The sequence below is a fragment of the Aegilops tauschii genome, chromosome 2 (assembly GCF_002575655.3).
Source record: "Aegilops tauschii subsp. strangulata cultivar AL8/78 chromosome 2, Aet v6.0, whole genome shotgun sequence".
NCBI classification, from domain to species: Eukaryota; Viridiplantae; Streptophyta; class Magnoliopsida; order Poales; family Poaceae; genus Aegilops; species Aegilops tauschii.
The window spans coordinates 27,119,065-27,189,726 of record NC_053036.3 but is presented as its reverse complement, the minus strand read 5'-3'; the positions used below and the strand labels follow the sequence as shown (position 1 = coordinate 27,189,726).

At 46.0% G+C, this 70,662-nt stretch overlaps 5 protein-coding genes, 1 non-coding gene and 1 pseudogene across 6 annotated transcripts in view; 4 read left to right on the top strand and 3 right to left on the bottom strand.

Annotated features, from left to right (window-relative positions):
• Window positions 1-22,396: 22,396 nt before the first annotated feature.
• LOC109773938 (probable protein S-acyltransferase 14) lies at window positions 22,397-27,815 on the top strand. Its single transcript, XM_020332665.4, has 7 exons — window positions 22,397-22,854; window positions 23,702-23,945; window positions 24,052-24,143; window positions 26,041-26,164; window positions 26,253-26,338; window positions 26,418-26,483; window positions 27,284-27,815. The coding sequence occupies exons 1-7, from the start codon at window positions 22,642-22,644 to the stop codon at window positions 27,407-27,409; spliced, it is 951 nt and encodes a 316-aa protein (XP_020188254.1). The 5' UTR covers window positions 22,397-22,641; the 3' UTR covers window positions 27,410-27,815.
• Window positions 27,816-28,583: 768 nt separating this feature from the next.
• LOC120974876 (probable long-chain-alcohol O-fatty-acyltransferase 5) lies at window positions 28,584-30,770 on the top strand (annotated as a pseudogene).
• Window positions 30,771-43,961: 13,191 nt separating this feature from the next.
• On the bottom strand, window positions 43,962-47,722 carry LOC120961900 (uncharacterized). The gene is made up of 4 exons (XM_040401416.3): window positions 47,428-47,722; window positions 45,897-46,133; window positions 45,648-45,797; window positions 43,962-45,566 (listed from the first exon to the last, which is right to left on the bottom strand). Exons 2-4 carry the CDS (start codon window positions 46,072-46,074, stop codon window positions 44,992-44,994), a joined length of 903 nt encoding a protein of 300 aa, XP_040257350.3. The 5' UTR covers window positions 46,075-46,133; window positions 47,428-47,722; the 3' UTR covers window positions 43,962-44,991.
• Window positions 47,723-49,253: 1,531 nt separating this feature from the next.
• Window positions 49,254-49,356, bottom strand: LOC120975046 (U6 spliceosomal RNA). The gene has a single exon (XR_005770891.1). It is a non-coding gene; the product is annotated as a U6 spliceosomal RNA (small nuclear RNA).
• Window positions 49,357-51,778: 2,422 nt separating this feature from the next.
• On the top strand, window positions 51,779-57,473 carry LOC109773945 (uncharacterized). Its single transcript, XM_040401414.3, has 11 exons — window positions 51,779-51,995; window positions 52,597-52,662; window positions 53,076-53,150; window positions 53,409-53,663; window positions 54,350-54,412; window positions 54,491-54,574; window positions 54,658-54,804; window positions 56,171-56,205; window positions 56,334-56,389; window positions 56,465-56,559; window positions 56,794-57,473. Exons 1-11 carry the CDS (start codon window positions 51,789-51,791, stop codon window positions 57,115-57,117), a joined length of 1,407 nt encoding a protein of 468 aa, XP_040257348.1. The 5' UTR covers window positions 51,779-51,788; the 3' UTR covers window positions 57,118-57,473.
• Window positions 57,474-58,508: 1,035 nt separating this feature from the next.
• Window positions 58,509-60,490, top strand: LOC109773946 (ABC transporter C family member 4-like). The gene is made up of 3 exons (XM_020332672.1): window positions 58,509-59,297; window positions 59,344-59,493; window positions 59,591-60,490. Exons 1-3 carry the CDS (start codon window positions 58,509-58,511, stop codon window positions 60,488-60,490), a joined length of 1,839 nt encoding a protein of 612 aa, XP_020188261.1.
• Window positions 60,491-69,857: 9,367 nt separating this feature from the next.
• The window catches only part of LOC109773940 (L-type lectin-domain containing receptor kinase IX.2), a 6,959-nt gene continuing 6,154 nt past the window's right edge, over window positions 69,858-70,662 (bottom strand). Inside the window, exon 3 of the mRNA XM_020332666.4 lies at window positions 69,858-70,662. This exon is cut by the window's right edge and continues 465 nt beyond it. Coding sequence (XP_020188255.1) covers window positions 70,100-70,662 — 563 coding nt within the window. The 3' untranslated portion in view covers window positions 69,858-70,099.

The following is a 70,662-nucleotide window of genomic DNA, read 5'->3' as shown; positions in this document are numbered from 1 at the left end:
AGCGTTCAAGAGAACGGGGTTGATGGAGTCGTACTCGTCGTGATCCAAATCACCGATGATCCTAGCGCCGAACGGACGGCACCTCCGCGTTCAACACACGTACGGAGCGGGGACGTCTCCTCCTTCTTGATCCAGCAAGGGGGGAGGAGAAGTTGATGGAGATCCAGCAGCACGACGGCGTGGTGGTGAAAGTAGCGGGATCCCGGTAGGGCTTCGCCAAGCGCAAGCGGGGAGGAAGAGGTGTCACGGGAGGGAGGGAGGCGCCAGGGCTTGGGGTGCTGCTCCCATGCGCCTCCCCACTATATATAGGGGTGGAGGGGGATGGTTTCTTGCCCTCCAAGTCCATTGGGGCGTTGGCAAAGGTGGGGGAAAGAAATCCCATCATTTCCCTTCCCCACCGATTGTTATCCCCCTTTTTTAGGGATCTTGATCTTATCCCTTCGGGATATGATCTTATTCCTTCTAAGGTGGGATCTTGGTGCGCCTTGACCAGGGGTGTGGGGCCTTGCCCCCATTACCCACGTTCATGTGGGTCCCCCCATGCAGGTGGGCCCCACTTCGGAACCTTCTAGAACCTTCCCGGTACAATACCGAAAAATCCCGAACATTTTCCGATGGCCAAAATAGGACTTCCCATATATAAATCTTTACCTCCGGACCATTCCGGAACTCCTCGTGACATCCGGGATCTCATCCGGGACTCTGAACAACTTTCGGTTAACCGCATACTAATATCTCTACAACTCTAGCATCACCAAACCTTAAGTGTGTAGACCCTACGGGTTCGGGAGACATGCAGACATGACCGAGACGACTCTCCGGTCAATAACCAACAGCGGGATCTGGATACCCATGTTGGCTCCCACATGTTCCACGATGAACTCATCGGATGAACCACGATGTCGAGGATTCAATCAATCCCGTATACAATTCCCTTTGTCAATCGGTACGTTACTTGCCCGAGATTCGATCGTCGGCATCCCAATACCTTGTTCAATCTCGTTACCGGCAAGTCACTTTACTCGTACCGTAACGCATGATCCCGTGGCTAACTCCTTAGTCACATTGAGCTCATTATGATGATGCATTACCGAGTGGGCCCAGAGATACCTCTCCGTCATACGGAGTGATAAATCCCAGTCTCGATTCATGCCAACCCAACAGACACTTTCGGAGATACCTGTAGTGCACCTTTATAGCCACCCAGTTACGTTGTGACGTTTGGTACACCCAAAGCATTCCTACGGTATCCGGGAGTTGCACAATCTCTTGGTTTAAGGAAATGATACTTGACATTAGAAAAGCTCTAGCAAACGAACTACACGATCTTGTGCTATGCTTAGGATTGGGTCTTGTCCATCACATCATTCTCCTAATGATGTGATCCCGTTATCAATGACATCCAATGTCCATGGTCAGGAAACCATAACCATCTATTGATCAATGAGCTAGTCAACTAGAGGCTTACTAGGGACATGTTGTGGTCTATGTATTCACACATGTATTACGGTTTCCAGTTAATACAATTATAGCAGGAACAACAGACAATTATCATGAACAAGGAAATACAATAATAACCATTTTATTATTGCCTCTATGGCATATTTCCAACAGTCTCCCACTTGCACTAGAGTCAATAATCTAGTTCACATCACCATGTGATTAACACTCAAAGTTCACATCGCCATGTGACTAATACCCAAGAGTTTACTAGAGTCAATAATCTAGTTCACATCACCATGTGATTAACACTCAATGAGTTCTAGGGTTTGATCATGTTATGCTTACGAGAGAGGTTTTAGTCAACGGGTCTGCAACATTCAGATCCGTGTGTGCTTTACAAATCTCTATGTCATCTTGTAGATGCAACTACCACGCGCTACTTGGAGCTATTGCAAATAACTGCTCTACTATACGAATCCGGTTCACTACTCAGAGTCATCCGGATTAGTGTCAAAGTTTGCATCGACGTAACCCTTTACGACGAACCCCCTTTCCACCTCCATAATCGAGAAAATTCCTTAGTCCACTAGATACTAAGGATAAGTTCGACCGCTGTCATGTGATCCCTTCCTGGATCACTATTGTACCCCTTGACTAACTCATGGCAAGGCACACTTCAGGTGCGGTACACAGCATAGCATATTGTAGAGCCTACGTCTAAAGCATAGGGGACGACCTTCGTCCTTTCTCTTTCTTCTGCCGTGGTCAGGTCTTGAGTCTTACTCAATACTCACACCTTGTAACACAGCCAAGAACTCCTTCTTTGCTGATCTATTTTGAACTCCTTCAAAATCTTGTCACGGTATGTATTCATTTGAAAGTATTATTAAGCATTTTTGATCTATCCTTATAGATCTTGATGCTCAATGTTCAAGTAGCTTAATCCAGGTTTTCCATTAAAAACACTTTTCAAATAACCCTGGATGCTTTCCAGAAATTCTACATCATTTCTGATCAACAATATGTTAACAACATATACTCATCAAAAATTCTATAGTGCTCCCACTCACTTCTTTGGAAATACAAGTTTCTCATGAACTTTGTATAAACCCAAAATCTTTGATCATCTCATCAAAGCGTTCATTCCAACTCCGAGATGCTTACTCCAATCCTTAGAAGGATTGCTGGAGCTTTGCATACTTGTTAGCATCTTTCAGGATTGACAAAACCTTCTGGTTGTATCACATACAACCTTTCCTCAAGAAAATCGTCGAGGAAACAATGTTTTGACATCCTATCTGCAAGATTTCATAAATAATGCAGTAACTGCTAATATAATTCTAACAGACTCTTAGCATCGCTACGAGTGAGAAAGTCTCGCAGTCAACTCCTTGAACTTGCTGGAAAACATCTTAACGACAAGTCGAGCTTTCTTAATGGTGACACTTACCATCATTGTCTGTCTCCCCTTTAAAATCCATCTGTACCCAACAGCCTTACGACCATCAAGTAGTTCTTTCAAAGTCTATACTTTGTTTTCATACATAGATCCTCTCGGATTTTATGGCCTCGAGCCATTCATCGGAATCCGGGCCCACCATCGCTTCTCCATAGCTCGTAGGTTCATTGTTGTCTAGCAACATGACTTCCAAGACAGGATTACGTACCACTCTAAAGTAGTACGCATCCTTGTCGTCCTATGAGGTTTGGTAGTGACTTGATCTGAAGTTTCATGATCACTATCAAAAGCTTCCACTTCAATTGGTGTAGGTGCCACAGGAACAACTTCCTGTGCCCTGCTACACATTAGTTGAAGTGACGGTTCAATGACCTCATCAAGTCTCCCCATCCTCCCACTCAATTCTTTTGAGAGAAACTTTTCCTCGAGAAAGGACCCGTTTCTAGAAACAATCACTTTTGCTTCCAGATCTGAAATAGGAGGTATACCCAACTGTTTTGGGTATTCTATGAAGATGCATTTATCCGCTTTGGGTTCGAGCTTATCAGCCTGAAACTTTTTCACATAAGCGTCGCAGCCCCAAACTTTTAAGAAACGACAGCTTAGGTTTCTCTAAACCATAGTTCATACGCTGTCGTCTCAACGGAATTGCGTGGTGCCCTATTTAAAGTGAATGCGGTTGTATCTAATGCCTAACCCATAAACGATAGTTGTAATTCGATAAGAGACATCATGGTATGCACCATATCCAATAGGGTGCAGTTATGATGTTCGGACACACCATCACAATATGGTGTTCCAGGCGGTATTAGTCGTGAAACAATTTCCACAATTTCTTAATTGTGTGCCAAACTCGTAACTCAGATATTCATCTCTATGATCATATCACAAACATTTTATCCTCTTGTCACGACGATCTTCAACTTCACTCTGAAATTACTTGAACCTTTCAATAATTCAGACTTGTGTTTCATCAAGTAAATATTCTCAGCATCTACTCAAATCATCTGTGAAGTAAGAACATAACGATATCCACTGCGTGCCTCAGCACTCATTGGACTGCACACATCAAATGTATTACTTCCAACAAGTTGCTCTCTTGTTCCATCTTACTGAAAATGAGGCCTTTCAGTCATCTTGCCCATGTGGTATGATTTGCATGTCTCAAGTGATTCAAAATCAAGTGAGTCCAAATGATCCATCTGTATGGACTTTCTTCATGCATATATACTAATAGACATGGTTCGCATGTCTCAATCTTTTCAAAAACGAGTGACTCCAAAGATCCATCAACATGGAGCTTCTTCATGCGTTTTATACCAATATGACTCAAGTGGCAGTGCCACAAGTATGTGGTACTATCATTCTATCTTATATATTTTGGCATGAACATGTGTATCACTACGATCGAGATTCAATAAACCATTCATTTTAGGTGCAAGACCATTGAAGGTATTATTCAAATAGACAGAGTAACCATTATTCTCCTTTAATGAATAACCGTATTGCGATAAACATAATCCAATCATGTCTATGCTCAACGCAAACACCAAATAATTATTATTCAGGTTTAACCCCAATCTCGATGGTAGAGGGAGCATGCGATGCTTGATCACATCAACCTTGGAAACACTTCCAACACATATCGTCATCTCACCTTTAGCTAGTCTCTGTTTATTCCGCAGCTTTTATTTCGAGTTACTAACACTTAGCAACCGAACCGGTATCTAATACCCTGGTGCTGCTAGGAGTACTAGTAAAGTACACATTCATATAACGTATATCCAATATACTTCTGTCGACCTTGCCTGCCTTCTCATCTACCAAGTATCTAGGGTAGTACTGCTTCAGTGACCGTTCCTCTCATTACAGAAGCACTTAGTCTCGGGTTTGGGTTCAACCTTGGGATTCTTCACTAGAGCAGCAAACGACTTGCTGTTTCATGAAGTATCCCTTTTGCCCTTGCCCTTCTTAAACTAGTGGTTTTACTAACCATCAACAATTGATGCTCCCTTTTGATTTCTACTCTCGCGGTGTCAAACATCGCGGATAGCTCAAGGATCATCATAACTATCCTTGATATGTTATAGTTCATCACGAAGCTCTACTAGCTTGGTGGCAGTGACTATGGAGAACTATCACTATCTCATCTGGGAGATTAACTCCCACTCGATTCAAGCGATTGTGGCACTCAGACAATCTGAGCACATGCTCAACGATTGAGCTTTTCTCCCTTAGTTTGCAGGCTTAAGAAACTTGTCAGAGGTCTCATACCTCTTGACGTGGGCATTAGTCTGAAATCCCAATTTCAGTCTTTGGAACATCTCATATGTTGTGCGACGTTTCAAAACCGTCTTTGGTGCCACAATTTTAAACCGTTAGCATCACACACTGAACTATCACGTAGTCATCAAAACGTGTATGTCAGATGTTTCGTAACATCTACAGACGACGCTCGAGGTTCAGCATACCGAGCGGTGCATTAAGGATATAAGCCTTCTGTGCAGCAATGAGGACAATCCTCGGTTTACGGATCCAGTCCGCATAATTGCTACTATGAACTTTCAACTAAATTTTCTCTAGGAACATATCTTAGTAGAACTAAAGTGTAAGCTACGACATTATTTGCAAAGACCTTTTGACTATGTTCATGATAATTAAGTTCATCTGATTATTTAATGAACTCCCACTTAGATAGACATCCCTCTAGTCATCTAAGTGATACATGATCCGAATCGACTAGGCCGTGTCCGATCATCACGTGAGACGAACTAGTCATCATCGGTGAACATCTCCATGTTGATCGTATCTACTATACGACTCATGTTCGACCTTTCGGTCTCTTGTGTTCCGAGGCCATGTCTGTACATGCTAGGCTCGTCAAGTCAACCTAAGTGTTTTGCTTGTGTTCCGAGGCCATGTCTGTACATGCTAGGCTTGTCAACACCCATTGTATGCGAACGTTAGAATCTATCACAACCGATCATCACGTGGTGCTTCGAAACAACGAACCTTCGCAACGGTGCACAGTTAGGGGGAACACATCTCTTGAAATTTTAGTGAGGGATCATCTTATTTATGCTACCGTCGTTCTAAGCAAATAAGCGGTAAACATGACAAACATCACATGCAAATCATAAAGTGACATGATATGGCCAATATCATCTTGCGCCTTTTGATCTCCATCTTCGAGGCGCGGCATGAGCACCTTCGTCACTAGCATGACACCATGATCTCCATCATCGTGTCTTCATGAAGTTGTCTCGCCAACTATTACTTCTACTACTATGGCTAACGGTTAGCAATAAAGTAAAGTAATTACATGACGTTTTTCATTGACACGCAGGTCATACAATAAATTAAGACAACTCCTATGGCTCCTGCCGGTTGTCATACTCATCGACATGCAAGTCGTGATTCCTATTACAAGAACATGATCAATCTCATACATCACATATATCATTCATCACAACCTTTTGGCCATATCACATCACATAACATACACTGCAAAAACAAGTTAGACGTCCTCTAATTGTTGTTGCATGTTTTACGTGGCTGCTATGGGTTTCTAGCAAGACGTTTCTTACCCACGCAAAAGCCACAATGGTGATATGCCAATTGCTATTTACCCTTCATAAGGACCCTTTTCATCGAATCCGATCTGACTAAAGTGGGAGAGACAGACACCCGCTAGCCACCTTATGCATCAAGTGCATGTCAGTCGGTGGAACCTGTCTCACGTAAGAGTACGTGTAAGGTCGGTCCGGGCCGCTTCATCCCACAATGCCGCCGAATCAAGATAAGACTACTAACAGCAAGCAAATTGAACAAATCATCGCCCACAACTACTTTGTGTTCTACTTGTGCATAGAATCTACGCATAGACCTGGCTCATGATGCCACTGTTGGGGAACGTAGCAGAAATTCAAAATTTTCCTACGTCTCACCAAGATCAATCTAGGAGATGCTAGCAACGAGAGGGGAGGAGTGCATCTACATACCCTTGTAGATCGCGAGCGGAAGCGTTCAAGAGAACGGGGTTGATGGAGTCGTACTCGTCGTGATCCAAATCACCGATGATCCTAGCGCCGAACGGACGGCACCTCCGCGTTCAACACACGTACGGAGCGGGGACGTCTCCTCCTTCTTGATCCAGCAAGGGGGGAGGAGAAGTTGATGGAGATCCAGCAGCACGACGGCGTGGTGGTGGAAGTAGCGGGATCCCGGCAGGGCTTCACCAAGCGCAAGTGGGGAGGAAGAGGTGTCACGGGAGGGAGGGAGGCGCCAGGGCTTGGGGTGCTGCTCCCATGCGCCTCCCCACTATATATAGGGGTGGAGGGGGCTGGTTTCTTGCCCTCCAAGTCCATTGGGGTGTTGGCAAAGGTGGGGGAAAGATATCTCATCATTTCCCTTCCCCACCGATTGTTATCCCCCTTTTTTAGGGATCTTGATCTTATCCCTTCGGGATATGATCTTATTCCTTCTAAGGTGGGATCTTGGTGCGCCTTGACCAGGGGTGTGGGGCCTTGCCCCCATTACCCACGTTCATGTGGGTCCCCCCATGCAGGTGGGCCCACTTCGGAACCTTCTAGAACCTTCCCGGTACAATACCGAAAAATCCCAAACATTTTCCGGTGGCCAAAATAGGACTTCCCATATATAAATCTTTACCTCCGGACCATTCTGAAACTCCTCGTGACGTTCGGGATCTCATCCGGGACTCCGAACAACTTTCAGTTAACCGCATACTAATATCTCTACAACTCTAGCGTCACCGAACCTTAAGTGTGTAGACCCTACGGGTTCGGGAGACATGCAGACATGACCGAGACGACTCTCCGGTCAATAACCAACAACGGGATCTGGATACCCATGTTGGCTCCCACATGTTCCACGATGATCTCATCGGATGAACCACGATGTCGAGGATTCAATCAATCCCGTATACAATTCCCTTTGTCAATCGGTACGTTACTTGCCCGAGATTCGATCGTCGGCATCCCAATACCTTGTTCAATCTCGTTAACGGCAAGTCACTTTACTCGTACCGTAATGCATGATCCCGTGGCTAACTCCTTAGTCACATTGAGCTCATTATGATGATGCATTACCGAGTGGGCCCAGAGATACCTCTCCGTCATACGGAGTGACAAATCCCAGTCTCGATTCGTGCCAACCCAACAGACACTTTCGGAGATACCTGTGTTGGAAATATGCCCTAGAGGCAATAATAAAATGGTTATTATTATATTTCCTTGTTCATGATAATTGTCTATTGTTCATGCTATAATTGTGTTATCCGGAAATCGTAATACATGTGTGAATACATAGACCACAACATGTCCCTAGTGAGCCTCTAGTTGACTAGCTCGTTGATCAACAGATAGTCATGGTTTCCTGACTATGGACATTGGATGTCATTGATAACGGGATCACATCATTAGGAGAATGATGTGATGGACAAGACCCAATCCTAAGCATAGCACAAAGATCGTGTAGTTCGTTTGCTAGAGCTTTTCCAATGTCAAGTATCATTTCCTTAGACCATGAGATCGTGTAACTCCCGGATGCCGTAGGAGTGCTTTGGGTGTACCAAACGTCACAACGTAACTGGGTGACTATAAAGGTGCACTATGGGTATCTCCGAAAGTGTCTGTTGGGTTGGCACGGATCGAGACTGGGACTTGTCACTCCGTATGACGGAGAGGTATCTCTGGGCCCACTCGATAATGCATCATCATAATGAGCTCAATGTGACCAAGTGTTTGGTCATGGGATCATGCATTACGGTACGAGTAAAGTGACTTGCCGGTAACGAGATTGAACGAGGTATTGGGATACCGACGATCGAATCTCGGGCAAGTAACGTACCGATTGACAAAGGGAATTGTATACGGGATTGATTGAATCCTCGACATCGTGGTTCATCCCATGAGATCATCGAGGAACATGTGGGAGCCAACATGGGTATCCAGATCCCGCTGTTGGTTATTGACCGGAGAGTCGTCTCGGTCATGTCTGCATGTCTCCCGAACCCGTAGGGTCTACATACTTAAGGTTCGGTGACGCTAGGGTTGTAGAGATATTAGTATGCGGTAACCCGAAAGTTGTTCGGAGTCCCGGATGAGATCCCGGACGTCACGAGGAGTTCCGGAATGGTCTGGAGGTGAAGAATTATATATAGGAAGTCCAGTTTCGGCCACCGGGAAAGTTTCGGGGGTTGCCGGTATTGTATCGGGACCACCGGAAGGGTCCCGGGGGTCCATCGGGTGGGGCCACCTATCCCGGAGGGCCCCATGGGCTGAAGTGGGAGGGGAACCAGCCCCTGGTGGGCTGGTGCGCCCCCCCGTGGGCCTTCCCCTGCGCCTAGGGTTGGAAACCCTTGGGGTGGGGGCACCCCCACTTGGCTTGGGGGGGAAGCCACCCCTTGGCCGCCGCCCCCTTTGGAGATTGCATCTCCCAGGGCCGGCGCCCCCCCCAGGGGCCCTATATATAGTGGGGGGGAGGGAGGGCAGCCACACCACAGCCCCTGGCGCCTCCCTCTCCCTCCCGTGACACCTCTCCCTCTCGCTGTGCTTGGCGAAGCCCTGCCGAGATCCCCGCTACTTCCACCACCATGCCATCGTGCTGCTGGATCTCCATCAACCTCTCCTTCCCCCTTGCTGGATCAAGAAGGAGGAGACATCGCTGCTCCATACGTGTGTTGAACGCGGAGGTGCCGTCCGTTCGGCGCTCGGTCATCGGTGATTTGGATCACGACGAGTACGACTCCATCAACCCCGTTCACTTGAACGCTTCCGCTCGCGATCTACAAGGGTATGTAGATGCACTCCTTCCTTCTCGTTGCTAGTAAACTCCATAGATGGATCTTGGTGATGCGTAGAAAATTTTAAATTTCTGCAACGATCCCCAACAGTGGCATCATGAGCCAGTCCTATGCATAGTTTCTATGCACGAGTAGAACACAAACTTGTTGTGGGCGTAGATGTTGTCAATTTTTCTTGCCACTACTAGTCTTATCTTGTTTCGGCGGCATTGTGAGATGAAGCGGCCCGGACTGACCTTACACGTACGCTTACGTGAGACAGGTTCCACCGACTGACATGCACTAGTTGCATAAGGTGGCTAGCGGGTGTCTGTCTCTCCCACTTTAGTCGGAACGGATTCGATGAAAAGGGTCCTTATGAAGGGTAAATAGAAATTGGCATATCACGTTGTGGTTTTACGTAGGTAAGAAACGTTCTTGCTAGAAACCTATAGAAGCCACGTAAAAACATGCAACAACAATTAGAGGACGTCTAACTTGTTTTTGCAGCATATGCCTTGTGATGTGATATGGCCAAAAGGATGTGATGAATGAGATATATGTGATGTATGAGATTGATCATGTTCTTGTAATAGGAATCACGACTTGCATGTCGATGAGTATGACAACCGGCAGGAGCCATAGGAGTTGTCTTTATTTTTTGTATGACCTGCGAGTCATCGAATAACGCCATGTAAATTACTTTACTTTATTGCTAAACACGTTAGCCATAGAAGTAGAAGTAATCATTGACGTGACAACTTCATGAAGACACGATGATGGAGATCATGGTGTCATGTCGGTGACGAAGATGATCATGGCGCCCCGAAGATGGAGATCAAAGGAGCAAAATGATATTGGCCATATCATGTCACTATTTGATTGCATGTGATGTTTATCATGTTTTACATCTTATTTGCTTAGAACGACGGTAGCTTAAATAAGATGATCCCTCGCAATAATTTCAAGAAAGTGTTCCCCCTAACTGTGCACCGTTGCGAAGGTTCGTTGTTTCGAAGCACCACGTGATGATCGGGTGTGATAGATTCTAACGTTCGAATACAACGGGTGTAAGCCAGATTTACACACGCAATACACTTAGGTTGACTTGACGAGCCTAGCATGTACAGACATGGCCTCGGAACACGGAAGACCGAAAGGTCGAGCAGGAGTCGTATAGAAGATACGATCAACATGAAGATGTTCACCGATGTTGACTAGTCCGTCTCACGTGATGATCGGACACGGCCTAGTTGACTCGGATCATGTTTCACTTAGATGACTAAAGGGATGTCTATCTGAGTGGGAGTTCATTGAATAATTTGATTAGATGAACTTAATTATCATGAACTTAGTCTAAAATCTTTACAATATGTCTTGTAGATCAAATGGCCCATGTTGCCCTCAACTTCAACGCGTTCCTAGAGAAAATCAAGCTGAAAGATGATGGCAGCAACTATACGGACTGGGTCCGGAATCTGAGGATCATCCTCATAGCTGCCAAGAAAGATTATGTCCTAGAAGCACCGCTAGGTGAAGCACCCATCCCAGAGAACCAAGACGTTATGAACGCTTGGCAGTCACGTGCTGATGATTACTCCCTTGTTCAGTGCGGCATGCTTTACAGCTTAGAACCGGGGCTCCAAAAGCGTTTTGAGCAACACGGAGCATATGAGATGTTCGCAGAGCTGAAAATAGTTTTCCAAGCTCATGTCCGGGTCGAGAGATATGAAGTCTCCGACAAGTTCTTCAGTTGTAAGATGGAGGAAAACAGTTCTGTCAGTGAGCACATACTCAAAATGTCTGGGTTGCACTACCGCTTGACTCAGCTGGGAGTTAATCTCCCGGATGACGCGGTCATTGACAGAATCCTTCAGTCGCTTCCACCGAGCTATAAGAGCTTTGTGATGAACTTCAATATGCAGGGGATGGAAAAGACCATTCCTGAGGTATATTCAATGCTGAAATCAGCGGAGGTGGAGATCAAAAAGGAACATCAAGTGTTGATGGTGAATAAAACCACTAAGTTCAAGAAAGGCAAGGGTAAGAAGAACTTCAAGAAGGACGGCAAGGGAATTGCGGCGCCCGGTAAGCCAGTTGCCGGGAAGAAGCCAAAGAATGGACCCAAGTCTGAGACTGAGTGCTTTTATTGCAAGGGAAGTGGTCACTGGAAGCGGAACTGCCCCAAATACTTAGCGGACAAGAAGGCCGGCAACACCAAAGGTATATGTGATATACATGTAATTGATGTGTACCTTACCAGTACTCGTAGTAGCTCCTGGGTATTTGATACCGGTGCGGTTGCTCATATTTGTAACTCAAAACAGGAGCTGCGGAATAAGCGGAGACTGGCGAAGGACGAGGTGACGATGCGCGTCGGGAATGGTTCCAAGGTCGATGTGATCGCCGTCGGCACGCTACCTCTACATTTACCTACGGGATTAGTTTTAAACCTCAATAATTGTTATTTAGTGCCAGCTTTGAGCATGAACATTGTATCAGGATCTCGTTTAATTCGAGATGGCTACTCATTTAAATCCGAGAATAATGGTTGTTCTATTTATATGAGAGATATGTTTTATGGTCATGCCCCGCTGGTTAATGGTTTATTCTTAATGAATCTCGAACGTGATGTTACACATATTCATAGTGTGAATACCAAAAGATGTAAAGTTGATAACGATAGTCCCACATACTTGTGGCACTGCCGCCTTGGTCACATTGGTGTCAAGCGCATGAAGAAGCTCCATGCTGATGGACTTTTAGAGTCTCTCGATTATGAATCATTTGACACATGCGAACCATGCCTCTTGGGCAAAATGACCAAGACTCCGTTCTCCGGAACAATGGAGCGAGTAACCAACTTATTAGAAATCATACATACTGATGTGTGCGGTCCAATGAGTGTTGAGGCTCGCGGAGGCTATCGTTATGTTCTCACTCTCACTGATGACTTGAGTAGATATGGGTATGTCTACCTAATGAAACACAAGTCTGAGACCTTTGAAAAGTTCAAGGAATTTCAGAGTGAGGTTGAGAATCAACGTGATAGGAAAATAAAGTTCCTACGATCAGATCGTGGAGGGGAATATTTAAGTCACGAATTTGGCACACACTTAAGGAAATGTGGAATAGTTTCACAACTCACACCGCCTGGAACACCTCAGCAAAATGGTGTGTCCGAACGTCGTAATCGCACTCTATTGGATATGGTGCGATCTATGATGTCTCTTACCGATCTACCGCTCTCATTTTGGGGCTATGCTTTAGAGACTGCCGCATTCACTTTAAATAGGGCTCCGTCGAAATCCGTTGAGACGACACCGTATGAATTATGGTTTGGGAAGAAACCTAAGCTGTCGTTTCTAAAAGTTTGGGGATGCGATGCTTATGTCAAGAAACTTCAACCTGAAAAGCTCGAACCCAAGTCGGAAAAATGCGTCTTCATAGGATACCCTAAGGAAACCATTGGGTATACCTTCTACCTCAGATCCGAAGGCAAGATCTTTGTTGCCAAGAACGGGTCCTTTCTGGAGAAAGAGTTTCTCTCGAAATAAGTGAGTGGGAGGAAAGTGGAACTTGATGAGGTGATAGTCACCCCTTCCGAACCGGAAAGTAGCGCAGCGCGGGAAGATGTTCTTGTGGTGCCTGCACCGACTGGGGAGGAAGTTAATGATGATGATCATGAAGCTTCAGATCAAGTTACTGCTGAACTTCGTAGGTCCACAAGGACACGTTCCGCACCAGTGTGGTACGGCAACCCTGTCATGGGAATCATGTTGTTAGACAACGGTGAACCTTCGAACTATGAAGAAGCGATTGCGGGCCCGGATTCCAACAAATGGCTTGAAGCCATGCAATCCGAGATAGGATCCATGTATGAAAACGAAGTATGGACTTTGACTGACTTGCCCGATGATCGGCGAGCCATAGAAAATAAATGGATCTTTAAGAAGAAGACAGACGCGGATGGTAATGTGACCATCTATAAGGCTCGACTTGTCGCTAAGGGTTATCGACAAGTTCAAGGGGTTGACTACGATGAGACTTTCTCACCCGTAGCGAAGCTGAAGTCCGTCCGAATCATGTTAGCAATTGCCGCATTCTATGATTATGAGATATGGCAAATGGATGTCAAAACAGCATTCCTTAACGGCTTTCTTAAGGAAGAATTGTATATGATGCAGCCGGAAGGTTTTGTCGATCCTAAGAATGCTAACAAGGTACGCAAGCTCCAGCGCTCCATCTATGGGCTGGTGCAAGCATCTCGGAGTTGGAACATTCGATTTGATGAGATGATCAAAGCGTTTAGGTTTACACAGACTTATGGAGAAGCCTGTGTTTACAAGAAAGTGAGTGGGAGCTCTGTAGCATTTCTCTTATTATATTTGGATGACATACTATTGATGGGAAATGATATAGAATTCTTGGAAAGTATAAAGGCCTATTTGAATAAGTGTTTTTCAATGGAGGACCTTGGAGAAGCTGCTTATATATTAGGCATCAAGATCTATAGAGATAGATCAAGACGCCTCATTGGTCTTTCACAGAGTACGTACCTTGACAAGATATTGAAGAAGTTCAATATGGATCAGTCCAAGAAGGGGTTCTCGCCTGTATTGCAAGGTGTGCAATTGAGCACGGCTCAATGCCCGACCACGGCAGGAGATAGAGAAAAGATGAGTGTCATCCCCTATGCCTCGGCCATAGGGTCTATTATGTATGCCATGCTGTGTACCAAACCTGATGTAAACCTTGCCGTAAGTTTGGTAGGAAGGTACCAAAGTAATCCCGGCATGGAACACTGGACAGCGGTCAAGAATATCCTGAAGTACCTGAAGAGGACTAAGGATATGTTTCTCGTTTATGGAGGTGACGAAGAGCTCGTCGTAAAGGGTTACGTCGATGCTAGCTTCGACACAGATCTGGATGACTCTAAGTCACAAACCGCATACGTGTATATTTTGATTGGAGGGGCAGTAAGCTGGTGCAGTTGCAAGCAAAGCGTCGTGGCGGGATCTACATGTGAAGCGGAGTACATGGCGGCCTCAGAGGCAGCGCAAGAAGCAATCTGGATGAAGGAGTTCATTACCGACCTAGGGGTGATTCCCAATGCGTCAGGCCCGATGACTCTCTTCTGTGACAACACTGGAGCTATTGCCCTTGCCAAGGAGCCCAGGTTTCACAGGAAGACCAGGCATATCAAGCGTCGCTTCAACTCCATTCGTGAAAGTGTTCAAAATGGAGACATAGATATTTGTAAAGTACATACGGACCTGAATGTAGCAGATCAGTTGACTAAACCTCTCCCTAGAGCAAAACATGATCAACACCAGAACTCTATGGGTGTTCGATTCATCACAATGTAACTAGATTATTGACTCTAGTGCAAGTGGGAGACTCTTGGAAATATGCCCTAGAGGCAATACTAAAATGGTTATTATTATATTTCCTTGTTCATGATAATTGTCTATTGTTCATGCTATAATTGTGTTATCCGGAAATCGTAATACATGTGTGAATACATAGACCACAACATGTCCCTAGTGAGCCTCTAGTTGACTAGCTCGTTGATCAACAGATAGTCATGGTTTCCTGACTATGGACATTGGATGTCATTGATAACGGGATCACATCATTAGGAGAATGATGTGATGGACAAGACCCAATCCTAAGCATAGCACAAAGATCGTGTAGTTCGTTTGCTAGAGCTTTTCCAATGTCAAGTATCATTCCTTAGACCATGAGATCGTGTAACTCCCGGATGCCGTAGGAGTGCTTTGGGTGTACCAAACGTCACAACGTAACTGGGTGACTATAAAGGTGCACTACGGGTAACTCCGAAAGTGTCTGTTGGGTTGGCACGGATCGAGACTGGGATTTGTCACTCCGTATGACGGAGAGGTATCTCTGGGCCCACTCGGTAATGCATCATCATAATGAGCTCAATGTGACCAAGTGTTTGGTCACGGGATCATGCATTACGGTACGAGTAAAGTGACTTGCCGGTAACGAGATTGAACGAGGTATTGGGATACCGACGATCGAATCTCGGGCAAGTAACGTACCGATTGACAAAGGGAATTGTATACGGGATTGATTGAATCCTCGACATCGTGGTTCATCCGATGAGATCATCGAGGAACATGTGGGAGCCAACATGGGTATCCAGATCCCGCTGTTGGTTATTGACCGGAGAGTCGTCTCGGTCATGTCTGCATGTCTCCCGAACCCGTAGGGTCTACACACTTAAGGTTCGGTGACGCTAGGGTTGTAGAGATATTAGTATGCGGTAACCCGAAAGTTGTTCGGAGTCCCGGATGAGATCCCGGACGTCACGAGGAGTTCCGGAATGGTCCGGAGGTGAAGAATTATATATAGGAAGTCCAGTTTCGGCCACCGGGAAAGTTTCGGGGGTTACCGGTATTGTACCAGGACCACCGGAAGGGTCCCGGGGGTCCACCGGGTGGGGCCACCTATCCCGGAGGGCCCCATGGGCTGAAGTGGGAGGGGAACCAGCCCCTGGTGGGCTGGTGCGCCCCCCCTTGGGCCTCCCCCTGCGCCTAGGGTTGGAAACCCTAGGGGTGGGGGCGCCCCCCACTTGGCTTGGGGGGGGGGGAAGCCACCCCTTGGCCGCCGCCCCCCTTGGAGATTGCATCTCCCAGGGCCGGTGCCCCCCCAGGGGCCCTATATATAGTGGGGGGAGGGAGGGCAGCCGCACCACAGCCCCTGGCGCCTCCCTCTCCCTCCCGTGACACCTCTCCCTCTCGCTGTGCTTGGCGAAGCCCTGCCGAGATCCCCGCTACTTCCACCACCACGTCGTCGTGCTGCTGGATCTCTATTAACCTCTCCTTCCCCCTTGCTGGATCAAGAAGGAGGAGACGTCGCTGCTCCGTACGTGTGTTGAACGCGGAGGTGCCGTCCGTTCGGCGCTCGGTCATCGGTGATTTGGATCACGACGAGTACGACTCCATCAACCCCGTTCACTTGAACGCTTCCGCTCGCGATCTACAAGGGTATGTAGATGCACTCTTTCCTTCTCGTTGCTAGTAAACTCCATAGATGGATCTTGGTGATGCGTAGAAACTTTTAAATTTCTGCAACGATCCCCAATAACCTGTAGTGCACCTTTATAGCCACCCAGTTACGTTGTGACGTTTGGTACACCCAAAGCATTCCTACGGTATCCGGGAGTTGCACAATCTCATGGTCTAAGGAAATGATACTTGACATTAGAAAAGCTCTAGCAAACGAACTACACGATCTTGTGCTATGCTTAGGATTGGGTCTTGTCCATCACATCATTCTCCTAATGATGTGATCCCGTTATCAATGACATCCAATGTCCATGGTCAGGAAACCATAACCATCTATTGATCAACGAGCTAGTCAACTAGAGGCTTACTAGGGACATGTTGTGGTCTATGTATTCACACATGTATTACGGTTTCCAGTTAATACAATTATAGCATGAACAATAGACAATTATCATGAACAAGGAAATACAATAATAACCATTTTATTATTGCCTCTAGGGCATATTTCCAACAAGTTTATCCCTCTACATCATGTCATCTTTCTTAATGCGTTACTCTGTTCTTATGAACTTAATACTCTAGATGCAGGCAGGAGTCGGTCGATGTGTGGAGTAATAGTAGTAGATGCAGAATCGTTTCGATCTACTTGTTGTGGACGTGATGCCTATATACATGATCGTGCCTAGATAATGTCATAACTATGCGCTTTTTTATCAATTGCTCGACAGTAATTTGTTCACCCACCGTAATACTTATGCTATCTTGAGAGAAGCCACTAGTGAAACCTATGGACCCCCGGGTCTATCTTTTATCATATAAGTTTCCAATCTACTTTTATTTGCATCTTTTACTTTTCAATCTATATCATAAAAATACAAAAAAAATATTTATCTTATCTTATTATCTCTATCAGATCTCACTTTTGCAAGTTTCCGTGAAGGGATTGACAACCCCTTTATCGCGTTGGTTGCGAGGTTCTTGTTTGTTTGTGTAGGTGCGTGGGACTTTTGAGGAGCCTCCTACTGGATTGATACCTTGGTTCTCAAAAACTGAGGGAAATACTTACGCTACTTTGCTGCATCACCCTTTCCTCTTCAAGGGAAAACCATCGCAGTGCTCAAGAGGTAGCAGCGTGCAATGTGGCAAAGGGAAAAGATTGTTCGTCGAAGGTCACATGGCGGGAGATGACAATCTGACCAGAGGATAGATCCAAGCAGCGGTATCCGCGATGATCAGGGTAGCCCAAGAATATGCACGGAGTGGAACGTGGAGCAAGCTTGTGAGGTGTTGTGGCAGTGAGGTTGGGATAGCACAGCCAACCAAAATTCGTAGCGTGTCATATGGTGGAGGTGAGTTGTGAAGGCTGATGTATGGCGTGGAGGAGGGGTTGGATATGTAGGGACGAAGGTTGAGGAGAAAGGTAGCCATCCGAAGAGCTTCGACCCAGTAGGCAATGGGCATGGATGCCTGAATGAGCAAGGTGCGGAGTATATCATTCGTGGTGCGAAGGGTGTGCTCAGCCTTGCCATTCTGAGGCGAGGTGTAGGGGCAGAAAAATCGGAGGACAATGCCATGCTGGAGAAACAAGTCACGATTGCATTGGTTGTCAAATTCAGTGCCATTGTCACACTGAGGAAACTGTTGAAACTTAAAAAAATGCCATGAACATCAGATTTGGCCTTTAGAGGAAAAGACCACATGTAGTGAGTGAAATCATCAACCACAATCAGATAATATTTGTATCCAGACACTGAGAACATGGGACGTCCAAACATCACAATGTAAAAGCTCAAATGGAGTAAAGGCAGATGTCTTTGATAGATGAAATTGCAAACGTACATGCTTTCCTCTCTGACAGGTGATGACCCACTAGTATAGGGGATCTATCGTAGTCCTTTCGATAAGTAAGAGTGTCGAACCCAACGAGGAGCAGAAGGAAATGACAAGCGGTTTTCAGTAAGGTATTCTTTGCAAGCACTGAAATTATCGGTAACAGATAGTTTTGTGATAAGATAATCCGTAATGGGTAACAAGTAACAAAAGCAAACAAGATGTAGCAAAGGACAAGCCTGGACAAACTCTTATATAAAGCAAAGTGCTCCCAAGGACACATGGGAATTATTGTCGAGCTAGTTTCATCATGCTCATATGATCCGCGTTCCTTACTTGGACAAGCCTCCCACTTATAATTAACCCCTCTCGCAAGCATCCGCAACTACGAAAGAAGAATTAAGGTAAACCTAACTATAGCATGAAACATATGGATCCAAATCAGCCCCTTACGAAGCAACGCATAAACTAGGGTTTAAGCTTCTGTCACTCTAGCAACCCATCATCTACTTATTACTTCTCAATGCCTTCCCCTAGGCCCAAATCATGGTGAAGTGTCATGTAGTCGACGTTCACATAACACCACTAGAGGAGAGACAACATACATCTCATCCAAATATCGAACGAATACCAAATTCACATGATTACTTATAACAAGACTTCTCCCATGTCCTCAGGAACAAACGTAACTACTCACAAAGCATATTCATGTTCATAATCAGAGGAGTATTAATAAGCATCAAGGATATGAACATATGATCTTCCACCGAATAAACCAACTAGCATCAACTACAAGGAGTAATCAACACTACTAGCAACCCACAGGTACCAATCTGAGGTTTTGAGACAAAGATCGGATACAAGAGATGAACTAGGGTTTGAGGGGAGATGGTGCTGGTGAAGATGTTGATGGAGATTGACCCCCTCTTGATGAGAGGATCGATGGTGATGATGATGGCGATGATTTCCCCCTCCCGGAGGGATGTTTCCCCGGCAGAACAGCTCCGCCGGAGCCCTAGATTGGTCCTTCCCAGGTTCCGCCTTGAGACGGCGGCGCTTCGTCCCGAAAGCTTCTCTCTGATTTTTTTTCCAGGGCAAAAGACACCATATAGCAGAAGATGGGAGTCGGGGGCCTGCCAGGGGGCCCACGAGGCACGGGAGGCGCGCCCTCCACCCTCGTGGCTGACTGGTGGCCCCCCTCTGGTGCTTTCTTTGCCCAATATTTTTAATATATTTCAGAAGTGCAAGATGATATTGGCCATATCATGTCACTTTATGATTTGCATGTGATATTTGTCATGTTTACATCTTATTCGCTTAGAACGTTGGTAGCATAAATAAGATGATCCCTCACTAAAATTTCAAGGAATGTGTTCCCCCTAACTGTGCACCATTGCGAAGGTTCGTTGTGTCGAAGCACCACGTGATGATCGGGTGTGATAGATTCTAACGTTCGCATACAACGGGTGTAAGCCAGATTTACACATGCGAAAAACTTAGGTTGACTTGACGAGCCTAGCATGTACAGACATGGCCTCGAAACACGAGAGAACGAAAGGTTGAACATGAGTCGTATGGTAGATGCGATCAACATGGAGATGTTCACCATTGATACTAGTCTGTCTCACGTGATGATCGGACACGGCCTAGTCGATTCGGATCATTATCACTTAGATGACTAGAGGGATGTCTATCTAAGTGGAAGTTCATTAAAATAATTTGATTAGATGAACTTAATTATCATGAACATAGTCTAAATTGTCCTTGCAAATTATGTTGTAGATCAAGAGATCGCGCTTTAGCTCCCTATTTTAATGCGTTCCTAGAGAGAGACTAAGTTGAAAGATATTGTGAGCAATTGTGCGGGCTAGGGCTGTAGTCTGAGGATTGTCCTCACTGCTACATAGAAGGCTTCTGTCCTTGATGCACCGCTCCGTGTGCCAACCCCTCTAGCGTCGTCTGTGGATGTTGTGAACATCTGGCAGACACGTTCTGATGACCACATGATAATTTAGTGCGCCATGCTTTACGGCTTAGAACCGGAGCTCCAAAGGCATTTTTGAACGCCATGGAACATATGAGATGTTCCAAGAGCTGAAATTGGTATTTCAGTCTCATGCCCGTATTGAGAGGTTTGAGATCTTTGACAAGATATTTGCCTACAAGATGGAGGAGAATAGCTCAGCCAATGAGCATGTGCTCAGAATGTCTGGGTACTTCAATCGCTTGAATCAAGTGGGAGTTAATCTTCCAGATAAGAGAGTGATTGACAGAGTTCTCCAGTCACTATCACCAAGCTACTAGAACTTCGTGATGAACTATAACATGCAAGGGAAGATGATCCCGGAGCTGTTCGTCGTACTTAAGGCCGTGAAGGTAGAAATCAAGAAGAAACATCAAGGGTTGGTGGTTAACAAGACGACTGGTTTCAAGAAGGGCAAGGGCAAGAAGGGAAACTTTATGAATGGCAAGCCAGTTGCCGCTCCAGTGAAGAATCCCAAGAACCCAAACCCGAGACGAAGTGCTTCTATTAGGGGAACGGTCACTGGTAGCGGAACTGCCTCAAATACCTTGTAGATAAGAAGGCTGACAACTTCAACAAAAGTATATTTGATATATGTGTTATTGATGTGTACCTTACTAGTACTCATAGTAGCACCTGGGTATTAGATACCGGTTCAGTTGCTAATATTGGCAACTCGAAACAAAAGCTACGGAATAAACGGAGACTAGCTAAGGGCGAGGTGACGATGTGTCTTGAAGTGTTTCCAAGGCTAATGCGATCACCATCGCACGCTCCCTCTACCTTCGGGATTAGCGTTGAACCTAGATAAATGTTGTTTGCATTGGTGTCTGCGTTGAGCATGAACATGATTAGATCATGTTTATTGCAATACGATTATTCATTTAAGTCAGAGAATAATGGTTATTCTGTTTACATGAATAACACCTTCTATGGTCATGCACCCAATGCGAATGGTTTATTGAATCTCGATCGTAGTGATACACATGTTCATCTGGGGGGCGTGGGCGGAGGCGGCGAAGAAGAAGCAACAACGATGTAGAAGAGGAGGCGGCGTGAGAGGGGAAAGGGGATCACGTGGGATGCGGAGGGTGTATCTGGGGAGGGCTCCTTCACTTATAAGAAATCCAGCCAATCCTGCAACCCGCTATGTGGGGGCCTCATCTCATGATGTGCGACCGAAGCAACGAAGGAGACAAAAACGATCGAGCCCAGCAACGGCCCAGCGGTATCGTAACAGTAAAAATCGCATGCGTGGTATAGCCCAACGAGCGCTATTTACGCTATCCTTATTGTGTTTGATGCTCCAATCATCTAGAATGTTATCATCGTTGTTGTAGATCTCACCCTCATTGCCCAACTCCCGTGCTCGATCTGCCGCTATTGTCCGACCCACAGCCTCGACCATCCTTGTGAGATGGCAAAGGAAAACATATATACCAATGAATGAACATGTCTTTTACTCCTCTCCCGTGCATCCTTATGAGGTGACAAAGAAAAGAAAAAACATGTATAACAATAATGAACACGTCTTTTACTCCTCTCTACGCCCTCATGTCGACACGGTTGCACCTTATCAACGCAATAAGAAGATCCACGTTCACCCGTTTATAGCCCACTGCAAACGATGTATAAAATCCTCCTCTTTTTTTTGCTAAAGTATGTTGTTTTGAACTTTGAAACAGCAAACACCACAAGGTTTTGTGTTGTGTCAACATTGAACAGGAAAAAAGTTTTACTTTATTATTATTATTATTATTAAAAAAGATAAAAGTACAATTGGTAAAGGAAAGTGACAACGCGGCGTGGAAGAAGGTCGTGCGGACTCCATCTCTGACCATCGCCTTTCTTCCTCCTCCCTCCCCCTTCCTCCTCCTATCTGCAAATCCTCCTCCCGCACCGCGACCCACGCCCCCTCCCCCCTCCCCCCTCCGGCGGAGGCGGCCGTCGCGGTGGTGCTCGCCCCCCGACCCTCAAGCTGACCCCGCCAAGCCGCTACGCGGAGGCGGCCGGCGCCGGCGTCGGCGGGGCGGAGCGGGGAGACATGCACAGATCGGCGGGGGTCGCGATGGCGTGGAACGTCTTCCGGTTCTGCACGGCGCTCCGGGGCCTGGGCTCCATCATGATCCTGCTCGTCCTCGCCATCGTCGGCGTCACCTACTACGCCGTCGTCCTCTGCAACTACGGCCCCGCCCTCCTCCTCGGCGGCGGCGCCACCCTCGCCGCGCTCGCCGTGCTGCTCCTCTTCCACTTCCTGGTGCGTGCCGCTTTCCACCCGGGGGCGGGGGGGATTTCGCGATTTCGCTTCCTGGCGCGCGCGGTCTCGGCGATTTCCTGATCTAGGCCGGAGATTCGATGCCTGGTTGGGACGATGCGAATTGCGGCGGGATTGGGGGTCGTTAGCTGTTAGAATCTTGGTTCTTCAGAAAGCAATGTTTGGTACCTGGGTGAAATTTCTCTATTTTGGGGAGCTACGATGTTGAATGCGGCATATTCTTGGATTGTTGATGCAGGCATGCTGCCTTTTAGCATATATATCTTCGTATGCTATGCTAGTTTCTTCTTAACAACGCTACGCTATGCTATGCTAGTTCTTCAGGAATCAATGTTTTTTTTAAATGCAGAAATCAATGTCTGGTAATACTACATAGGTAGAAAAATTTCTATTTTGACCATTATGCTGGGGCCCAGGAACGTGTTCTTGGGCTGCTGATGCAGGCATGGTATGCTGCCTTGTGGGACATCTTTCTGTGCCACTCCCATGTTAGTTTCTTCTTAACATTTGCTTCTCTAGGTGGTACTTGTTGGTATGTAGCTAGTTGCAGGCGCGCTGATTAACATTTGTTTTCCTCATATGCTCTGTGGGAGCATAGTAGATCTGTGTAGGATGTGGACGCTTCCTAATGAGAGAAGTTCAGAAAAGATGCTATATTGGGCTGATCCAATGCATTTTGAATGCTGTTCGATTAGTGAGCCACAACATGATCTGCTTCTTCGCAGAATTACTTGGCTGTGAATGCTAGTGGCTTTATCTTGCGACTTGAGGCATGTCCTCCGTATGCTTTTGTCAGTGTTTTAATGGCACAGTTCTGTTGGATTTGCAGCTTGCTATGCTGTTATGGAGCTACTTCTCTGTTGTGTTCACCGACCCTGGTTCTGTTCCGCCAAATTGGAACCTTGATTTTGACGAGGAAAGGGGAGAAACTGCTCCCCTCTCTAGCTCAGACTTCAATAGCCAGATGAACCCACAGCAGTCTATGGCTACCGGTGACACGGGCAATCCGAGGATGAGGTACTGTAGGAAGTGCAACCAACTGAAGCCCCCTCGGTGCCATCATTGCTCTGTTTGTAAGTTCATAATTCTTTCCTCAGGATGAAATGCTATGTTATTCCAGTTATTACTAATTGCATAGTCTACATCGTGCCGCTTATCTATGCCTAAATTGTTTTTCAGGTGGAAGGTGTATTCTTAAGATGGATCATCACTGTGTATGGGTTGTTAATTGTGTCGGGGCGCTGAACTATAAATACTTTCTTCTCTTCCTGGTATGATTTTATTATCCTTGAGACAATGATGGTCCTCTTTGGAAGGCAGATTAGTTAAGCTTTTGTTTTCAAATTATTTTTTACCTCGGAACTAGTTGCTCTTTCTTATCATGTAGATGGATATGCAATATTTGGGTGATACTTTAACCATACCTTTTGAATTAAGAAACTGATTTCCTTTTTCCTGTGCAAATTTTGAAGCTTTAAGAAAAAATTTATGGCATTTTGTGTGTCAATCACTTACTTAGTTCATCATTGATACTAAAAATAGTTTCTGCTTTTGGATGATCCTGTTGTAAACGCATTTAGAAATAAAGTTGTTTTTACGGGGTTTTAATATACAGTTTGTTATGCATGGCGAATAGATATTAGACGTCAGGGGTTCGGCATTTTCCTGTATTCTTAGTTTCTTCTATGTAAGTACAACAATTGAGGAGAAGCTTGTCCAACATCGTCTGAGATGGTTTGGGCATATTCAGCGCAGGCCTCCAGAAGCTCCAGTGCATAGCGGACGGCTAAAGCGTGCGGAGAATGTCAAGAGAGGGCGGGGTAGACCGAATTTGACATGGGAGGAGTCCGTTAAGAGAGACCTGAAGGATTGGAGTATCACCAAAGAGCTAGCTATGGACAGGGGTGCGTGGAAGCTTGCTATCCATGTGCCAGAGCCATGAGTTGGTTGCGAGATCTTATGGGTTTCACCTCTAGCCTACCCCAACTTGTTTGGGACTAAAGGCTTTGTTGTTGTTGTTGTTGTTGTCTTAGTTTCTTCTATGTAAGTACAACAATGATTAAAGGCATCAAATGCAAATTATTAGTTTCTTAACAGATCATTGCATCTGATTACTGTACTGAACAATGCAACACCTCTTTACATGTCCATGCTTCATGGCTCCTGTCAGTACTGTACTCTCTGCCACACCCTCTCCTTGATATATCTGTGCATAGTTAGTCCCCTTGTCAGCCAGGTTATTGCTTGATTAGCTTAGCAAGCAGTTAGCCAACTCCCTTGATAACTTGAAATGCAAGATTTAAATACACTTCTTCCAACTCTTATGTAATAACATCAAAACAAATCCTTTTCGGGCATCAACTCAATATATCTGGTTTTTTAAGACAAAAATTATAAGCTTTAATACCTTGAATTTCTTGCATGCGTAATTAGTAATAATTTATCAAAATGATTCTTCCACTAGTCCAAATTAAATTTTATTATGTTAGTAGTTGTTACTTTCAAAAGCAACGAGTTTAACCTTTTGAAGCGCAATAAATTGACCTAAATTGTGATGTTTCTCTTGCTTGGGATGGATTTTGATTCTGCAAATGATGATACAATTGACTCCAAATAGTTAATTTAGGAGCATTTGAGCATGACAGTGTGGTCATCCCATCTAAAAATATGAGTAAAACTGCATCCTAGAGTTCAGTGCATGAGGTTCTTTCTTTACCCTATTGCGTAGTAGCTTTCAATTCGTCCTCAAGCATGATGCTAGCAACATGTATCATACAGTTATTAAGTGAACATTGATTAATTTCTGTTTTATATTTAAACAATAGTAATGTATTTCCATCTATTTGCTAGTTACTAAAGCTAACCGTCTGTTTCCGGAAATCCGCATTCATTTGTATAAGTTGAAATATTAAGGCCTTTCTCCATTACTTGAAGAGTCATCTCACTTGTGCAGCATGCAGAATGATAAGGCATAGTATAAGCAAGTCCATCAGCTTATTCATATGTTATTGGTGTGTTCAGTGGTCTTTTTATTATATTAACAGCACAAGGACTGCTTGTTCAGTACTTATCTAGGACTTGTTTTGAAACAGCGAACTCTTCCATGCTGCTATGTCAATTATTAGTTTTTTTAACAATTAAATCTGTTTGTTTTTATGGTGCTTGCAGTTTTACACCTTCCTTGAGACGACGCTTGTTACCCTCTCTTTATTGCCTCACTTCATAGCCTTCTTCAGTGATGTCGAGATCCCAGGAAGTCCTTCAGCACTTGCAACCACATTTCTCACATTTGGTAAATGCATTACTAATTTCTTGGAAATAAAGAATGCTTTCAGCTTGATTGATTAAACATCCACTAAAACTATTGATTTTTCTTGCAGTGTTGAATCTGGCCTTTTCCTTGAGCGTTCTGGGTTTTATGATAATGCACATTTCACTTGTTTCTGGTAATACAACAACGATTGAGGTAAGTATCTTGTAATATAAGGTTAAAGTTTACTGTTTGTTATATCATGATGAGATCAATTTGTTACTTTGTTGTTCAGGCATATGAGAAGAAAACTAGTCCACGTTGGATGTATGATCTTGGCCGGAAGAAGAATTTTGCTCAGGTTAGGTTTATAAAAAAACTATCTTTTCATAGTCATCTGGATAATTTTCTATGGTGCTAGTATGTGTCAAATTAGCTTTATTTCAAGAAAATGTTAAACCTGTCTTGTTGAGGTGACTTTAAGTTTAAACTCCCTGTAAATACGATGACTACGTGTGGATTCAGATATTAATGGCAGCTCAGGCTCAACTCATATTCAGTAGTCATATTATCACGTAATATTTTTTTAGAGATGATTAAATAATCATTATGTGAGCTGAGCATGTTGTTATACAAGGTTTGAAATGGCATAACCTGAAATTTCCATGGGGCATGTATTAATGCATAGAACTTTGGTAACTGTGGAAGAAGATTAGCAATGGAAGTTGAAAATTTCCTTATTAAACCGGAATCTAGCACTTGTTTGACAAACCATTGTGTTGGGATATTCAATGATATGCTTTAGTTGTAGTTTCATAAACCTTGAGTGTGCCTTTCACAGGCAGTTCTGCCGGGTACATGATACATATGTGCAACATTACCATATCGATATTATTTTACTTGTGATTCTCTAGCATTTATATTTTATTTCTGGTCTCTACATGGACTGTGATGCCCAAATATAATCAAGGGGGCGAAATATGGAAAGTGCATGTCCTTGATCATGTCCGTATTTGTGACCTTCAACATCTGGAACATGACCTTTCTCTATTATTATTTTCCTTTTTGCTGGCCATAGTACTAACAGACTTAGTAAACAACGACATTCCAGAAGTTACTTTCATGCAAAACTATGTTAGTAAACAGTGGTCTTGTTATCAGGTCTTTGGAAACGACAAAAAGTATTGGTTCATTCCTGCATACTCAGAAGAGGACCTGCGAAGGATGCCCGCTCTGCAGGGCCTCGATTATCCTGTCAGGACAGACTTGGACGGGCAAGAGTTGTAACGACACGAATTTCCCCAGTGCCCCTGATGACACAAGCTTGTGCTGGACGGACAGAATGTTTCATGTAAAATTCGACGGTTTTCACTTGAGCTGTCGATGGTATGGCGAAAGAAAATTAGGCATACTGTATACACCAGCTGTTGTGTTACACTCACTGGTCCTAGAGGGCATGTGATGTAAATTATTTCTAGCATATGTTCTGAAAAGGAAAAAGGGAAATTCCGGTGTCCTCTAGATGGGCATTGAGATGCATATGCTGTACTTTGACTAAGAGTAGCCGGTTCCCATTTGTTGATGAAAAATGACTTGCGTAAATCGGTGGATTTGTGGACGTAATTTTTGTTGTTTTAAGTCTTGTATAATGTCCACTTTGTATGTCCATGTTTCCCTCAAAAAACTCTTTGTATGTCGGTCTCGCACTGAAGTTGCTTGGTATTGGCAGTAGATTACGATAACAGTCTTGCTTGATTGATGTAGTATAAGTAGTTCACTTTTATAAGACCTTGAAGACATTTCAGACAATGTGCAAAACAAGCTATTTTAAGTTGTCTGAAATGACTTACAAAAGTGAACGGGGGAGTATTATTTTTGGCTTTTGGTCACCTGATTTGATGTGTTCTGCCTGAAAGAGGTGTGCAGTGGTTCGGAAATTACTTTTGAAGCTCGTTAATTTGAAGAAGAAAAAAAAATCCACATATTCATATGGATGTATTCTACACGTACTACGTGAGTTACGCAAAAAAGGACAAGTTTTCATGATTTTGAAAACGGTGAGCAGTTGCTGGTGGTTTTTAAAAATAGATGATTTTGTGTTTTGAAAAAAAAAATTACTCCCTCCGTCCCATAATATAAGATCATTTGCTTGCCTTCGGGATCGCCTTGCTTGCGCAACCCCGGAGTGTCATATGGTGTAGCATCATGGGGGAACCCCAGCATGATCGGTTTACTCTCCGTGGAGGCGATGGTTGTTCCTGGACCCACGGCGTCCTAGGCTGGCTTTCTCCAATAAACCAAACAATTATATATTCGTTCTGTCAATGGGATCTTAGCATCTGCTGACTTTAAAGCAATTTCATTACAACAGTTTGATTGCGAGAGAGTAACCTATCAGCACATGGTGCTTTTAATCCATACTACTTTTTCAGCATCACTTCCTTTCATCAACAGCCCGGTCCTTAATTTGATGAACAGTTTAGTTTCACAGGACGAATTTATTACTTCTCTCTGTTTCTAAATATAAGTCTTTTCAGAGATTACAATATGAACTAGTTCCTCTGTCTCATAATGTAGGAGCGTTTTTTCAATACTAATATATTACAGGAGGGAATACATATGTAGAAAAATAAGTGAATTTACATATTAAAATATGCATGTGTCTATCGTATGAATGTATTGTATGTAGACCGGATTGAAACCTCTAAAACGACTTATATTAAGAAACGATGAAGTAGTAGGGTAGGAGTATATGGCACACTGTGTGCCAGTGACGACCCATCTTCCAGCTCAACACCGGTGACCGCCTACCATGCCGTGGCATCTGCAGGTCGCGAGCGCGCTGGCCATGGAGTTCCTGCCGGACAGCATCCCCGCGGTGTCCCTCGCCGCCGCGGCGGCCGCGCTGTACGCGCGCGCGGCGTCGTCCCTGCTCCGGCCGCGCCTCGCCGCGCTGCTCCCGGTGCTCGCGCTCCTCGCGGCCGCGCCGCTGGCCTTCACCTCCTCCGCCATCGTCCGGGGCGTCGCCGCCTTCTTCCTCGCCTGGCTCGGCGCCTTCAAGGTCGCCCTCCTCGCCGCTCGACCCCGCCCTCCCCGTGCTCCCGTTCCTCTTCACCGCCCTGCTCCCCGTCAAGCTCCGGCGCCGCGGCGCCGCTGGAGCAGCGTCCGAGGCCAAGGCGGCGCCCTCGCTCGTCTCCTGCGCGGTCAAGGCCGCCGTCATCGCCGCCCTCGTGAGCCTCTACCGGCTGCACCTCTACGCGCGCCTGGCGCTGTACGGCGTGCACACCTACTGCTTCCTGGACCTGCTCCTACCCTCGGCATGGAGACGGAGCCGCAGTTGGACCGCCCCTACCTGGCCTCCTCGCTGCGGGACTTCTGGGGCCGGCGGTGGAACCTCATGGTGTCGGCCATCCTCCGGCCGTCGGTGTACGACCCCGTGCGCGGCCGGCGTGCTGGCCTCGTTTGCGGTGTCCGGGGCGATGCACGAGGCCATGGTGTGCTACCTCAGCCTGCGGTGACCGCCTTCTTCGCCCTCCACGGCGCCTGCTGCGTCGCCGAGGGATGGTGCGCGCCGTGGCGACGGTGACTGTGGGGCTGTTTGTGGCGAGCACCTCGATCGTTCTGGCTCTTCTTCCCGGCGCTGCTCAAGGACGAGTGGGCTGCCGTGGCGGCATTCTTCCTCGACGCCGGCCGAAAGATGAATTCCATTGTTGTACAGTCAACGGAGTAGCTAGCAATAGTAATTGCTTCCATGAAAGCAGTCAAATCATAGATCACCAAGTGAACTTCTCTGATGGATGGTTCAGTGAAAACGAAAAGCGCCGTTGACGGTTGAGAGATACTCCCTCTCTTCTGTTCTAAAAGTTAGTACAAAGCTGGGTCATCTATTTTGGAACGGAGGGAGTAGCAGTTACAAGTTGGATGAATCAGTTTGAATTTTTTAATGTGCTAAAAAGGAGGCAAATTTCAGTCAAATAGCAGTCCATCATTGCTAAGAAACTGATAACAGAAATAGCATTCAGAAAACAAGCTTTCAAGAATCCCAACAATTTCACAACCTTACCACGAACATTAAGTAGCATTCTGACCCCAGGAGGCAATCTCTTGTCAACTTCATTTTCAACAGGACTGAATTACTCGCCTTGTTAAAGCAGAGCAAATCAGACTACTCTTCTCAAAAGAAACAAAAAGGAAGCAACATGGTTTACGAATACACGCATAATAGGAAAAGCATGTTACTGAAGTTTACAGATCATCACTGCCATTGTAGTTTGAGAATAACACGCTGTCCAAATGAATGGCAGAATGAGGATGTGCCACCTCGAAAGCCGACATAGTTCGGCCTCGGCTACAACCTTGCAAGGTGAGCTCCATCTCCACCTCTGGCCTCCGGTTGCTGTGCTTAGGAGTACTCCGATGGCCGCCTTTTTTGCCCTGCACGGCGCCGAGGGGTGGTGCACGAGGTGGTGGGCGGCGACGGCGATTGTGGTGGTGTTGGTCGCGGGCACGTCCTTCTGGCTCTTCTTCCCGCCCCTGTGCAAGGATGGCGTCGAGGGGAAGTTCCTGGCGGAGTGGGCTGCCGTGGCGGCCTTCTTCCAGGACACCCAGTGGCGGAGCTATGTGCAAGCCTGGGGGTGCCGTGGCCCCCCCCAACTTTGGACCAAACTATGAAGAATTTTTTTAAGGAAAGGACTTAGATGAGATTTTTTTTAGCAGTTTACACCCTAAAACAACCATGATTTAGCCTTGGCCCCCCAGCAGTTCCTACCTAGCTCCGCCAGTGAGGACACCGCCGGGAAGATGAATCCCATTGCCGTACGGTCAACGGAGTAATAATACTAGCAGTTGCTTGGTACTGGCAGTCGATTACGATAACAATATTGCTTGATTGATGTACTTAGTAAGCATAAGTTTTACCTTTTGGTCACCTGTTTTTGATGTATTGCTTGGTATTGGAAGTCTGCAGTATTATGCCTGAAATAAGTGTAGAGTACTACGTAGTTCAGAAATGTTTTCCCTTCAGAAATTGCTTTTGGAGCTCGTTAATTTGGTGATGGTCCCGCCCCTCGTCCTTTGAGGCGAGGAGCACCGCCCTCATGAACCTGCGGCGGTCGTCCACGAGCAGTAGCATGTAGCGTCATCCGCCAGGCGTCGCCCGGGTGACCAGGCAATAGAGGTCACCGTGGACCAACCGCCCTGAACCAACGGCAGGCGGCGCTGCTTCCCGGCGAGGCACGCCTTACAGAGCTCGTCCGCGTGCTCGATTTATGTGGTAGGCCGCGAACCAAACCGCCACACGCCACACCGTCAAAGTATGGCCCATGGCAAGGCATACTGGACAACCAGGACAAAACGAAAACTTACACAAAGCCATGAGGTACCAAGAGCAAAACGAGCTCCACCAACAATGCAGGACTTTCATCCGAAGCCGAGTCTTCCGCCAACAAACATGGATCCGAGGCTAACCAGAGCTGCCGTGAAGAAAAAGGCCATGCACACACTACCAGAAACAGACTTGTCACCGCCGCACGCAGAAACTTGGCGAACACGAGCCATCCTGTCTGGGCCGCCCCGCCGCGCGCAGGCCTGGGCGCCAAACCAGATCCGGCCACCCTCAGCTTCCGTGCGCACATCTGGGTGAGGAACCGCACCGTAGCGCACAGGAAGAGCCGAATTAGAACCGGAGCTGGCCGGCAGCACCGCCGCGCGCCGTGACTGGACGGACACCAAATCAAACTGACCGTGTCCGCACCGCCGCGCGCAAGGACAGGACTAGCCGAGCCGGAATTGGTGTGCTTGAGAACCTCCTCTGCGCTACAGCCGCTGTACGACGCCACTACTCCAGGAGATGGGCGTGAACATGCTTGAAGGAGAGCCCACCCGCATCCGCCGACCCCCACCGCACCGCCACCACCAACTCAGCCCGGGCAACGAGATCCGACGACTGTCACAGCTGCAGCGAGGCAGGCACCTCCGCAGGGACGCGCGAAACCTCTCCATATCTGCGAAGGGGCTGCCCCGGCCACCCCGAAGCACCCACGCGCCCGAGCTTGCGTCCTGGCGCCCGCACTGGCACGCCGCGCCCACCGCGCGCGCCGCGCTCGTCGCGCCCACCGCGCGCCGGTGCACGTCGCGCCCTCACGCTCAACTGTCCAGCTAAGCCCAACCCACTGCCTACAGACTAAAGCGTGATCTTGCAGAGGAAGTAGCCTCTTGGCGCACAAAAGCAAGAGAGAGGCAAAAAAGGAGAGAGATTGGGCGAGCTGGTCCTCCTCGTGCAGTAAAAAGCTTGGATGTATATGTCATGCATGGCCTCATGGGGCAGCGGTATGCGTTGAGCATTTGAGAAACTAAATAGTGCCCCATTCATCTTTACTTAGGTGGAAGAGGTGAGGCACTAGGAAGGTGATGCTTCCTTTGTACATGCCCTTAGTTGATTGTATCCAAAATGCAGTTCACGCAGGTTAGGGAGATTTCTAACCTGCCATGTGTACATGCTTTATACACTAGTAGAAAACAGGGCTTTGGTCACAGGGCAGTATTCACATTAGTCACGAATCGGGACTAATGTGAGCATTGGTCCCGGTTCGTGCGGCTAAGGCATTAGTCCCGGTTCACCTGGGCCCTTTAGTCCCGGTTGGTGCCACGAACCGGGACTATTGGCTGCGATGCCTAACCTTTAGTCCCGGTTGGTGCCTTTGAGGCATTAGTACCGGTTCATGGCACGAACCGGTACTAAAGGTCCCATTTTCAAACTCTACCACCACCCCACCCCCCTCCCCCGTGGACCGCCTTTTCAGTTTTAGAAAAAACAAAAGAAAATGATGGAAATGTCAAAAAATAAAATAAAATAAGTTTCCCATGTGATATGTGGTCTAGTTGTTGGGAAAATTTACAAATATGAATTTCGACTTTATTTGCAAAATCTCTCTGGAATTTGTAAAATGGGCATAACTTTTGCATACAAACTCGGATTAAAAAGTTTTTTTATATGAAAAATCATCTACTCGAATAGTTACATCCAAATTTTAAGATCTAGAGTGAAAAAAAATCAAAAAAATTTCAAACTTACTAGTGGCGCACCATTTGGTCAAATCTGGTCAAACTATGGTCAAACTAATTATTCTAGAATATTAGTGTTACTAAATAATTATTTCAGTTTTTTTTGAATTTTGGTCCAATCTGGTCAAACTGTGGTCAAACAATGATCAAACTAATTATTCAAGAAATATTAGTGTTACTAAATAATTATTGTTTTTTAAAACTATAGTTTCAAACTCAAACAGTGAAATGTGTCACTTCATGCTCAAGCTAAATTCCTGAAGGTTAATAGGATTGACAACTTATTATTGTCAGGAAAACAACAAGTGCAGACTTGGAAACGAGGGAGAACAGAACCCGGAAGTTAAGCGTGCTCAGGCTGGAATAGTGAGAGGATGGGTGACCGTCCGGGAAGTTAGATGATTTGAAATGATGAAGGGTGATTAGAGATTAGAGGTTAAAATAATTCAGAAATTTGAAAATAAAAAAAAAATTAAAAAAAATCATAAAATTTTCTTTAGTCCCGGTTGGTGTGGTGTTACCAACCGGGACTAAAGGTGGAGCTCCACGTGGCCGCGGCCTTTAGTCCCGGTTCGTGTAAGAACCGGGACTAAAGGGGAGAGGCATTAGTAACGACCCTTTAGTCCCGGTTCAAAAACCGGGACTAAAGGGCCTTACCAACCGGGCCAAAAACCCCTTTTTCTACTAGTGATACTCCCTCCGTTCCATATTCTAATACGTATAGATTTTTGGCCTAGATTCCAAAATATAATGCACATAAGCTGATTTGGACAAAGTAGCCGTCAGCTGGTTCACAGGAACGCAGCAGCAGATACCCACGTGTTGTGACAGAGCGAGCAGAAGGAGGGCAATTCCTATCCAAAATAAAAGTGCCAGCTCACGCATTGGTATAAACGCCACATACAAATGCGCACTACAAAGTGGAATTGAGGGAGTAGTAAGTAAAAAAGTTATTGCACCAACTGAAAGAGAATATAAATTTTATTTGTTTCATTCAGTACCTGTATTGTGAAGAGCCCCACCCATGCGTGTTGTTTCCATTGAGATTTATGGAGAAACCAATTTGCCAACATATCAGATCCTGAGACACCCTCACCAGAAAAACTGTTCTCAGCTGAGGTCGAGATACTTGAGATGCTGAGACGCCGGCCGAAAGATTCTGTACGTCGCTGTATGGTCAACAGAGTAGCTAGCAAAGCAATTGCTTCTATGAAACAATCAAATCATCACCAAGTAAACTTCTCTGATGGTTCAGTGAAAACGAAAAGTGATGTTTGACAGTTGAGAGATAGCAGCTCGACGTTGGATAAAGTTGTACTAGGACTGCATCAATAAATATGGATCGAAGGGGGTAGCAATGTCTATCTTAGAGCATCTACAACCGGACCCCTCAAATCCTCCCCAAACGCCCGGACGGACGGTCTAGTCACTGCCCTGACCGAAAAACGCCGCCTATAGTTTGCAGTAGCGATATATTGCAGAAGCTGCTGGGGCAAAGCACCTAGGCGAGGAAACAGCCCCCGCGTCGTCCCCCCCCTCGGGCGACTCGGGCGGCGGCGCAGCTTCCCTCCTCCTCGTCCCCTCCCCGCTTCCCCCGTCCTCGCCGCCGGCCGCAGCCGCTGGGGCAAAGCCCCTCACGGTGGCTGGCGGCGGGGCCCCTCTCTTCGCCGGCCGCAGCCGCTGGGGCAAAGCCCCTCACGGTTGGCCGGTGCGGGGCGGCTTGGTCTGGCGACGGCGCCGGGTGTTCGCGGGGCTCGGTGGTGCGGCGGCAGTGGCTCCCGGCGGCGGCGTGCGAGCGGCGGCGTGGTGGGCGATGACGGCGGCGCGGCGGCTGCGTGCCCGTGGTGGCGGCGGTGGTTCGGATCTGGCCACGGGCGGATCTGGTGGACCCCTTCTCTGCGTGCTCTGGCTCGGCCTCCCTCTCCTCTCGGTCGGGGCCGGAGGTGGGCCGGAGGTGGGGGCGTGCCGGCCGGATCTGACGCGACATTTCCGGCAGGCGGCGTGGGTTGGGGCAGCGGCCGGGCGTGGCTGTTGCTCCGGCCGTGGGCGGCGGCGCGGGAAGGTCCGGGGGTGGTGGCCTCCCGGTGGCGCGGCGGCTACACGGTGGCCGGCGGCTCTGGCCACGGCAGCGGCCGGCTTATCCGTCGTCTGCGGTCAGGTCGCTTCGATCTTTGCTTCACCTCCTCGTTGTCCGGGCTCTGCTTGCATCGAAGGGCTGGCCCACTCCCAGCTATCGGCCATCGCTCGTCTCACGCCCGGTGCCGCGGAACTGAGCTCGCCTCGCGCCCGACAGCAGGACCGAGCTCGTCTCGCGCCCGGTGGCAAGATCGAGCTCGTCTCGCGCCCGGTGCTGCAGGACGGGGCGATGGTGGCCTATTGGGTCTCGACGCTGGGGCCGCTCAGGGGTGCGAAAGGCCGGGCCTTTCCGCTCGTCTCTTTGGTTGGATAGCGACGGGTCTCGGGTGAGGTGGTGTCTTGGTCTTGGATGCCGGGGCGGCGGCCCTGGTGGTGGTAGCGCGGTGCTCATGGGCAGAGCCCGTGGCTTGGTGCTGCCCGGCTGCCATGGCCGTGTGAGCGGCGTGGTGGCCGGGGTGTGGCGTTCGGTGGCGGTGAGTGTTGGCCGGGGTGAAAACCTGTTCTATCATCGGACGGACCGGCGACGGCGAAGCTCGTTCCCTTCTTGAAGGCGTCGTCGCGGCTCTCATTGCCCGTTGTGTTGCTCCAGGGGAAACTCTGACCCTCTGGTCGGGCGGCGGTGCTCCAGTGTCGTATCCTTCCTGAAGGCGCCGCCTTGGAGTCCACGGTTCATCGTATGCGGCTTCATCTCTTCGTAGATAGGGGTGGTGTTGTTGCGCTCAGCGCCTATGTATTCCTGAAGGCGCCGCCTTGGGTGTGTGCGTGTGGGGTGGTGTGCGTTTGTACCGTTGTGTCAATGATCTTTGATTTATATATAAAACGGGGCGAGATCCTTTTTCAGTATAGTTTGCAGCAGCCATAGACACAAGAACACAGTGAAAACAAAGTAAAAGGAGATGTAGAGGAAGATGACTCCAGGAGTGACAAAAGGGGCTATGTAGTATATCGAGCCCAATCTTGCAGCTTAGCATATCAGCACATACCCTCCAAAATCCTCAACTAAAGAAATATTTCTACCATTACAAACATTATGAGACTTCACTGGTGCTAAAGAAAATTCAGTTCAGAAAAAAAAGTGCTAAAGGAAGCAGCACCAAAATCTCAACATTACACCACCATTCTGCACCATGAACTTACAAGAAAAGGCAACAAAAACATCCAACCCCTGATGATTCTAGCCATCATTCAGGGTTCTATTTTTACAGCAACTCTTACTTGACAAAGTTTCACAAAAACTCTTCCATATTAAACCAAGGTAACATAGTTTACAAATACACGCATAATCGGGAAGCAGATTACAAAAGTGATCTCCTTGTGTTGTTTACACATCATCACTGTTAATCACTAGCCCTCTCTCCATCTTTACCTACCACAGTTTGAGAATAACACGCTGCCCAAATGAATGGCAGAATACGAAAGTGATAGTGACCAAAAATGCCAAGACGAATGAAACAGCAGTGACCACGTAGAGGATCGGGTCAGAATCATCAGACACACTTCCTGCAGTACCATTCCATGCCACATGACCTGAACTGGAAGTGCAGGATCGAAGGTTGTTGTTCCCTCTGTAACAGTCTGTATCAAATGAGCCAAACTGACCAGAGTCTGGTAGACACCCCGATAAGTTGTTGTATGCCACAGAGAACACCTCCAATGATGAAAGCCGTGTCAACTGCCATGGTATCAATCCATTCAGCCTGTTTTTGGATAGGTCTAAGCTTTCAATCTCGCTCATATTTGCAAAGGTTGCAGGAATTGGACCAGTCAAGAAATTGTTTGACAAATTGAGAGATTTGATATGGCTTAAATTTCCCATCTCCTCCGGAATCTCACCTGACAGCATGTTTGCAGACAAGTCAATGCCAGACATCGACATGAAGAAGTTTTGTCCATATGTGTATGGTTATTTTTTTTGGAACATAGACGCTAGAAGCGTCCGACTTTAACTTAATAAAGCCACCAGGCAGAATCCACACATAAAGTCTTACAAGCCACATAGATCAAGTCCAACGAGCCCATGACTCAAGATAAAGCTAAGTAACACACAGCCACAAGATCGGTAACACAAAAGCGGAGCATCCAGGCCAAAGGAAGCAAAGCGAGGAGGATTATGGCGCAGCCGTCGTCCTGTGCCGCGCCTTCATCATGGTTGTCTTGATCAGCTCCATGGCCACTTTCATGCGTTTGATGTCACGCTTCTTCCCCAGTGGAGCCCAAACCTGAAGGAAAATATGGCATTTGAAGATAATATCAGCGGGGTGGGTCGGGAACTTGTGTTCAATCGTAATTTTGTTACGAACCGTCCAGAGGGACCAAATAAGCGCCCCAACGCATCTCCAAACTATCCTAGCATTGGCCCCTCTTTGCGCCGTTAAGATAGACAACATATCGTGGCTAGATTGAGGGTTCCAATTTTGATTGAAAGCGTCTCTCACCGCACTCCACGCAAATCTAGCAAGCACACAACCAAAGAAAACGTGGTTCGCGTTTTCCCCTAAACCGCAAGTGGTGCACGTGCCGTCCGCCGGCCCATTTCGTTTGGCAACGTTGTCCGACGTAGGTAAGCGGTTGCGAAACATTTGCCAAAAGAAGATCTTGATTTTGAGAGGGATGGCAGCCTTCCATAGCCCCCTAGCTATATCTAATGTAGGTCCCGAAGATAACTTGTCATATAAGGACTTGACCGTAAATCTCTTAGAAGCGGTCAACTGCCACGATATCGTGTCCGCCCCAGTGCTACGGTTCAGACCACCCAAGTCGACCGTCAAAGCATCCCAGCTTGCAGCCTCCCTGGGCTCTAGATTCCTGATGAACGAAATGACTGGAGGGTGGACGCGTAACGCATCGGCCACGAAAATGTTAGTGTCCGTTGCCAATTGGTACAATTCCGGATGAGAATGCCATAACGGCTCCTGACCCCACCAATGGTCGAGCCAGAACCGTGTGGACTTGCCGTTGTTTACCCGAAACTGTGCACCAACTGAAAACGCCGGTCGAACCGCTTGAATCCCGTTCCAAAAGGCCGAACCGTTGATTTTAGCCTTGAACAAATTCCCCTCCGGGAAATATTTAGCTCGAAGGATGTCTGCCCAGAGCCCCGACTCGTTTTGGGCAAGACGCCACCACCACTTAGTTAGCAACGCCACGTTCATGAGTTTAGAATTCGTGATACCTAGGCCGCCAAATTTCTTTGGCCTACACGCTGCTGCCCATTTCACTAAGTGGTACTTGCGCTTGGTCCCGGCTCCTTCCCAAAAGAACCGGGAGCGAGGGGTATCGAGTCTTGTGTGAACCCCATCCGCTAGTAGGAACATCCCCATAGTGAAAATAGGGAGGGAAGATAAGCTCGAGTTGGTTAGGATTAGCCTCGCCGCCGAGGACATAAACCTACCCCTCCAAGGGCTCACTCTGTTAGCGACCTTCCCATAAAGCGGTTCCCATTCCGCTATGGTAGGTTTCTTGGTCGAAATCGGGAGGCCCAAGTATTTAATTGGAAATCTCCCTAGCTTGCAATTAAGGAGATTCGCAACCCGCGAGCTAGCTAGATCATCCATCCCAATGGTGATCACTTCGCTTTTCAGAAAGTTGATCTTAAGCCCTGATAAGATCTCGAACGCAAGCAGAAGTAGCTTGGTGGTAGCTAAGCTGTGGTCGTCGGGTTCGAATAAGAGCATCGTATCGTCGGCGTATTGCAAATGCGTGACCCCACCCGGAATCAGATGCGCAACGAGCCCTTTAATGTGGCCCGCTGCCCTTGCTTTATTAATCATGGCCGCCAAGGCATCCGCAACAAAGTTAAAGATGAGCGGGGAGCTTGGGTCTCCCTGACGGAGACCACGCTTGTTACGAAAGAACTTGCCCATTGTGCCATTGATATTGACCGCCGTGTGCCCACTACACACGAGGTGCATGATGCGATGTACAAATCCTGCCTCAAAACCCTTTTTGAGGAGGACTTCTCGCACGAACTCCCAGTTCACGCGATCGTACGCTTTCTCGAAATCTAATTTGAGAAGCACTCCCTGTGCCTTGGTCCTTTTCAACTCGTGAACGATCTCTTGTAACGCAATTGGTCCCTCGAGGATGTTACGGTGTTTGAGGAAACCCGTTTGACTAGAGCTAATCACTCGTTGAGCGACCGGAGCCAAGCGCGATGCATACACTTTCGCACAAATTTTGAACGGGACGTTGATCAAGGTAATGGGTCTAAAAAGCTTAATATTATCCGCCCCTTTGACCTTAGGGATAAGGCAAATGGCTCCGTAGTTCAGCCGGGATCGATCCACCGTGCCTAAGGCGAAGCCATTGACAATATCGTAAAACAAGTGCTTAAGGCAGGGCCAAAATTTCTTAAAGAACTCCACCGGCCAACCGTCCGGCCCAGGCGTCGTGCTCGTTTTCATGCCGTGTAAGGCCTGGTCTATTTCCTCAGGAAGGAATGTAAGGGCTAACCTATCGTTCTCTTCCTGCGAGACACGCTCCGCGGTATCCCACAAATCACCGCGAAGGCGTAATGGTTTTTCAGCGGCCGTCCCCAAAAGGCCTATGAAAAACTCGTAGATATGGGCCACGATTTGGTCCTGCGCCAACAGAACACCCTGGTCTGTTTGGAGACGCAGAATGGTGCATTTCCTTTTCCGCCCGTTCGCGTAGGCATGGAAATATCCAGTGTTTGCGTCTCCTTTCGTGACCCATTTGACTCCGCCCCTGCGTCGCCAATATTCCTCTTCCGCGCGTAAAATCGCTGTTACTTGATCTTCTAAAGCGTACCTATGCGCCCACTCGACCTCCGAGAAAGGCCGGCGATCAGCCTCCAAATCTAACAGCGAAATCGTCTCAACTAAGCGCGCACGCTCTTTCTTGGACTCGCTTCCATGATTAGCGCCCCACCCACGCAGGTAGGCGCGCAGCTTGCCAGCAGCCGCGACCCAGCACTCTGCTGGACCGCGTTGAGGTCCCAGATGAGCACAAATCACGCCCCAACGCTCAACCACCATCTCGGCAAATCCCTCCGCTTCAAACCACGCCGTTTCGAAGAAGAACCTAGGGCTACGGCGGATGAGCTCCTCCCCTGAGGAGAAAATGAGCGGGACGTGGTCTGATCCGATGCGCGTCTCCGCCACGAGGGAGCACATGGGGAACAGAGCCTCCCATTCCGGAGTGAAAAAGACCCTATCTAGCACACTACGGACCGGCTGCAATTGCTTGTTAGTCAAGGTATATCTGGCCCCAGTCCTAGCGGCCTCTCGCAATGCTGCTGCCGCAATGGCATTATTGAATAAGGACACCCTTGTCCAGTCAATATGAGCATTACTCTTATCCACCCCCGAGCGAATTAAGTTAAAGTCTCCCCCTACCACCACAGGGAGGTTGTTATCCCTTTTGGCCCCGACCAGGGTGGTAAGTTCTAGCAGGAACGCTGGCGATCTAGAGTGGTCAGCCGGCCCGTAGACACACACGACCACCCACGACATGCCAGAAATACGATGCTTAATAGTAGCAGATAAAAGGAACACACCAACATCCCAATGCAGAACATCACATACATCTTTATTACAACCCAAAAGAATGCCACCAGAATGACCGACAGAGGGAACCCACTGCCACTCAAAGCGTTGAAGAGGATCAAAAGCAAGCAAATCCCTGAAGGTAAAATCAGATTTAATCGTCTCTTGTAACGCAACCACGTCTATATGTTCTTTGACCATGTATTCCCTTAGCTGCGTGCGTCGACCACCGTGGCCACAACCACGGATATTCCAGAACATGTAACGCATCTAAATCACCCTGTTACGTAGGCGCACACCTCTAGAGGTCACCGCCTTCGCCACTCTCTTCCTAGCCGTCGCTCGGCCATTAGAAGGAAGGACACCAGCTTCCCTAGCTAGTGACACCTCATCGGGCACTCTCTCAGCAACAGCCTCTACTGGCACAATGGCTAACTCGTTGTTGTTAGCACAGCGCACAGCAGCGGCCGCCAGCGCAGCCTGCGCCTCTTCCCTAGCGCGCACAAGAGATACAATATCGGACTGCGCCCCACGAGTCTCCACCCTGCAGTCATCTAGAATGCTCACCAGCTGCTCATCCGAGAAGGCATTAAGAATGCGAAAAGAGGGCAAGGGGTTACCTGCGGCGTCCATGTTCTTGTCAGCGATGCGGAGTTTGGCACTCTCCAAGGAGGAGAGGTCGCCGAGCTTGGCCTTGGCCCGAACGCTCGGGGCGCGCTGCACCACCGGGATTGCCTTGGTGCGCCTGGCCTTGTTGATAGTCCCCGTCGTCCCCAGCGCTGCGCCCAACTCCCCACCAAGGTCAGAGCTCTCCGCCTCCGCCACCACCATCGCCTGCTTGTTCGCCGGTTTCCTCCCCGCCGTCTTCTTCGGTTGCCTGCCCCCACTGTTGGAACCCCGGCGCGGAGCAGGCGTATTGTCAGCAGGCTCGCTCACCACGCCACCATAGTCCGCCCCCACAGCCACTGGTGAGGAAGAGGTTGGAAGAGAGGGAGGGACAGCAGAGGAGACCCCGCCCGCGTCAGTCATAGTCGCCACCACCTGGGATGGGCCAAGGTTGGACCCGTACTCGTTGAAGGAAAGTTCCAGCAACCTGGCTAGCGGGGGCCCGCTGACCGCGGTGTCCTGGGTCGCCACCCCCATGGCACCAATCTCGGCCGACAGCGCACCCAGCTTGTCCCAAGTTTCCGTGTCAATGGATGTGTCCTGAATGCTGTCATCTTGGTCCTCTCCCCTGTCTGTCATCTTGGTATCCTGGTTCTCCACACCACGAGGGCCGCCCTCGCACCCTTGCGACTCCTTGCCTGGTTCGGCCCTGCCGTGCTTTTCGGTGCCCAACGTCCTAGCGCCCGAATTCGCGTCCTTGTCAGGGGGGTTGGCAGGGCCCGCTCCCAGCACGGCCCGCTCACCACCCCTTTTGGGCAGGGTCTCGCGCTCCACCTTGATTTGGTATCCCTCATGGTTGAACCACACCTCGACAACTCCATTGAGCTTCTCCGGGGCTTTGCACGCAAGCTTCATCCGAACAGGCCCCAACCTGATCAGAGAAAGTTCATCGACCACAATTGGTCTGCCCAGCATCCGGAACCCTTCCCTGATGCGATCTTCACGCCTATGTTTCTTTGGGATGCCATGGAGACGCACCCAAGTCTCCGGCATCACCATGGGTTGGACCTCCTCGTGTAACATGTCGCGCACCCGCGCAGTGATGTCATTGATGGACAGAAACAACTTACCACTAGACTTCGCCATGTGTAACAGATCTGCAGAAGGAAAGACCACCACGAAGTCATCATCACCCACTTGAGATACCTGCCAGTCCCAGTCGCCTGTCACCATGTGCTTCAGTTCTTGCTTGAGAATCCGTAGGTTCAGTTTCCCCGGCTCCGCAGATAAGATGGCCGCGTTCTTGATGCGAGCATCTATGGGTGCTTCGGTCTCGTCCACGTCCTCGAACTCCAGGCAGAAAAAACCTTCCCCAGAAATGGCGCTGCCCATGATTTGGAGGTGAAGTTGCCGGCCCCTTGTTGGACAGTGTGCGGACGCATGCCCTTCTTCCTTGCAGAGCACACAAAGGGGCAAGAACTTGCACTGGGACTGGAAGTGGCCGGGGCGCCCGCACTTGAAGCACTCCACGTCCGCCGCCACTTCCACTGGAATGGGTTCCTCCGCCGTACCCTTGGGAGCAGAGGGCAGTGCCACCGCCAGTGAAGCTGCCCTCGGCTTCATGGCCTTTGGGTCCCCGTGGCCCCCACCACCGCTGGGGAGCGGCTCAGGCTTCCTCTCAAGCTCTCGACGCCGCTGCTGAACCTTCTTTTTCTTCTTGCGCTCCTGCTGCTGGATCCACCACGGGGGAGGACCCCAATCCCCCTCGCGCCCGCCCTGGTCGCGGGATCCGCCTCTCTCTTCTCTGGCCTCGCGTCCACCCGAGCGCTCGCGCATCACACGCTTCGCCTTGTCACGAAGTTCCCGCTCCCTACGCCGCTCTGCCTCCGGATCTGAGACCTCCATCGGCCGCTTATCCGCACGCCTATCTCCCATCACCACCGCCGCGAAGGACTGGAGAAGGGGGGGAGGAGGGGGGCAGATTTGGATCGAGCCAGCGGAGTGGGCAAAGCGCCGCACCTCGCGAGTGGTGGCTGGAAAACCTAAACGGGGATCCAGGCAGCCCCGCCTCACCCATTTATATCCAGTGATCGGGCCAGAGTCGGGCCGCGGCGCGTTGGGCCGTTGGGAAGCATGAGGCTGCGGATCCGAGGCCGTCTCCAGTCCTAGGCCTGGTTGCCCTTTAGTTGTGAAGGTGAAGCCTGGGAGGTCATAATTATTGGTATAAACAAAGTCCAAACCATCTTCCCCTCCTCCATAGGTAATACTACCAGCTGCGGGCCAATGTTCGTAAGGATCAAGGGGTTCAAATGGAATGCCACCAATACATGGTGGTACGGAACCCGAAAGTCTATTGTGCGAGATGTCAATTATGCTCAAGTATTGGAGATGACAGAAATTTGAAGAGATATGTCCCTCAAACTTATTCCTGCTTAACAAAAGTACACTGACTTGAGAAAGATGTTGTGCCCACTCAAGGTTGCCTGTGAACTGATTATTGCTGAGATCTAAAGCCGTAATGTAGGAGCTGTTGAAAAAGGCACCCGGGGAGCCTGACAGGGAATTCCCCGATACACTCAGAAACGTGAGGTATACCATAGTGCCACAATTTGGGAGACGTCCTGTAAAGTAGTTGCCTGACAGGTCTAACATCATAAGATCTGTTAATGTGCTAATTTCTGGATGAATGCCACCAGTTAAACCATTATTAGCAAGGCTCAAAGCTTGCAGTGAAGGAAGACACCATAATGAAGTGTCCAGTTCTCCTGACATCTTGTTATCATGCAAATCCATGATCTGGACATTACCAGACAGATTTCTAGGGAGAGTCCCTTCAAATTTGTTGTTGCCTAGGTGTATTGCCCACAGGTTACCAGAGAAGCTACTAGCCCCATCAAGTATCTTGCCACCAAGTGTATTGTTTGAGAGCTTCAATATATTCATTGCATAACAATCAGTGAACAAGCAAGCTGGTACTTTTCCTGTAAATCTGTTCTTTGATAGGTCCATAAGTTGTATGCTGCTGTTGCACAATGCTGGTGGTATTGTTCCAGAAATAGTGTTGCGGGAAACATCGAGAATTATGAGATGGGGAAACATGAAACCAATGTTGGTTGGCAGTTGTCCTTCAACTAGGTTCGATGATACATTCACCTGTTTAAGATTAGTTTGTGGTTGCCCTATCAGATCTAGTGATCCAACTAGTGAGTTATTTGCAAGATTCAGATAAACTAGTGTGGTTTTATTTGTGAACAACCAGTTGGGCATGCTCCCCGGCAAATTATTGTTGGACAAATCGAGAAACTGCAGATGATTCTGTGTGTGCAGGAAATGTGGCTCGGTAATCATGCTCTTATCAAGGTTACACCAAGAGAGCCTTAGTGTATTCAACTGAAATTTAGGTACCCAGCCATGCATTTGCACTTGAACGACCAAATCAGTATTCCTGGACAGATCTATCTCTTTGAGTTTGGCACAGTTTCTTAGCCAGAAGAAATCAAATTGACCGCTTAGCCTGTTATCAGATAACCGGATGGTATGAAGCGATGATGTACACTTCTAAGATGAGCTTATAGGTATATGCCCTTGTAATAGGTTTTCTGAAAGATCCAAGTACTCAAGGCATGAAAGTGCAAATACGGATGCTGGGACCCTACCACTCAATTGGTTGGATCTCAAATGCAATTCCCGCAGGTTCCAGGATGAGTTTATATGTATCTGCCCTTTAAAGAGGTTGTATGAAAGATCCAAGTACTCGAGGCATGGAAGTGCAAATACGGATGCTGGGAGGGTACCACTCAATTGATTGGATCCCAAATGCAATTCTCGGAGGTTCCAAGATGAGTTTGTAAGAATATGTCCTTGAAATAGGTTGTCTGAAAGATCCAAGTACGCAAGCCGTAGAAGTGCAAATAAGGATGCTGGGAGGCCTCCACTCAATCTATTGAAAGTCAAATACAATTCTCGCAATCGCAAGTTCCGAGATAAGTTTATAGGTATATGTCCTTCGAAGAGGTTGTATGAAAGATCCAGGTACTCAAGGCGTGGAAGTGCAAATATGGATGCTGGGAGGCTACCCCTCAATTGACTGGATCCCAAATGCAATTCACGCAGATTACGGAGATTTCTGAAATCTGCCATTTGTACACGCCTTATAGTAAGTAAAAAATTAACTGCATCAACTGAAAAAGAATATATATTTTTTGTTTCAGTACCTGTACTATGAAGAGTCCCACCTATGTTGTTTCCATTGAGATTTATGACTTCTAGAGAAACCAATTTGCCAACAGATCCTGGGATACCCCCACCTTGAAAACTGTTGCAACTGAGGTCAAGATACTTGAGCTTACTCAATCCTTGGAGACCTGAGGAATTGTTTGCTTCAGAATAAGATGATTTGTAATCAAGATTATTGGAAGATATATTGAAAGAAGAGTTGCATGCATGCAGCAGGAGTTACGTACCTTCAAAATTCTGTAAACAAGCGTGATGTCCAGAGAAATTCAGTAGTTGAAGCCCCCGAAACGAAGAAAAGATCGTCAAGTTAAGGTTCGGGCATTCATCTTCGCAATACTGTAGGTTTTCTTGGTAGGTTTGGAAAAGGTTGAGACGAGACACTCGGTGTGTGGTGTTGTCGCACATTATCCTTTCCCACGAGCAGCAGTCACCACCGTCTCCCCAAGAACTGGGAGCCTTGGACTCTGCATTCACAAGCCAAGAGCGAATATCCATGAGGGCTGCTCTCTCCTCCATGAAACAGCCCGAAGAACTCAGAAACATGGGGCACACTACAGAGAGGACTAGGAACAAACATCTCCATAACAAGTAGCAGCCCATTTGGAAGAAAAAGGGTTTCAGATTATGCCGTGAATTCTAGGCTGTAGGTTTGGGAGCAAGATGTGTGCGTATTTCTTCAGCTCCTTGCTTGCTGCGGTCTTTATAACTAGCCATCCCTATACTGTAAACTAACTCACAGTTTAGTCCATGGCCAAGGAGGTATGCTTAGTCAGCAAAGCAACTTCATTAGTGGCATTTTTTTATATTTTTCGTGGGAACATTAGTGGCATTGTTGACTTGTTGACGAACATTTTGGAGAATGGCCACAGACATGCACTAACGACCAAACATTGGCAATGACTGACCGCTAAGCACTAATCTTGGGGATAGATAATAGATTGATTTGGGGTCCAAACACTTTGTGGACTTGGACTACCGAAGCTCCTGCACTTGATATGGAGGCCAAGAGGGGCAGAAATATGCATGAGTTTGGATTTGTCCACGAAGTAGCCAAAGTGGCCCGTTCGTCTTCAAACTAGTTGAATGCTTGTGTTGATATAAGATTTAAAGAAAGAATCATATTACGGTTTTATTTTCAATGCATCGCCCTCCCCGCTCTGAATCGACCAAAGGGTGTTCTCGCTCATGACATGCTGTTCCAGGACCAAACTTGGACCATGAGTCCATGACTGCAGCATTAAGCACTAATCTTGGGCATATATAATGTTATCCTCCAGGACACTTTGTGGACTTGACTGACAAAGATCTTGCACTAGATATGCATGCCAAGAGGGGGCAGAAACATGCAAGACTTTGGAGTTGACCACAAAGCACAGCACTGGGCCTTAGTTCTGACTTGTGAGCGCAGAACCAGTAGCCAATCCCACAGGCTTTCAGTTGCATTTCAGACTTTCAGCCGGGAAAACCCTTGAAGACAATCCTACAGTTTGATACACGTTTCCAGTAGCCCTCAAGGTTTCATTTCAGGTAGCTTTGTTAGAGGCTCACCTTATGGCCCTGGTATGTCTAAACCGGATCTTTGTCAGAATCAAACTAGTCATGTTGAGCACCATGCGTGCCATCCAGAACATGATGGGCAATGGCAAATTGCCAACAAACAAACATTAGGGGTAAATCACAGATTGAGTTTCAGATAGAAATAGTAATATTAAGAACTGCACATGCTTTCTGAAAGAAATGCATGAATTCAGACTTAACCTCGTAGCAGTTCACTCCTTCTGCGCCGCTCGGCTGCACACTCGGTCTCCCACGGCGCCGGAAGGACGGCGGCGTGTCCTCCATCTGCCCCCTCCTCTCCGGTCGCCGGCGATGCTCGGGCCCTTCCTATCTCTTGCTTCGAACTAGTCCCCCACTCCGCGCGCGGCGGCGCGACGGAGAGAGATCCGGCATGGGAAGAAAGAGACTTTCTTGGAGGGATGAGGAGGATTCCGGCCGGCGTGGCTATGGTGTGGGGAATGGAGGATGAGGAAGAGGAGGCCTCTCTAGCGCAGCCGCTGGTAAATTGGGCTCAACAAGTTGCGGCCCAGTTTAGGCAACATTCGACCGGCCCATTTCCGCAGCTTGTGTGTGCGCGCGCGCGCGCGCGTGCGTGTGTGTGAGAGAGAGAGAGAGAGAGAATCATCTCCTCTTTAATCAATCATAAAGATCGTAACATCATTTCAAATCATAGATATCACCGCTTCCGCCTGTCTCGCTATAAGCGAGATACAAATGTGGCCGCTTAATTAGCTGATAACTATTAGGTCCTTCGTGCACACAAGGAACTATTGATAAACCCTGTGAACCAAAAAAAATGATAACGTTTTTGTCGAGACATACTCAAGCGAGAAGGAAAACTTGTATACAAATATTAGAAAAATCCATTGAGATATCCTTCCTAATTCCAGGCTAATCTGAAAGTTGTTTTCGTTTGAAGCTTGGGCTCGACAAGATGCAGCTCAGTTTGGGCAATATCCGACCGGCCCATTTACGTAACTCACCTTGTGCGTGTAATCTATACAAAGGGGAGTTTGTTCTGTCGCCTTCACCTCCCATCCGGTTTTTTGCTCTACTTAATTTTGTTTCTTTTGTTGACCGGCTTGTTGTGCTTGTCAATTCAAAATCACTGGCTGACACATGGAGCATACAGTTGTACTCATGCTATTTGTTATGATGAGATGACTCAACATGTATGATTTTACTCATGGTGTTTATCATCACCGGATGGATAGCTCAAGAAGATAGACAGGGTTTTTGCAAGCGACAAGGCAATAGTTGCCGCCTCCTACCTACTTGTCCTCACTTCTCTCACAGCTGCTAGAGATTGGTGGCAGGGCTAAGCCTCATCACCAGGAAAATAATGAAGGTGGCGGCCAAAAGCCGCTCCGGTGGTCTTCGACAACAATAGTGGCTGAGCAAGGATTTTCAACATGGTCATGTGGGTCAAAATACTTTTTTACAACACAAAAATATATAAATAGTTCATAATAATGACAATGAAACTATATTTAGTTCATTGCAAGAACAAGGAGACAATCCTATTATAATTTATTACATTGTAAAAACATCTTGGACCAGTACGTTGGGATGGCATGGTGTGTAAACAGGGAAAGGTATACTAAGGCGAGAGGCATAGATGCGACCAACGAGCCGGCCAAAAAAAACCATTGCCAACCGTGCACGCGAAGAGCAGTGATTTAATTGATGTACCAACAATCACTCAGATAGAAATGGAACATACACACACAAAATAGATGTGAAACATGCGTCACCCCAAAAGGTGCCACCGAAATGAAAAAAAGAAGCATGAAAAAATACAGTACTAAAGACCAAGGGCTTGGAAGGACCTAGCTGGAAAATGCACAGCGGCACAGCCGCAGGAGAAGATGTCCCAGGGGCGTATCTGCAAAATGCGCAGGGAAGACCAAGGGCTTGGATAGAAGAGAAGGAAAGTGTGGAAGGACCTATCTGGGAAATGCACCGCAGGAGAAGATGGCCAAGGGGCGTATCTGCAAAATGCGCAGGGACCGGCGCGCAAATCTCGAAAAAATTTGGACCATTTCTCGATTTGTGCGTGTCATCCTTGCGCAGGGGCCATGCTAATCTTCTCTGTATCGTTCCAATTTTATCGGATGTCCCCGAAGGGACGATGGAGGTGGGAAGGGCGACGCTTATAAACCGGTACCGATCTCCTTCGCTGCGCGATGTGGGACTAAACTGGGGTGCGCTGCTGTCTCCCGCTAGCCGCAGGAACCGCGGGATGGCCAGGTGGGCCGCATCTGCGTGCAGCCTCGTTCTTCCTTCGCTGGCCCAAATTGAATGCATACCGGACCAGGGCCCTATCCTCGTAGTGGCAGGTTACGCTCAGAAAAGAAAAAAAATAGTAGCAGGTTTCTACGTGATGGACGTGGGATGCGAATGCCTCTTCTTAATTAAAACTCAAAACTCACTAAAAAAATTGTAACTAAAAAAAAAAACTCTGCACTGTACATGATGAGAGCACCAAAACCAGAAGATCCACGTGACGGGCACAGTTCTTCTTCGCTTATTTGGTCGTCATTTTTATCAGTTTCAAAACGTGAGTTTTTGACCTTGGACAAGTTTTCCCTTTTGTGTTGCCTGGTCTTTTCCTTGGAAAATTCATATAGATCACCAAAAGAGCCATTTTTACAAATAGCCAGTCTTTTTTTAGGATCACCGGTCTTTGTGTTTTGCCATGTACTCTATCGGTCTCATAATATAAGAATGTTTTCCAAGCTAAAACAATTTGAAAAATATAATGTGTATTATGGGACGGAGGGAGTAGAATTCAATGAGCCACTGATCCGTAATTTTAGTGCTACCTTCGCTTAAAAGGCACACAATTTTCCGACATTCAAGTTTAACCATTATTATTTTTGCGGAAGAAAGTTAAACCATGAATTTAAGCAAGGAAATTTTGTTATGTGTCACAAAAATTATACCACTAAATTTATACTCCCTCCGGTTCAAAATATAAGGTGTATTAATTTTTCTAAGTCAAGCTTTATAACTTTGACCGAATTTATATTCCCAGTATGTACAATACCAAATCATTATCATTAGATTCTTCATAAAATATCTTTTTATATTGTATTTACTTAGTATTGTAGATGTTGATATATCTTGCTATAAACTTTGTCAAACATAGAAACATTTGACTTTTTGAAAAACTAATACGCCTTATATTTGAATATGGAGGGAGTATTTGAAAGAAGTTTTCCATGTAATTTCAAGGCGTTGATTCATAATTTTTTGGTCTAATGAAGGATCAAAGTTAAATATCAAAAAACATGTGCACCTTATAAAGTGAATATATAAGAGGGTTGTCGTGGTGGAAACGGGGATGATGGTAACTACTGCCACACGAATTTATCAGTAACCTCCCATTGGAGTGGTGGTAATCACCTGATGGTCAGTGGTGACATGACAATATGGCGAGGTAGGTCAAGGGCACTAGATAGCGACCGCGAGCTAGGTGGCTGAGTAGGAGAGCCAGTGGGATGAGAAAGTGGAATCGATAGAGCACGATAGGATATGATAAGAAAAAAGGGACGGTTTACACCTTGGGTACCCAGAAAAGATTAATATCTTAGCCACTGGATGCAAAATGGACGACTGAATCATCGTCTTAAACCTCTCAGTTGATTTCTTCTCCCCACGAATGGGTCACGCACAAGTCTTCCATCCACCGACCCGCCACACTCTATCCACCTACCCCCTCCCCCGTGGTCGGTGGGTGATGCCCCGCCCTGCCTCGTTGCTAATCCAGATTTTGACCGCAATAATCATTCACCGCTAGAAAAATGAGGATCTAGTAAGCGTCAAAGGAACATCAATTTGGCATCACCCCACAAAACACAGGCTTGCAACCCTTCACCACCAGTCCAAAGGACTAGAGAAACTGAGTCATGCCGCCGAATAAATTGAAAGAAAGGGGTCTAAATCACCACACAAAGAGTGAGACCATTGCTTCGCTTGATTGATACACCAACTATCAAGATCCGAAGAAAGCCAACAAACCTGGCAACACATATGCCCTCGCAACTCTACGACGCCGCCAGATCGGATGTCTGATGCAGGGAGAGGTCGAAAATACTTTATTTTAACGGGCCATCACTGCCACTACGTCATCAATATTGTTAGGGAAACAAAACCTAAGGAAAATAATTCTGACCTACAAAAAGGAAAAATGTAAAGAAGGGGGAGATGATCCCACTCTTCTTGTCACCGACGAGGTCTCTGAAGGAGGAGGAAGGGAGGCCGAGCTGGCGGCATGAAAGAGAGCTTGAGTGATTGGTTGGTATAGTTTGCCGATACACTCTCCTACCATGTAGAGTCACCACCTCATCCCAATTTGCTGAAACACTTTCCTACCATATAGAGTCACTAACAATCTAAAACATCTTATATTAGTTTACAAAGAGAGCAGTATATAAGATACCTACCACTTAGGCCCTTGCAAAAGACCGCTACCGAATTCCACAGGAAGCGGGGGGCGAGCCGCAAGAAGCCAGGGCTCCTCGGAGGGGCAGAAAGGGAATCTCCTGCGAGCGAAAGAAATGGGGATAAATTTCAAGGTCAAGCTATACACGGACAGGGCGGGAAGCAGCGGAGACGGAGACGGAGACGGGGGCGCCGGACCCACATCGCCGCCTGCGCCAGGCCCCGCGCCGTCGCCCTCCCTCGACCCCGCGCCGGTTTCCACGTCGCCGCTCCCGCTTCAGCCGGCACGGCAACCACCGCCGACCCCCATCGTCAAGTACACGGTGAGTTCTTTCTTGCAATCTTGCTTCCTCCTGTACCCTCCTGGGTGAATGGTGCTGGTTGCTCGGCGATCGCTTCTCTGAAATCTCGCGGTTCTGTGGTGCGTCGGGTTGACCTCGGCTTCGTCCTTGGTCCGCTTTGGGGCATTTCTTGCGGCCTGTTCGTGGCTGGGTGCTTTCTAGGCTGCCGCAGGATCGGGTGTCCGTCGCAGTTCAGTTATCATTTTCTTGGCTACGTTCTTCGAATTGATGTAGTTGTTGCCTTGTTGGGAAGATGGATTGCTCTATGCTCGCGAGCCCTCCAATTAATTTCGTGATGCCTTATGTAGAACCTGAATTCTTTAGTAAAGCGAAAAGGAGGGAGTTCGTTGGGGTTTCTGTCCAGAAATTGCGCTCCTTTGATATATCTTCTGCGAGTTCTTGGTCCAATCGGGTGACCAGGAAAGCTAGCTAGATCGGATATTTCCATGGCAAGATAACTGAAGACTGTTGGATTTCCCTCTGTTGTCTGGATCGGATGCTCTGTTTTCACTGCACTTTTGTACACTGTCCTCTGCATTTGCGCTGGAAAGTGTTTTTGTTACAATGCCCTGCCATTTTATAGGATGAAGGACCGGATGACGATGATGATTGGCCTGAGGACGAGGATGATGATGATGATGAGGAGGAGGTGAAAATTTGTGTTCCTTTGCTGCTAGTTCTTAGTTCAATTCCATGAGTTCGTGACTTGAGTTCTTTGTCCAGTTGTTCTGAATTCAGAGAATGATGCCTCGTCAGTCATCACAGTGTTGGATTTTCTTTTCTACTTGTTAATTTACTCCCTCCATTCATAAATATAATGTTCTAACTTTTTTGTGAATCATATGTATATACACACGTTTTAGTGTGCTTGTTCACTCATTTCAGTCCGTATGTAGCTCATATTGAAATATCCAAAGCATCTTATATTTGTGATCGGAGGGAGTATTACACTTGCCTTTTGTTTATCTAATGATGCCTGGTATTCACTGCACCTTTTCCCACTGTTCTCTGCATTTGTGCTGGAAAGTACTTTTTTTACAAGCATGTTCGGCCATTTTCTAGGATCAAGGACTGGATGATGATGATTATGATGATTGGCCTGAAGATGAGGGTTGGGAGGTTATGCAAGAGGATGAGGTGAAAATTTGTGTTCCTTTCCTGCTAGTTCTTAGTTCAGTTCCATGACTTGGTGACTTGAGTTATTTATCCAATTGTTGTGAACACAGAGAAGGATGCCTCACAGTCGTTGCGGTGTTGGAATTGATTTTCTACTTGTTGATTGCATTAGTTGGATTCTGAATCAGTTGTTTTAGTTGTTACTACACTTGTTTGTACTTATGTGCTTTATTTGTGCTAGAAAGTATCCTTTACAACTATCTGTCTGCAATTATTTAGGTTGAATTACCAGATGAGGAGAAATTCTACATTTCATTGTTTATGAGCGCTCAAAAGAAGAATCTCCCGCATGATCTTGTTCGGCATGACTCGATGCCGCTCAACAAAAATGAATATTTTTCTCTGTGGGAAAATTGGAATCAACTGCTGGATGGCAAAAGAACATACCTCCGACCACCGAAGGACTGCCGTATTCTCAGTGTCAGTGGTGTTTTCCGGTGTCCGGATGCTCGTCCAAGGACATTAGGATGCCAGGTGAGAACATTGTAGCTCCTCTGTTCACAACAATGCATTGCTTTTTTTAATCTTTTCCTCACTCAATTAACACCATCTGACCTTTCCGATGTCCTACAATAAACTTTCACTAGATATTCAAGAGTTAACTCCATCTTGCCTAGCATGCTAATATATATTATCATTCCCCTTGTTTGAGTGTGTGTTACATGCAACCTTGAAATGTTTGTCAAACTGCAATCATGTCCTGAGGGAACTATGGTATTATCTGGGAAAATCATTGGCTTCTATTTGAATCCTTTGTTGTTAGTTTGTTCTTCTTTCTGGAACATAACATTTTTGTAGACGTTACTCTGTGTAATTACAGTGGAACTTGCCCTTGATAAGGTCATGTGTCTCAAGTCTTACCAATAATGTGAGTCAGGGTACAGGAGAAGTTCTTATGTGACATAAAATAAGTTTCAGTTTTGCACATTGTGATCGATGATCCTTATCTAATGTAACATAGGTTTTCCCAATGAAGGCCTCATATCATTTTCCTACCAAATAAGTGGGTGATTGATGTGTGAAAACCATAAAAGAATTTCCTTAGCCTTACAATTTTGCGCCTTGTGCTAAAGCATTACTTGTTCGAATCCATCCTTAATTCAGATGAATCTACTAAATCGTTAGTGCCCTTTTTGTGATACTTATTCTTTGTATGGCAGGAACCACTCTTGGATTTGGTTCAGGATTATCCAGATAATGACATTCTCCAGGAAATAATCAAGGTAAGTTTGCATGCCACTATAGGAGCATTCTCATTATTTAAGTGTTCTATGCTAATGTGCAAAACTAGTTTTGTGCAGATTCTTTGTCAGCGCTATGTGCACTTCAGACGAACTCGCGGAGATGGCAACTATTTCTACAGAGCTTTCTTTTTCTCCTACTTGGTAACTATCTAAGTTACTAGGTTTTTTATGCTGTTGCTCTTTTGTTTTGCATCAAAGTTTGATATGACTGTGCTTGTAAACAGGAAAATCTTGGACAAATGCAAGATAGTCAAGCTGAAGTTACTCGTCTAATGGAACATGTGGCAGTGTCCAGACAGAATTTCTGTCGTCTGAAATGGGACAAAGCATACTTCTTAAATCCTGAAGAATACTTTTCAAGTGTTGTTTCTGTATGATCTATAATACTTAGTTCAGTCATTTAGTGAAAAACAAACTACGTATGATCTATAATACTTGCAAAAATAACTAGATGTCCCTTACGTGGCCTGAATTGTCCAGTGCTTCTTGTAAGATGTGGTTGGCTGTAATCCTAGCGGGTTGATGGCTTTGTTAAATTCAATGTTAGGCTCGGCTCGAGCCTCTTCTCTAAACTTTTTTTTGTCCAGTGCCCTTGCTGAATCTGCTTTAAAGTTATCTAAACCCATGCTACATCATCAGAAAATATCTTTGATAAAGAATAATACCCTAAAATGTTTTTGTGTTTTTCTTTCCTCTCTAAAAAAAGCGTATGGAACTACACACTTAAATAAAGCTAGAAGTAGATGCAAGGTTGTGATCGCGGTTTGTGGTCTGCTACATGAAGGATAGGAAAAATCTATCACACATATAGCGGGCCATCGTAAAAGCTAAAATCTGCTCATTGTTTACTATTTTACACATCTTTGTTTACTGTTATGACTTCCGAGTATGAAATATATGTAGCAAGACATATAATAAAGTTAGATTTTGCATTGAGCCATATCTATAGGTCTACCGAACTAAGACAAGGCTTGGCCAGCCTGAACTAATCTATTTCTTATCAAAAGAACATCATGAAGTTCCGAGAAGTATTAAACTCCTTGGTCTTAGCGAATTCCAAAATATGCGACCTAAAATAGAAGGGGTATGCAGAGTGAGAGGAGAGGGAAAACCGATGAGCACTTGTGGAGCTGCCATACATGTAAATTTAGGGGAGGACTGTGGAGTTCTCGAAATATTTATTTTCTTGTTTCCATATTACTTTTTCTTAAGGATATCTAAGAAGACTATAGAGGAAAAAAGTGGTTATTTAGTTCTAGTTTGGCACATGTAGCATGGAGGAGCAATATCTGCTACATGAATAGTGGATATAGCGGTATTAGCTCTGATAGTGGAAATTATTCAATGGTGTAGCATTTCATGCTGTAAAAGCTATAGCGCGCTTTTTAAATTTTGAAACACCGAGTATATGACATGGTGGAGAGTACTGGTCTACAGGGCCATGTCAACTTAAGAGCTCCTTAATAATACTATGGTCTGTCATCATATTCCACTTGAATAAAAACTCAACTGTTCATTCTTGCTACAGTATGGACGCTATTCAGCTCAAGTATGTTTCCTGAAATAGCATTCACTACAAAAGTAGTGGAGCATTAGGAGCAGTAGGCATGACATATCGGGGAAATATTTGTTTATCACACCATTACAACTGCTGTGTGCCGTGTGTTAATCAAATACGATTCCCTTCATAGTATGTCTTTAATTATATACTTAACCATTTGTCTCATGTTCTTTCAGGAGTTGAATCATTTGGTCAATTCTGTTGCAAATGGGTATGAGCTTTTAACTTGATGTTTTGTAGTGATTTTGTTTGACAGGACATGACATTATGTTTCAAGATCCCTTCGCTTCTTTGTTGTTACGTTTGGGTTTTAAAAATATTTGCTTTTATCTTTTGCAGTCTGAGTTCTGACGAGCTGTACAAGAGAAGTCTAGAGGAGATCATGCCACTCAGGAGTAAGGATACTACAAGCTTGCTAAGATGTTTTGTTTGTCCACTTGTTCTCTCTCGCTTAACACTTTTTTTCCCAGTTATTTCTTTGCTAAGATTGCTGGCAGAGACTGAGATCCGTAATCGAGAAGCTGATTACAAATCATTTATCCCTGAAAAGATGAATGTCCATCAGGTTAGAGTTTCTTATCCCTACTACTGTTCTTGGATAATCAACTAGTGGATCATGTGTCCTTTGTCTTTGTCGTAAAAGTTTATTTATGCACTTAATTATCAAGGTTGAGAATTTTCTCTGCATAAACAGTGTTTTTTCTGTCCTTTGTAATAACATAATCATGACTAAACCAATACTAAGTTTACCATTTACAGACCGAGCTCACTATTTGACATTTTATGGTTTTGGCATCAGTATTGCTACAAGGAGGTGCGGCCCCTGGATGTTAAACCAACGATGTTGGCAATGAGGGCTCTAACATATGCACTTGGCATCCCGCTGCGACTCGAAATTCTAGGCAGAGACTTGATGGCTGGACATTTGCAAGTAAAGCGCCTTGATTTCTTCCCTCGATCAGAGACAGGGAAGGGTGCTTTCCATATGGCCCAAAGCTACTGGTCCTCAACCTCAACCCCTGAACCACTGGAGCTGGGAAGTGGCAACCTGTTATCATCTGATGGCACACCTTCGCTGACCTTGCTGTGTCGGTCCGAGGACTGCGACATTCTTTATCGCTAGTGAACTGTGCAAGTATTCTGTAGGCTATACTTGACAAAAAACATTCCTGGATGATGGCACATTAAATCTGTTGATAGTCGACTAATACAGCATGGCCATGTAGGTTTTTAGTTTACTGGCATCTGATCTCAATCTACTTGTGCAGTTGTGCTTACTCATTTGAGAAAAAGCAACGAGCTGTTTTATCCGCTTTGGAATGTATAGTGAATTAGTCTTTAACTAGGCATCGATTATCAAGGAATACTGGCATCAGGAAATGTGAACATATACTGCATTTGTTACTGATATATACTGTACTCCTTTGCTTCTGTATTCGGAGGGAAGCTACATAATTGATGAGAACATGTGAAGAATTAGATGTTTTCCAGCTTCCTTGTATTGGGGTGAAATTGTAATCTTGACACACAGTAAATAAAAAGTATAAGTTCTGAATGGAAATAGAAAAAAAATCTTTTAAACATACCAGTTTCCAAGATTTCTGGAGTCAGACTTCTCTAACAACCATTGTTTTTTTAATGTGTTTGAGATACATCCCTTTTTATTCATTTTGATGACAAGTATTTTCGGACGGAGAGAGTACCACAGTTTATAAACTGTAGTATCCCTAATGCCATGTTTTTTGGTAGTATTTGAGAAAGAAATGTTGACCTCTTTTTTCTAAACAAAACTGAGAAAAAACATCTAAACAAAACTGAGAAATGTTGACCACAGTTTATAAATGTATATAAATGTAAGTCTTTTTAGAGATTTCAATAGGGACCATATGCCGATGTATATAGACATATTTTAGAGTGCAGATTCACTCATTTAGTTCCGTATGTAGTTTGCATTGAAATATCTTAAAAACTTATATTTAGGAACGGAGGTAGTATACAGAGCCAAATGAGTGAACCTACACTCTAAATTCTTAAATATGTCTACGTACATTCGTATGTGGTTCTTATTGAAATCTTTAAAAAAACTTATGTTTAGAAACGAAGGGAGTAATTTCTAAAAAAGTACCTAATTAAGCATCTGCCCTTCTAAAAATAACCATCGATACTTAAGAAAAAAACAGTTTTTTAAAGCATTTTTTCTAAGCACCTACGCTAAGCCCCTTGGGCATAAGCGGCACGAATGACGATGGTTGCACCCGAGTATGGTATTTCTTTATTCTGGCTTCGGCCATATAACTCCGGGTCCGTGGGCTACAGTCTCTCCGCAGCACTAGCCCGGCCCAGCCAATGGAGTGCGCGAGGGTGGGAGGTGCCCGGCCAATTGGGTCCCGCCGGCCGCGCCACCTTCTCCGATTTCTCCGACCGAACTACTTCTCCTGGACTCACTCGTTCCTCCGGTCGAACACCTCGCAAAGCAAGAACCTCCCTAGGAGCAGCCGACACAGGGCGTGCGAGATGGGCGGAGGAGGGCCCCCGTGGTGGCTGGCCACCACCGAGTGCTCGCCGCCGCCGTCGTCCGACTCCTTCACCGGCGGGCTCGCGTTCCTCCTCTCGCCGTGCCCGCAGCGCGCGCTCCTCGGCGTCATCGACCTCATCTTCCTCGCCGCCTCGCTTGTCCTCGCCCTCTGCCGCTGTGGCGCCAGCGGCGCGTCCCCTGAAAAGGAGCCGCTGGCTGCCGTCACCGACTCCCGCCGCGCCGTTCCTGGCCACCGGCCGCCAAGCCGCCGCGCTCGGTGCATCCGGGGTCACCGCCGCGACGTCCGCCGTCCTACTCGCGCTCGCGATCTTTCTCCTGCGGCCGTTGTCGAGTCCGCCTTCCTCGCCGTTCACTTCGCCGCACACGCCGCGGCCGCGTGGACCGTGATCGCCTCAGCTGCGGCCGCCGCTCACCCTCCGCACCTCCGCGTGTTTTGGATCGCCACGCTGTTCTCCGCCTCAGCGGCCGTCCGCTGCGCCGACGGCTCGCCGCTCCTCCCCGACGACGTCCTCGCCTTCGCCGGCCTGCTCCTCTCGCTCCCTCTCGCGTACATCGCCATCACCACCTGCACGGCGCGTGATGAACAGGGCGAACAGGACCAGAACCCCAGCGCGGCGGCGGCGACGACGACGCCGTACGTGACCGCGTCGTTCCTCTCGCGCGCGACCTTCAGCTGGATGAACCCGCTCGTCTCCAAGTGGCACGCCAACGAGTCCCTCGCCGACACCGACGTCCCGCCGGAACTGGCCGGCGGCAGCGCGGGGCTGGCGGAGCCCGGTGGGCGTCGCGCTGTGGCTGTCCTTCTGGCCGCAGTTCCTGCTCATCGCGGCGCCGGGGCTCGTGCAGCTCGCGGCCATGTACGTCGGCCCGTCGCCCATCGACCGTTTCGTCGAGTTCATCCACCGCGGCGGCACGCCATTGGAGGGCCTCCGACTTGTGGCCATCCTGATCGCCGGCAAGGCGGTCCAGACGCTGGCGTCGCACCACTACAACTTCCAGGGCCAGCTCCTGGGCATGCGCATCCGCGGCGCGCTGCTCTCTCACGGTGCACTACCGCAAGTCGCTGCGGCTGTCCACCGGCGCGGCGCGCGCGCACGGCGCGGGCGCCATCATGAACTACATGCAGGTGGACGCCTCGATGGTGTCCGGCGCCATGCACGGGCTGCACGGCCTGTGGCTGGTGCCGCTGCAGATCGCGGTGGCCCTGTTCCTCCTGTACGCGTACCTCGGCCCTGCCGTGCTCATGACGCTCGCCGTGATCGCGGCCGTCGTCGTGGTCACCGCGTTCGCCAACAAGCTCAACCTGGGCTACCAGTTCAGGTTCTTCGGCGCCCGCGACAGCCGCGTGAAGGCCCTGACGGAGATGCTCGGCCACATGCGCGTGATCAATCTGCAGGCGTGGGAGGAGACCTTCGGCGACAAGGTGCGAGAGCTCTGGCGGGCCGAGGTGAGGTGGCTGAAGAAGGTGATACTCTTCGTATGCGGCACCAACGTGGTGTACTCCAGCGGTCCCATCGCCATGACAGTGCTTGTGTTCGGGACGTACCTCACCGCCGGAGGGGAGCTCGACGCTGGCAAGGTGTTCACGGCCACCGCCTTCTTCCGCATGCTCGAGGGACCCATGAGCAACTTCCCGCAGACGATCGTGATGTCCATGCAGGCGTTTGTGTCGCTCGGCAGGCTGGACAAGTTCTTGGCGGACGCCGAGATCGACACCACGGCGGTGGAGCGTCCTGGCAGTGGCGCCGCCGGGGATGAGGTGGCCGTGAAGGTGCAATGCGGGGTGTTCGCATGGGACGTCCAGGGCGGCGATGGCGAGGAGAAGGATGGCGGAGGGGAGGAGCCGGTGCTGAAAGGGATCGAGGTGGAGGTGAGGAAGGGGGGAGCTCGCGGCGGTGGTCGGAGCGGTTGGCTCCGGCAAGTCGTCGCTGCTGTCATGCATCATGGGAGAAATGCATAAGGTCTCCGGCAAGGTGAGTGCATGTACTCTTATCTACTCCATCTCATTTCAAAATAACTAGAGGGATACGCGCGCTCTGCCGCGCCGGGAACACAGCCGTGTGACATCTACTGATCAACCGTTGTTTTCTGTTTGATGCATTCCATGTGATTCGATTGCTCTATCAATTTGGACCCAGCGGAAAGTCTTTCTATTTTGCGGCAGTTATTTTCTCTGTGTGATATCCTGGTTTTGGGGTCACTGGATCATCAGCATGAGCTAGCTGTAGTCTATGAATCCAAATCGTAGAGACCAGACATCAGATGGCCTTGCAAGATTCAAATGTATATTTTGGAAAAGATGCACAGTTCCGACTAAATGATGTACTCCCTCCGTCCCAAAAAACGAGTACAATTCATTAGGCATAATTTGTACTCCCTCCGTTCCAAAATAAGTGTCGTGGTTTTAGTTCAATTTTGAACTAAACAATAGCATAATTATGACAATATGATGTACAAAACTAAGTCCGAGGCGTCTTCCTCCAAGAACCAAATATGATTTATAATGAGCTTGATACAGACACTTGGATATGCAACCGAAAGCTAATTTACATCAACTATCCTACCTAAACTAAATTTGTTTCTCCTTAGCACAGGTTCCTTCATTTTCGCAACAAAACGGAACACAATCGTGTTAGTCCATGGAGGCCTTGCTAAAGGAGTGAGATCATTCTGGATGTAAAAGGAAATGGTATATCTTGTATAATTTGCTATACTGCTCTTTAAAACAATGATCGGCGAATAAGATGTGATGAGAACGTGAGTGGTCATGTACAAATAGTGGGAGAAAATAATGTACATGGTTGAAATCCTTAGATTGGTTCATTAAAGAAGATGTCGATGCCGGAGTCTTGTGCAACAACGGAATTTCTTTTCCATTTCATGCTCCAAGGAAAGACTGCAAGGCCAAATGACATTTGATAAGAATTTCTATTCCAGTTCATGCTCGAAGACATTATTTCTTGGATAACACATGATTAATAGCAGTAATGAGCAAAACCAAAAGTATGTACTTAAAAATGGCCAGCCAATCAGTCGTGATCTAGCCAAAGCAGAGAAAGCATATACATTCATGTGACGACTGATGAAACTGAAGCTGTGAAAGTAGTACGATAGCATAGTTGCTGAACTGGTAAATAGCTCTTGAGGTTTCATGCATAATTATATTAATCCAAGATAGATTCTCTTTATGTGTTGTACTGGAACTGGAGTTGACGCATCATCCTTTCCCTTCAAGAAGATAGACTCTGAGAATTAAGGTATCTGCATTGCAGAACAATTTGGTGTATCCTCTTCCTACACGTAAAAGTGGCAACAAATACTTTCTTCATTAATCGTGAGAGTTTCTTCATTGGGTACTTCTGCATATATATGTATATACAGATACTTCAGAATTTTCATGCAAAGAGGTAATTTTGCATGACTTTTGTACTAATCTTTTCTCAGGTTTTTTACCTGCAACTTCTTCCACCGATACTACTCTTAGTGTTGTTCTCCTTCTATCTAAAATCCTACATATTTACTTGCTGAAATTTGAACGTGTATGGATGGTACCTGGTCGCATATGAATCTGTGTACAGTTGGTACCAGTGATATGAAGAACAATAAATTGTTAGCAAACAGTTCAAAGCACAAATAGATTGCAACAATATATGGTCAGAAATAACTATTAAGTAATTGGAAATAGATCATACACATGCTGCCCTTAAAGTATCAAAAATAGCAGGCATAAGCATGGTTAAATAGCAGTATTACTATTTGTTTGTTAGCACAGGTGTGAGGTCTCCTATTAACTATATTAACTAAGCAACATCACGCAAAGGAGCTCAGATGTTCCTGCTCTATGAAAAACACACCCCACCTTCCTGAAACTGTAGTACAAAAAAGTAAAATGAGCATGTACGTGAGCCTATCTAACCCAAATGCAAAAAACAAAGTTGCATGAATGGGCATTCTGTTCTGCTTAGTAGACAAACAACAGATATCAAGGACCTTGCAAATCACAAGCACAGGTTATACAATACTAAATCAATAGCAGGTGGCAATCATTGGTGCAAACAATTAAGGATTCATAAACCAATGCCAGCGTGCACTCACAATTACATGCTTCTTTCTTATGATAATATCCAGGAGAAACCAATGCCTTTGCAAACCAGCGTGCCTTTGCTCTTCATCAATAAATTTATCTGGTCTGCTTAGCACACAAGCGGAAGTCAGCACACAAAAGCAACGGCTAGTAGTTCGTAAAATTACAGAACCACATCAAATCAATATTACAAAGTACTTTCTTGAAATTTAAGAAAGCTTGGAACCACATGAAGCTCTCTGCAAACATTAACAGAATATGATGACAGTTCGATTTCCTCCCACTAAACTGGAACAGTAATAATCAAAAGCCAATCCAAAATGTTCCCTACTTCTGCTCAAACCAGCATCCAAATGAATATTTCGACCGCTATACTACAACATTACGAATTTGTGGGAGGCGAGGATAAAGAGTACAGTTTCTGCTGTTCTGCGTGTGTAAATAGCGAGGTAAACGCCTTGCGGAGATCTCCTAACAAGAAACCCTAGGAGATAGGAAGTGGTGCTTCACAGAGTAGGAATGAATTCTGCTATTTATTGCTACTGAAAGATTAATTTTGCAGTGGCCGATCTGTTTGGCATCAGCAATATCTAATATTGTTTTATATGTTGCTGAATTTGACCCACATTTACCTCGCTATTTTAAAATCTGCCGTTGGACATCACATGTCAAAGTTTTCTATAAGACTTGAAAAAATAAGGGAAAACACCACTATCTGAGTATAGAAGATATACGTCAATTTTTTGGAAAGTTCTATTAGAAATACTTGCCATAATATGAATCAAACCGAGGGTTGATTATTTCCATTAGGAGCAAATCAGAACTTTATTAATGTAGTTCCGCTGACATATAAGCATTATTTGAACGTAAAGGAAAGCGCTGAATAATCGGTTGATCAGTACAACTGTTTCTACTTGTTTGTGCACACATCTCGATATGAATTTTTTGTTTGTGGAACCTGCAAAAAATTAAGTTAGCTCTGCTGAAGTGTCAAACTAAAATTGCAGCATAGAAGAAACCTTTTTCATTCCCAGTCTCGGGCATGTCCAAGATTACTGAAAATAGCATATTTCATACAGGAACAAACAAACAAACAATAATAAAAAATATAAAAGCATGATTACAGTCTGTGTGTGTACATAATGATTTCACACAGCTTATGCACTCATAAATAAGAATAAGTCTAGACTCTTTTTTTCATCTCTAGATTTGTGTATTTGTATGTTATAGCTTCATGGGGGATTAACACAAGATTGGCATAGGTCGTCCACAACATTTAGTCGTTTGTTTTGTTGATCTATGGATGCAGAGGATATGGAACTTTAAAGCATGGTCAACTTGGAATGAGTTCTTCCCGCAAAAATAAAACTTGGAGAGAGTGCACCTCCAATCTAGTTGCAGCACTTAAATATTTTTAATGCAGTGAAGCATTCTTGCAGCTACATTTTTCTATTTCTGGTCTCAGAACATAAGTTTGATGTGTTAAGCAATCTCTGATGCTTAACAATGTATTAGAATATTGTTCGAACTAACAAAAGGTGCTTTTAAAGGAACAGAAAATGGGATATAAAACTGACCGGATCAGATATTTTTCTGATTAGTGATAATGGATTCTTTCTTCTTCAGATATCTTAGATCCTCTTTTGACATTGAGAATAGGTTGCTTGTATGGGCGAGGCTATTTTACCATTGTATAGCCGATTAATACTGTAGTATAAAGAATCACCAGAAAACTTTGATCTCTCTATCTGTCTTCTGCTTTTGGCTAAATCATTAGAATGTTGAATATCGAAATAGGTTGCTGCTTTCCCATGACATCGAGGGCTTGGTGAAGGATGTATAATTCAGCCAGTCAACAAAGCGGTACTTCACAGCAACACATTTCCGCCTTTAGGATCTAGTAGCAAAATGCTCTTCACAAAATGGCACGATTCCTGTATAAATAATAATGAAACCGCAATTCAATTAGGGGTATGATAGGTGATTCCTAGAGGAAAATGTTGCCAGTTTTGCTGTCATACGTGTAAAATCAAAAGAGGAAGGAATGTCTCTTATTCAAAGTAAAAGAAAACCTACTTCATGCTTATTCAATGAAAGTTGATTTTGTCCTAGACATATACATATATTACTGAGAACATAGTTTTCTCTGATGAAGAAGATATTCTTTATTTGTTAATTTCATGCTTTTTGCTTACATTCAGTTGACATTGTGACGATGAATTGTGAGGTACTATGACAGCATTTCGATGCTCTCTGGAAGCTTTTTCCGTTCCTATGTCAATTATCTCTTTAAATTGTGAGGTACATGCGTTTTATAACTGCACACACTAAAATTATGACCAGCGATAACATAATGAAAATACCATATACGAGGATGCAACATTTCTTAAAGTACATGAACCTTTTTTTATAAATGCGCGAACACTTCTAAAATTACACGATCGATTTTTTAAATTCATGAACCCTTATTAAAATTACACGAACATTTTTAAAAGGTAGCACAAAATTTTAATTATATTAACCTTCTTATAAAATGTATGAACATTTTTAAAATTACATGAAAAATAAAATGTGGTTTCTCTGTTAACATTTTTGAAAATTACATGTATATTTTTAAAATGTAAGAAAACTTTATAGTTGCATTGACAAAGTTTCGCATTATTTTTTTCCCGGTTAAATAAGATTGATACATTTTCTTGAAATATAATTTTTACTATTTCAAAATATATACAAAAGGGGGGCGAAAACATAATAGTGAAAAAGATAAAAAGGAAGCAAAAATAAAAGGGACCTATGCCACTTTTTTTTACTGGTTCGGCGTATGTGAGTGCGGGTTGTTGTAGCATAAATACCTTCAGTCGTAGATAATGTTCTCATGCCGGAAAAGTTTTAATTTTTACTTATAAACTGCATCCATTTCATAATGTAGTGCATATTTTTTTTGAAAAGTTAAACCTAACAAAATTTGACCAACTTTATGGAGAAAATCATTTACATCTTGAATACAAACATATATCATTAGATTCATCATAAGATGTAGCTTCATATTTTATATATTTAGTACTGTGGATATAAAGAGTTTCTCTATAAAATATGTCAAAGTTTGCAAAGTTTAACTTCTAAAAAAATCTATATACCCTACATTACGGAAGAGAGGGAGTACTTTTTCAGGTTTCAATTTCTTTATATATATTTCTCTGCACCAAGTAGCCCATTAGTCATGTCTCGCATCTTGTGAACTGAACATAGCTGCCCCTAAATGAGCTCGCCCAGCACGGGAGGAGCGCTGGCTCTCCCGCGCATGTTTTTTTTCTTCTTATTTCTATTTTTTAATATTATTTTTAAAATGGAAAATTATTTTTCAAAATTTTACCAAACGTTCATCATGCATTCAAAATATGTTAATGCAACGTAAAAAAATATTCATGCAACTTGAAAAAAATGTGGATAGCATTCAAAAAATGTATGTGGAATTTTAAAATGTTCACGTGTTTCCAAACAATGTTCGTGACATTTCTAAAAAATGTTTATACGACATAAGACAACATGTTCTCATAATTCAAAAGAAACGTACGTGACATTTTTAAAAAATGTTCACGCGTTTCAAAAAAAAGGTCCATGACATTTTCAAAACACTGTTTTACAATGTAAAACAGTGTTCACAGTTTTTGGATCATGTACTTTACTAAAGTAGATCTTGTTGGGGAACATAGTATTTTAAAAAATTTCCTACGATCATGCAAGATCTATCTAGGAGAAGCATAGCAACGAGACGGGAGAGTGTATCCACGTACCCTCGTAGACCGAAAGAATAAGCGTTTAGTAACCCGGTTGATGTAGTCGGACGTCTTCACGATCCAACTGATCCAAGTACCGAACGTACGGCACCTCCGTGTTATGCACACGTTCAGCACGATGACGTCCCTCGAGCTCTTGATCCAGTTGAGGACGAGGGAGAGTTCCGTCAGCACGACAGCGTGGCGACGGTGATGATGAAGCTACCGGCGCAGGGCTTCGCCTAAGCACTATGACGATATGACCGAGGTGGTAAACTGTGAAGGGGGGCACCGCACACGGCTAAGAGATGTCTGTTGTGCCTTTGGGGTGCCCCCCGCCTCCGTATATAAAGGGAGGAGGAGGTGGTGGCCGGCCTAGGGGGCGCGCCATAAGGGGGGAGTCCTACTTGGACTCCTAGTCCAGGTAGGATTCGGCCCCCCCTCCTTCCTTCCACCGGAGAGGGAAAAGGGGAAGGGAGGGAGTGGGAGAAGGAAAGAGGGGGTTTGGGCAAGGGCGGGGGGGGGGGGGGGGGGGGGATCTCTCACGTGGCCTTTCTCCTCTCCTCCAATAAAGCCCAATAGGCCCAATACTTCTCCTGGGGGGTTCCGGTAACCTCCCGGCACTCCGGAAAAATGCCCGAACCACTTGGAACCATTCCGATGTTCAAATGCAACCTTCCAATATATGGATCTTTACCTCTCGACCATTTCGAGACTCCTCGTCATGTCCGTGATCTCATCCGGAACTCCAAACAAACTTCGGTCATCAAATCACATAACTCATAATACAAATCGTCATCGAACGTTAAGTGTGCGGACCCTACGGGTTCGAGAACTATGTAGACATGACCAAGAAACATCTCCGGTCAATAACCAATAGCGGAACCTGGATGCTCATATTGGCTCCTACATATTCTACGAAGATCTTTATCGGTCAAACCGCATAACAACATACGTCATTCCCTTTGTCATCGATATGTTACTTGCCCGAGATTCGATCGTCGGTATCATCATACCTACTTCAATCTCGTTACCGGAAAGTCTCTTTACTCGTTCCATAATGCATCATCCCGTAACTAACTCATTAGTCACATTGCTTGCAAGGCTTATAGTGATGTGCATTACCAAGAGGGCCCAGAGATACCTCTTCGATACACGGAGTGACAAATCCTAATCTCGATTTATGCCAACTCAACAAACACCATCGGAGACACCTGTAGGGCATCTTTATAATCACCCAGTTACGTTGTGATGTTTGATAGCACACAAGGTGTTCCTCCGGTATTCGGGAGTTGCATAATCTCATAGTCAGAGGAACATGTATAAGTCATGAAGAAAGCAATAGCAATAAAACTAAACGATCATTATGCTAAGCTAACGGATGGGTCTTGTCCATCATATCATTCTCTAATGATGTGATCCCGTTCATCAAATGACAACACATGTCTATGGTCAGGAAACTTAACCATCTTTGATTAACGAGCTAGTCAAGTAGAGGCATACTAGGGACACTTTGTATGTCTATGTATTCACACATGTACTAAGTTTTCGGTTAATACAATTCTAGCATGAATAATAAACATTTATCATGATATAAGGAAATATAAATAACAACTTTATTATTGCCTCTAGGGCATATTTCCTTCAGTCTCCCACTTGCACTAGAGTCAATAATCTGGATTACATAGTAATGATTCTAACACCCATGGAGTCTTGCTGTTGATCATGTTTTGCTCGTGAGATAGGCTTAGTCAACGGGTCTGCAACATTCAGATCCATATGTATTTTGCAAATCTCTATGTCTCCCTCCTTGACTTGATCGCGGATGGAATTGAAGCGTCTCTTGATGTGTTTGGTTCTCTTGTGAAATCTGGATTCCTTTGCCAAGGCAATTGCTCCAGTATTTTCACAAAAGATTTTCATTGGACCCAATGCACTAGGTATTACACCTAGATCGGATATGAACTCCTTCATCCAGACTCCTTCATTTGCTGCTTCCGAAGCAGCTATGTATTCCGCTTCATACGTAGATCCCGCCACGTCGCTCTGCTTGGAACTGCACCAACTGACAGCTCCACCATTCAATATAAATACGTATCCGGTTTGTGACTTAGAGTCATCTGGATCAGTGTCAAAGCTTGCATCGACGTAACCATTCACGACAAGCTCTTTGTCACCTCCATAAACGAGAAACATATCCTTAATCATTTTTAGGTATTTCAGGATGTTCTTGACCGCTATCTAGTGATCCACTCCTGGATTACTTTGGTACCTCCCTGCTAAACTTATAGCAAGGCACACATCAGGTCTGGTACACATCATCACATACATGATAGAACCTATGGCTGAGGCATAGGGAATGACTTTCATTTTCTCTCTATCTTCTGCAGTGGTCGGGCATTGATTCTGACTCATCTTCACACCTTGTAACATATGTATTTTGTATGAATTTTACTGTTTCAGGTTTAGTGAAAGAGTTTGATGCTCCATCCAAGCTGATGGGAAGGCCATCACTTTTTGGGGCTATGGTTCAGGAATACGCGAACCGCTCTTCTAGCGAGCAGGCAACCGATGGATGATTTACATGTCTTGGTGGCAAAGCCGAATAATGTAGATTGAGATACAAGCAGCAGATGTTTAGGCATATAATTAGGGGTGTGATAGATGATTTCTAGAGGAAAATGTGGTATGTTTTGCTGCCATATGTGTTAAATCAAAAGAGGAATTTTCGAAGGAATGTCTCTTATTCAAAGTTAAAAAAAACCACTTCATGCTTATTCAATGAAAGGTGTCCCTTTTGTCCTAGACATATACATATATTACTGAGAACATAGTTTTCTCTGATGAAGAGGATATATATTCTTTATTTGTTAATTTCATGCTTTTTGCTTAGATTCAGTTCGTTGACTTTGTGACGATGAATTGTGAGGTATTATGACTGCATTTGCATGCTTTGTAGAAGCTTTTTCTGTTCCTCCCAGGGTACATGCGTTTTATAACTGCTCACACTAAAATTTTGACCAGAGATAATCCGAAGAAAATACAACATGAGAAAATGCAAAAAAAAAATTCGAAGTACATGATTTTTTATAAATGCATGCATGAACACTTCTAAAATTTCATGAATTTTTTTTAAACTCATGAACACTTCGAAAAATTACATTAACAGTTTTTAACTGTTAACAGATATTTTTAATTATATGAACATTATCTATAACATCTGTTAACATTTTTAAATCCATTGAAGATCCAACATGGCACGCTTGTTTTTGATTTCTACTTTTACACCCTATGCCCATCTTCTATACACAATATATCCCCACATGGAGGGTCCCAGACACAATATACACAATTCTGCTGAAAGTAATACCAGCCCAGTATTTCTCTCTCCCTAGATCTAGACGAGTAGGCACTGGGTACCTGCCCATATCAGGTGTCTCTGTGCGCTCGACATCCTCTCGGAAAAATACATCACAATAGCACTCCCTACTTTAAGAATAGACGAAGTTTCAAAGTACAGTGACATGGTGTTTTTGGGAATGTTACAACACTATTGTGCCCACAAATTAACGTGATTCAAAAATATTTACCACACTAGAGATATTGTACTTAACATAACCTTGTACACGCCTATAGAGCTATAGGATTTAAAATTCCACATATTTAATAGGAGTATCTATGAAGTCATATTATTTCACAGACATGTTCACTATGGTAAAGATGTTGCCCTTGCATTTGCGAGAGCCACATTCCTAGTTAGTATGAAAGGCAATCGATCCTTGGGCCTCATTGAAGTATCTTTCAGGTAACGGCTAGATGCCGGAGATTGCTCGTGCTTGGAGAGCAGGTCGATGACATCTTTGATAGATGGTCGCTCGTCACGCGCCGGCTCGACACATGCCAGCCCGGTGACCATGACACGCTCCATCTGCCACCACCACTGATTCAACTCCCCTCTCAGCTGCTCATCTACCATCTCGAGGATGGCTTTTCTGCGGTGAGACTCCGTGACGGCCGCGATGAGGGTGTTCCGGTGTGCTGCTGTTCCCGGGACGGATGGTCTCACGCCAGTGGCCACCTCCAGCAGCACCAACCCAAAGCTGTATATATCAGAGGCGGAGCTCAGCGTGCCGAGCTCGATGTACTTGGGGTCCATGTAGTCCATGCTCCCGATAACAGTTGTCCGAGGAGTACCCCCGCCGCCATGGCGGATGACCTGTCGTACCAGTCCAAAGTCGCCGAGCTTGGCCTCGAAGCCCTCTCCCAGCATCA

What these genes read in the sequence shown, in the direction of transcription:
- LOC109773945 (XM_040401414.3), top strand. Translation starts at nt 51,789, where the DNA reads ATGGGGATAAATTTCAAGGTCAAGCTATACACGGACAGGGCGGGAAGC. An exon ending in AGGTTATGCAAGAGGATGAG is followed by an intron (nt 53,151 to 53,408) that starts GTGAAAATTTGT and finishes GCAATTATTTAG; the next exon opens with GTTGAATTACCAGATGAGGA. An exon ending in AAAAGATGAATGTCCATCAG is followed by an intron (nt 56,560 to 56,793) that starts GTTAGAGTTTCT and finishes TTTTGGCATCAG; the next exon opens with TATTGCTACAAGGAGGTGCG.
- LOC109773946 (XM_020332672.1), top strand. Translation starts at nt 58,509, where the DNA reads ATGGGCGGAGGAGGGCCCCCGTGGTGGCTGGCCACCACCGAGTGCTCG. An exon ending in CCGGCGGCAGCGCGGGGCTG is followed by an intron (nt 59,298 to 59,343) that starts GCGGAGCCCGGT and finishes TTCTGGCCGCAG; the next exon opens with TTCCTGCTCATCGCGGCGCC. An exon ending in TCCTGATCGCCGGCAAGGCG is followed by an intron (nt 59,494 to 59,590) that starts GTCCAGACGCTG and finishes CACTACCGCAAG; the next exon opens with TCGCTGCGGCTGTCCACCGG.
- LOC120961900 (XM_040401416.3), bottom strand. Translation starts at nt 46,074, where the DNA reads ATGTGCGACAACACCACACACCGAGTGTCTCGTCTCAACCTTTTCCAA. An exon ending in TTGTTTACAGAATTTTGAAG is followed by an intron (nt 45,798 to 45,896) that starts GTACGTAACTCC and finishes ACAATTCCTCAG; the next exon opens with GTCTCCAAGGATTGAGTAAG. An exon ending in TGGGACTCTTCATAGTACAG is followed by an intron (nt 45,567 to 45,647) that starts GTACTGAAACAA and finishes TACAAATGGCAG; the next exon opens with ATTTCAGAAATCTCCGTAAT.
- LOC109773938 (XM_020332665.4), top strand. Translation starts at nt 22,642, where the DNA reads ATGCACAGATCGGCGGGGGTCGCGATGGCGTGGAACGTCTTCCGGTTC. An exon ending in GTGCCATCATTGCTCTGTTT is followed by an intron (nt 23,946 to 24,051) that starts GTAAGTTCATAA and finishes ATTGTTTTTCAG; the next exon opens with GTGGAAGGTGTATTCTTAAG. An exon ending in AACCACATTTCTCACATTTG is followed by an intron (nt 26,165 to 26,252) that starts GTAAATGCATTA and finishes TTTTTCTTGCAG; the next exon opens with TGTTGAATCTGGCCTTTTCC.